We start from the raw sequence: 72,089 nt of genomic DNA, 5'->3' as shown, positions 1-72,089 counted from the left end.
AGAACGGCGCCGGCGCAGCCGTCAGCAGATGGCGATGGCTGAACCGGCAGTGTCCAATCCTTAACCTTGCTAAAACGACCTCCTCCCGCCGAGAAGGGCGTGAGGAGGACGTCCAAGCCACGGGAAGAGGTTTTAAGGCCCGAAGCTTGTTGTCGGTAAGTGCAGCCCAATCGGCATGCCACAGCGACACAACGCGCCGACAAATGACCCTGCTAAGATCGGACGAAGGGACACAACAAGAAGCTGTCCGAGGCTGGAGGACCGCAGCCTTGGCCGCGGCATCTGCAGCTTCGTTCCCAGGGATACCGACATGGCCGGGAACCCACATAAAGCTAACCGGCGGACCGACGTCCGCCAGCCGCTGAAGAGAGCGTTGGATCCGGTGTACGAAAGGGTGAACCGGGTACGGATCACTGAGGCTCTGGATGGCGCTCAGGGAATCTGAGCAGATGACATAAGCAGAATGTCGGTGGCGGCAGATGTAAAGAACAGCCTGGTAGAGGGCAAAGAGCTCAGCTGTGAAGACCGAACAATGGTCATGGAGCCGGTATTGGAAACTTTGTGCCCCGACTATAAAGGAACACCCAATCCCCTCATTGGTCTTAGAGCCATCTGTATAAATGAAAGTCATGGTGATGAACTTCGAACGAAGTTCCAAAAAACGGGAGTGGTAGACCGAACTGGGGGTGACCTCTTTTGGGAGCGAACTGAGGTCAAGGTGAACGCGGACCTGAGCCTGGAGCCAAGGTGGCGTGTGGCTCTCGCCCACTCGAAAGGTTGCAGGGAGTGAAAAATGAAGGTGGTGAAGGAGGCGACGAAAGCGAACTCCAGGGGGTAGCAGGGCAGAGACATACAACCCGTATTGACGGTCGAGAGAGTCGTCAAAAAAGGAACGATAAGACGGATGGTCGGGCATTGACAGTAGCCGACAGGCATACCGACAAAGCAGTATATCGCGCCGGTAAGTGAGCGGCAATTCGCCAGCGTCAGCATGAAGACTCTCTACGGGACTGGTATAAAATGCTCCGATCGCAAGTCGTAAACCCCGATGTTGTATGGAGTTGAGGCGGCGTAAGATGGATGGCCGTGCAGAGGAGTATACAAAGCTCCCATAATCCAGCTTGGAGCGGACGATCGACCGATATAGACGAAGTAGGACGGTTCGATCCGCTCCCCACGACATACCACTGAGAACACGGAGGACATTTAAAGAACGGGTACAACGGGCGGCCAAATATGACACATGTGGAGACCAGCTAAGTTTCCTGTCAAAGGTAAGGCCTAAAAATTTGGTTGTCTCCACGATTGGGAGAGCAACGGGACCAAGTCGTAAGGACGGTGGGAGAAACTCTTTGTAGCGCCAGAAGTTAATACAGACCGTCTTCTCGGCAGAAAAACGGAAGCCATTGGCGACACTCCAGGAGTAAAGACGGTCAAGAGAACGCTGAAGACAGCGCTCCAGGACACGTGTACGCTGCGCGCTGCAATAGATGGTAAAATCGTCCACAAAAAGGGAGCCTGATACATCAGCTGGGAGGCAATCCATTATTGGATTGATCGCGATGGCGAACAGAGCGACGCTCAAAACTGAGCCCTGTGGCACCCCATTCTCCTGGCGAAAGGTGTCGGACAGGACAGAACCCACACGTACCCTGAACTGTCGATCCATTAAAAAGGAACGAATAAAAAGAGGGAGGCGACCGCGAAGGCCCCATGTATGCATGGTGCGGAGAATGCCCGCCCTCCAACAGGTGTCGTAAGCCTTCTCCAAATCAAAGAACACAGCCGCGGTCGGGCGCTTCCGCAAGAAGTTATTCATAATGAAGGTCGACAAGGTAACCAGATGGTCAACAGCAGAGCGGCGCCTACGAAATCCACATTGTACATTTGTAAGTAGGCGTCGAGACTCAAGCAGCCAAACCAATCGAGAGTTAACCATTCGCTCCATCACTTTACAGACACAGCTGGTAAGTGAGATAGGTCGATAACTGGAAGGCAAGTGCTTGTCCTTCCCCGGCTTAGGAATCGGGACAACAATAGACTCGCGCCAGCATGCGGGAACATGTCCCTCAATCCAGATGCGATTGTATGTACGAAGAAGAAAACCTTTACCCGCAGGAGAAAGGTTCTTCAGCATCTGAATATGAATAGAATCAGGCCCTGGAGCGGAGGACCGTGATCGGCCAAGTGCGGTTTCGAGTTCCCGCATGGTGAATGGGGCATTATAACTTTCACAATTCGAGGAGCGGAAGTCAGGTGGCCTAGCCTCCTCTGCCTGTTTGCGGGGGAGGAAGGCAGGGTGGTAATGAGCGGAGCTCGAAACCTCGGCGAAAAAGCGGCCGAAGGCATTGGAGACAGCCTCAGGGGCCACAAGGACTTCATTCGCGACCTTCAAGCCAGAAACTGGGGAGTGGACCTTAGTGCCAGATAGCCGGCGCAGGCTACCCCAGACAACAGAAGAAGGAGTAAAACTGTTGAAGGTGCTTGTGAAAGCAGCCCAGCTGGCTTTCTTGCTTTCGTTAATAATACGACGACACTGAGCACGTAATCGTTTATAATTAATACAATTCGCCACTGTAGGGTGGCGTTTAAAGGTGCGTAAAGCACGTCGACGAGCACGTAAAGCGTCTCTACATGCTGCAGTCCACCAGGGGACCGGTACACGACGTGGAGAAGAAGTAGGGTGAGGGATGGAATATTCAGCAGCAGCGAGAATGACTTCCGTGAGGTGTGCGACCTGACGATCGCAGCTTGTGAAGGTTTGATCCTGAAAGGTCGCCCTGGAAGAGAAGAGCCCCCAGTCTGCCTTGGAGATGGTCCAACTAGAGGAGCACGGAGAGGGAGTATGCTGCAGGAGATGGATAACACACGGGAAGTGGTCGCTCGAATATGTATCAGCAAGTGCATACCACTCAAACCGGCGTGCAAGTTGGGGAGTACAGATAGAGAGGTCTAAATGGGAATAGGTATGAGATGTGTCCGAAAGAAAAGTAGGGGCGCCAGTATTAAGGCAGACAAGATTGAGCTGGTTGAAAAGGTCTGCTAACAAGGAGCCCCTCGGGCAGGAGGCTGGAGAACCCCAAAGGGGATGGTGGGCATTGAAGTCTCCAGTTAACAAAAACGGTGCAGGTAACTGAGCAATAAGTTGCATCATGTCTGCCCTGGTAACGGCAGATGACGATGGAGTGTAAACGGTACAAAAGGAAAACGTAAAAGTGGGGAGAGTAATGCGGATGGCAACTGCCTGCAGGCCGGTGTGCAACGTGATGGGATCGTAGTAAATATCATCCCGGACCAGCAACATAACCCCTCCATGAGCTGGGATACCTACCATAGGGGGTAGGTCAAAACGCACAGAGGTGTAGTGTGCCAAGGCAATGTGATCGCATGGGCGTAGCTTCGTTTCCTGGAGGGCTACGACGAGCGGACGATGCAAGCGGAGCAGCAACTTCAAGTCCTCTCGGTTGGAGCGAATGCTGCGAATATTCCAGTGAATAAGTGCCATCGTAAGAAAAGGAAGATGAGAGAAGGGGTCACCTCGAAGGCCGCTTAGGGCCTGGCTTCGAGCGAGCACTGCCGCCGCTATCAGTAGGCGGACAGTCATCGTCCATGGGGTCTATAGGGTCATCGGCCATCTCGGGAGGATGGCCGGGAGGGGGAGCTTCCTCCGCCAGTGAACGGCCAGATGTACGGCTACCGGCGGTGCGGCCAGGCGAAACGGATGACGGCCTGGGGCGGCAACCGCTGGGTGGCGCAGGAGAAGAGATGCGCCGTGGCGGGGAAGGAGAACTGTGCTTCCTATGCGCCTTTTTGGAAGGACGTTTGGTGGAAGTATCGGTCGAGGGCTGGGAGGTCGAGGGACGGAGGAAGTCTGCACGGGATGGTTCCTTCTTGAAGGACCGTGCATCTGACTTCGGTGTCTTCGACTTAGCAGAAGCTGAGGAAGTGGCTGGTGTCTGTGGTGTGATGGGAGGAAGAGGAGACGTCGACCGCGCGATCTTAGCACTGGCCGAACGGACGACCGTGGTGCTGAAGGTCAGATCGCATGTCTGGGTTGCGACCTCCCGGGTAGTCCGAGGAGAGGCGAGGACAGTACTATATTTCCCCGCTGGGAGCAGCGTAGGCTTCCTACTAGCCAATAGCTTGCGAGCAGCCGAGGTTGACACTTTCTCTTTGACACGAATTTCTTGGATGCAACGTTCGTCCTTATAGACAGGACAGTCGCGGGAGGATGCGGCATGGTCACCCTGACAGTTCACACAATGAGGAGACGGAGGTGGACAGTCACCCTCATGGGCATCCCTGCCACAAGTGACACATTTAGCCGCATTGGAACAAGACTGTCGAGTGTGATTGAAACGCTGACACTGGTAGCAGCGCGTAGGTGTCGGGACATAGGGGCGAACAGAAATAACCTCGTAGCCCGCCTTGATGCGCGATGGCAGCTTAACACTATCGAAGGTCAAGAAGAGTGTCCGGGTCGGTACAAGGTCGTTGTTGACCTTTTTCATGACCCGATGGACAGCCGTCACGCCCTGCTCAGCGAGGAAAGATTGAAGCTCCTCGTCAGTCAATCCGTCGAGGGAGCTAGTATACACTACACCACGAGACGAATTCAAAGTTCGGTGGGCCTCCACCCGGACAGGGAACGTGTACAGGAGGGTGGCCCGAAGCAGTTTTTGTGCCTGAAAGGCATTCTCAGTTTCTAGTAATAAGGTGCCGTTACGCAACCTGGTACAAGATTTGACAGATCCGGCTATGGCATCAACGCCCTTCTGAATAACAAAAGGGTTGACAGAGGAAAAATCCTTTCCGTCCTCAGTGCGAGAAACTACGAGGAACTGTGGGGCAGGCGGTAGTACTTTTGTCACTGTTGGCTGGTCACGTTTCCGTTTTTGGGTCGAAGTCGAAAGCGATGGAGTAGAATCCATTGCGGAGGAATCCCCCATGATTGCCAGCGTCTCCGATGGCGCGCTCCTTCCTTGTGGGGACCCTCTCAGAGGGCACTCCCGCCTTAGGTGAATGTTTACACCTCAGGTCACACCTCCCGAGAAACAGACGGAGGGACCAATCGGCATGGTCAGAAGGTATCAGCTCAGGCAATCACCCCTCCCCGGGCCTGGCCTTTACCAGGGGGTACGCGCGTGCCTTACATGTCTACCCAGGGCGGGGACTTACGCGTTACCCCGTCACCGGCTACGCGTGCGAACGCGTGGGTCGGCCTTCAGACACGCACAGGGAGGAAGGAAGAAGAGGAAAAAGAAGAGAGAGAGGGAGAAAGAGGACAGACTGTCTCAAACGCCGAGGCGGAGACCAGAGAAGGCAAGGAGAAGAAGGCAATGAGAAGGCAAGGAGAAAAAGGCAATGAGAAGGCAAGGAGAAAAAGGCAATGAGAAGGCAAGGAGAAAAGGCAATGAGAAGGCAAGGAGAAAAAGGCAATGAGAAGGCAAGGAGAAAAAGGCAATGAGAAGGCAAGGAGAAGTCAAGGGAAAGAGTAAGGAAGACAGTGAGGTGGAGAAGAGCAAAGAAAGGGACCAACAAAAGGAAGGAAGAAACGAGAAGTTTAAAACCAAAAGGACCACGATTATAGGTCGTGAAGATCGTCCGTCTCCGGACGCAGGCGCTAACTACCCCCGTGAGGGGGATGGACTCCTTTTAGTCGCCTCTTACGACAGGCAGGAATACCTCGGGCCTATTCTAATCCCCGGACCCGCAGGGGGGATTTTCATATCTGTCAGCACTTGCTTTAATTGGGATTGGAGTTATTATATTCTTCTTGAAGTCTGAGGGTATTTCGCCTGTCTTGATCACCAGATGGTAGAGTATTGTCAGGACTGGCTCTCCAAAGGCCGTCAGTAGTTCAAATGGAATGTTATCTACTCCGGGGGCCTTGTTTCGACTCAGGTCTTTCAGTGTTCTGTCAAACTCTTCACGCAGTATCATATCTACCATTTCATCTTCATGTACATTCTCTTCCATATCCATAATATTGTCCTCGGGTTCATCGCCCTTGTATAGACCCTCTATATACTCCTTCCACCTTTCTGCTTTCCCTTCTTTGCTTAGAACTGGGTTTCCATCAAAGCTCTTGATATTCATGCAAATGGTTCTCCTTTCTCCAAAGGTCTCTTTAATTTTCCTGTAGGCAGTATCTATCTTACACCTAATGAAATAAGCCTCTACATCCTTACGTTTGTCCTCTAGCCATCCCTGCCGCCTTAACATACATAGGATGAAAGTGAATTTCCTGTAATGTCAGAACAGAAACAGGCTGATCTAAACATTTGCCAGAACTAGGAGGGTGTACAGGCAATGGGAAGTAATATCTTTAGCGACTTATAGTGCCATTACACTAACAAAGTATGTGTAAAATAAATTAACATTTTAAATATTAAGAAAGCAGAAATGAAGAATGACATAATTCTTAACAGACCTCACAAAAAAGCGGTTACTCCAGAATAAACATATGAAGCTTACTTATTTACAAAAGCTGTGGAAACAACCACAAAGTTTGACTGGGCCGGCAGATACATATAATACTTGAGTAGTAATCCAAGGAGCTAAAGGCACAAGGAATGAGTAATTATTTGTAAAAAAACATTATTTCAAATATTTGGGCGAAGATAAAAACGAAACTGGGCTTCCACCTGATTGAATTTATCTTTCCACCGAGTTGGCTAAATGGAGTCTCTCAAGACTTGTCATTATATCAATAACCTGATGCTTCGTGCCTGCTGGTACCCAGATAATCCACTATGTTTATTACAGTGTATAATGTTGTGCTGTGTATTTCTTGATTGCGCTGACGACAGTGTACAGGATAGCCGCAACTGAACGATAGTGTCAGTAGCTTTAACAGTAGCTCTGGTACTCAGACCCAATCTAGCTATCACACTAAACGAAGAGAAATAAGCACAGTTATTGATTGTAAGATGGCAATAAACCTTTTATATTGTTGGTGGTACGCTTGTAGAAAATTATGCTAACAAGTTTTGACCCCTTCTTCAAAACATTTATATCAAGAAAATTTAAGCACCCATTTTCCTTCACTTTCACAGAAAAATTATCTTTTTCATCTATTTTTGACGGCATACAAAATCCCTTCGATGTCTACATTACTGCCGCAATATATGACGAAAATAATCATATATCTACGATATATAATTAGGTTTTTGTTTTTCTACGTATGAGAATATAAACATTTAGTCATGAGGTCATTTATAAAGACATACTTTTTAACGCCTGTACGTAAACCACGTTTCTGATAAATCTTTCCACGAAAATTATGAAAACAATATCTGACAGCGTCGATATATCTTAAGGTTTTGACCACACAGTTTTTTTTTATTAAGCGTTACGCGGTTCAAAGTTTCACCATCAGACTGCAGCTTTGGAATAAAGTGTACAAAGGAATCAACGATGGCAAATATGTACATGCTAACGTGAATACGCATATTAGTGATCCACCTGATTTGGAAACTTAAGAAATGTCTCAGCAGGGCTATTTTTTCTTTAATTTCAATAGATGGTTCCATTTAATTAAGAGTTTTTCCAATAGAAACGTTAATGTACAAACTTCCTGGCAGATTAAAACTGTGTGCTGGACCGAGACTCGAACTCGGGACCTTTGCCTTTCGCGGGCAAGTGCTCCCGAGTTCGAGTCTCAGTCCGGCACACAGTTTTAATCTGCCAGGAAGTTTCATATCAGAGCACACTCCGCTGCAGAATGAAAATTCATTCTGTTAGAGTACAAGTTTGTGATATCAGCTGGTGACAATGTTGCTCCTTCAGGTATAGTTACATTCTTTAGAACATCAACTCCTTCCGATTTTCTTTTTTTCTTTTTTTTATACCCTGACAGACTGAGAAAGTGAAAGCCTCTTCCTGTCCAGTATTACAAAGGCTACTGCTATGAACTTTAAGATTCATACGACCACTATCATTTGTCTAATTGGCATGCCAACTTTCTGTATTTCAATTTAGTACTGAAATATAGGCATCTTTCAAGTCATCTGACTAAGCCTTTTCCTGTTGAATTCTTACTCTAACAATAAATTAGATATGTTTATTCACTTCTTAGTATCATCACTAAACTTATGCAAACTGATTTCTTTCACCTTCATAAATATGATTGCTTTCGGATAAATGCATAGTTGTACTAACGTGGTCATCAGGTACGATTGAAACTTGAAACTGACTGGCAGATTACAACTGTGTGCCGGACCGAGACACGAACTCGGGACCTTTGCCTTTCGCGAGCAAGTGCTCTACCATCTGAGCTACCCAAGCACGACTCATGCCCCGTCCTCACAACTTTACTTCTGCCAGTACCGCATCTCCTACCTTCCAAACTTTACAGAAGCTCTCCTGCGAACCTAGGAATCAGGTTTGATTGCTTGGGAATATTTATACCACACGATGGTGATGTAACCAAGGACAGAAAAAAGGTTAGCATCGATCGTAATATGATCCGTATACTATGTTAGATCTGTATTTAAGCTAACAGCGTAGCTATCTTCAGTCTTTTATAAGTTATAGTCATGCTGACACAGCACGATTATAACTACGCATATTAAGATATAACTTTGGCATTCTTAAGCATCAAACAGTTTTCTCGATGCCTGTACACATCGCAGTTATAATGTAATCCGTGTCGTAACTATGCCGAGTCTACAGGAATACGACATATAACACACTGGAGATAGCTACGCTGTTAGCTGAAATCTAAATCAGCAATAAAATACAGTTATTAAGACTGATGCAGTCCTCCTTCCTGTCCTGTAATTTAGTCATGTCTTGATACAACAGAGACGTTTGTATCGGCTGTAGTAAAAACTATTTTATTCTAGCTGACTTAAAATCGTTGAAGGTTATACGAGTAATTTAAATAGCTATTCTACACCTGTGTTTTGGTAGATCCTATAAATTTTCACTGCAATTTCTGCTTGTAAATTACTTCAGATTTTGCTTTTACAAGTAGTCTTACCTGCGACTATTCTTTTTGTAAGTATGAAGCCTAGGCCTTTACCCAGAAATATTCACACCCAGAAATATTCACACCCAGAAATATTCACACCCAGAAATATGCAAAGCAGTCTGATTTACCATTATCAGCAAATTCATATTTGTAGGCAGTGTAGCCAGTCTTCTCCCCGTCTCCATGATCAGCTTTACTATGCAACATAAAGTTGGCATCTACGATGCGTAAGATCTGTTTAATCAGCCACAACCAAGCAACTGAAACGATCACTTAGATACTTGCAAAGGAAATAAACTTTCGGTCAGGTGGGAATAAAATTCAGTGAGTTTAGTTCTGGTTAGCTATTAGCACCCTAATTTCACTTCTCGCCCACTAACATTCGAATTTGTTGTTAAAGCATTGTCCACTATATGACCTAATATGAGGTTTACACTTAGCATATCTAGATATCACTTCATAGATAACAGACAAGATTTATTTATCTCATACACTACCAACCTTCTCACAATTGGAGTGAGTTATGGTAAAGTCGCCGGAAGCCTGCAACGTACTTAAATATTGAAAGTTTTTTTTTCACTTTTTGGCTGCTAATAACAGTCCTGTACAATAAATTAATATATAGGGCCTGTACATGTAAGATGAACTTAAAGGCGATATTATAGTAGGGCAAGAGGACTAAGATCAACATGAGATGGGACATATATTTCTAGAACAATTTGGCAGATCACTGAGACTTCTAAGTCGAAGCAAGGCCCCTGGGTTAGACTACATTCCGTCAGAACTACTGATAAACGTGAGAGATCCAGCCATGACAAAACTCTTCAAAGTGGTGTGGAAGATGTGTGATACAAACGAAATACCCTCACAATTCAAGAGAAATGTAATAACTCCAATGTCATAGAAAGCAAATGCTTACAGCTGTGAATATTACCGAGCTTTCGGTTTAACAAGATGAGGTCGCAAAATACTAACACGAATTCTCTACAGAAGAATGGAAAAAGTGGCAGAAGCGGGATTTGGAGATCAGTTTGGACTTCATAGTAATTTAGGAAGACGCGAGGCAGTACTGACCCTACAACTAATATTAGAACTACGTTTTTAGATTTGAAGAAAGCTTTCGACAGCGTCGACTGGAATACACTATCAGAAATTCTGAAAGTAGCAGGGGGTTAAATACTGGGAGCGGAAGACTACTTAAAACTGGTACAGAAACGAGACGGCAGTATAAGAAATGATGGGCGTGAAAGCGAAGCAGTAGTTGAGAAGGGACTGGCTGTCGTAGCTTATCGCGACTGAGGCAGCAATAACGGAAATCGAAAAAAAAAAGCAATATGAGTTAAAGGTTAGGCAAAAGAAATAAAATCTTAGAGTTCTGCCAGTGACATTGTAATTCTGTCGGAGACAGCAAATATCCTGAAAGAGCAGTTGCACGGAATGGATTGTGTCTTTAAAGGAAGATGTGAGAGGAACATCAACTTAAGCAGAACAAGTATAATGGAATGTTGTCGAATTATATCAGGCGATACTGAGGGAATTAAATTAGGAAGCGAGATACTGAAAGTAGTAGGTGACCTCTGCTATTTGGGAAGCAAAGTAACTAATGATGGCCGAGGTAGAGAGAGTATAAAACGTAGACTGCTAATAGCAAGAACAGCGTTTATGAAGTTGAGAAGTTTGTTAATATCTAATATAGGTTTAAGTGTTCTGAAGTTTTTCAGGAGGTGCTTGTCTTGAATGAATCCAAATATAAAACAGACTTGGATGACAAGTACTTTAGAGAAAAGGATATTATAAGCTTTTAAAAACGTGGTGCCATAGATGAAGACTGGTTGGGTAGATGGCGTTACTAAAGAGGAGTTTCTGGACAGAATTAGAAATACAAATTTTGTGGTACGACTTCATTAAAAGGAAAGATCAGTTGATATGAACCATTCTGAGACATCCAGAGTTTACCAATTAAGTACCAGAGGGAAGATAGTGTGTGTATGTGAGTGTGATAGTGTGTGTATGTGAGTGTGATAGTGTGTGTGTTGTGAGTGTGTGTGTGTGTGTTGTGAGTGTGTCTGTGAGAGTGTGTGTGAGAGTGTGTGTGAGTGTGTGTGTGTATGTGTGTGTGTGTGTGTGTGTGTGTGTGTGTGTGTGTGTGTGTGTGTGTGTGTGTGTGTGTGTGTGTGTGGGGTGGGGGGGCATTATAGAGGGGGAGCAAGAGATGAATATACACTCGTGGAAATGGAAAAAATAACACATTGACACCGGTGTGTCAGACCCACCATACTTGCTCCGAACACTGCGAGAGGGCTGCACAAGCAATGATCACACGCACGGCACAGCGGACACACCAGGAACCGCGGTGTTGGCCGTCGAATGGCGCTAGCTGCGCAGCATTTGTGCACCGCCGCCGTCAGTGTCAGCCAGTTTGCCGTGGCATACGGAGCTCCATCGCAGTCTTTAACACTGGTAGCATGCCGCGACAGCGTGGACGTGAACCGTATGTGCAGTTGACGGACTTTGAGCGAGGGCGTATAGTGGGCATGCGGGAGGCTGGGTGGACGTACCGCCGAATTGCTCAACACGTGGGGCGTGAGGTCTCCACAGTACATCGATGTTGTCGCCAGTGGTCGGCGGAAGGTGCACGTGCCCGTCGACCTGGGACCGGACCGCAGCGACGCACGGATGCACGCCAAGACCGTAGGATCCTACGCAGTGCCGTAGGGGACCGCACCGCCACTTCCCAGCAAATTAGGGACACTGTTGCTCCTGGGGTATCGGCGAGGACCATTCGCAACCGTCTCCATGAAGCTGGGCTACGGTCCCGCACACCGTCTTCCGCTCACGCCCCAACATCGTGCAGCCCGCCTCCAGTGGTGTCGCGACAGGCGTGAATGGAGGGACGAATGGAGACGTGTCGTCTTCAGCGATGAGAGTCGCTTCTGCCTTGGTGCCAATGATGGTCGTATGCGTGTTTGGCGCCGTACAGGTGAGCGCCACAATCAGGACTGCATACGACCGAGGCACACAGGGCCAACACCCGGCATCATGGTGTGGGGAGCGATCGCCTACACTGGCCGTACACCACTGGTGATCGTCGAGGGGACACTGAATAGTGCACGGTACATCCAAACCGTCATCGAACCCATCGTTCTACCATTCCTAGACCGGCTAGGGAACTTGCTGTTCCAACAGGACAATGCACGTCCGCATGTATCCCGTGCCACCCAACGTGCTCTAGAAGGTGTAAGTCAACTACCCTGGCCAGCAAGATCTCCGGATCTGTCCCCCATTGAGCATGTTTGGGACTGGATGAAGCGTCGTCTCACGCGGTCTGCACGTCCAGCACGAACGCTGGTCCAACTGAAGCGCCAGGTGGAAATGGCATGGCAAGCCGTTCCACAGGACTACATCCAGCATCTCTACGATCGTCTCCATGGGAGAATAGCAGCCTGCATTGCTGCGAAAGGTGGATATACACTGTACTAGTGCCGACATTGTACTAGTGCCGACATTGTGCATGCTCTGTTGCCTGTGTCTATGTGCCTGTGGTTCTGTCAGTGTGACCATGTGATGTATCTGACCCCAGGAATGTGTCAATACAGTTTCCCTTTCCTGGGACAATGAATTCACTGTGTTCTTATTTCAATCTCCAGGAGTGTAGACAAACACAAAACACACTCGATTGGTTATCAAGAAACAATTTTCTTAACAGAGTCAGCTTTCACAACAATGATGTAGGACATAACTTGTGCCACAATAGGAATCATGGTAATGAAAATCATTTGGATCAAAACAACCAAGATGGAGAGAGATGAGGTTGGCTTTATACTGGTAGAGTGCCGAAAGATGGAAAGAGACAAGTTGAAGTGACTGAAGTTCAGTCGCTTAGCCCATGCGACAATGTATGTCACGAACGTCCAACGGAACAATGACTTGCTGTACCCACATATAACAATGTACTCTATCAGACAGAAAATACCGCTGCCAGAGCACCGATTTCACGAAGATTACATCACAAGGAAGAAGTTGACCTAGTATTGAGTAATACAAGGAAAGATGCTGCAAGACAAAAGAAATTAAAAACCACAAGTTTTAATTTAAGCAATTTATACGTTAGATATGTTACTGAAATCTCATTGCTTGTCACATAAATGTAAAAAGCTGGGTGATAACTTTTTTCTTGTTTATAACAGACCTTACCACACAGACATACAATGGTCCACGACATTGCTGTGGAGGATGAAACTTTGTGCATGCACAAGTCATGTGAAGCCATTTATTGAGTACAACTTAACTAAGTTTGCTGTGAGTAGTTATAAATTTTTCATATTTTGTGTTTGCACTTCGCCACATTCATGCATCCATCCTATTGTCTGGTTTTTTTTTATTGTGGAAGGTGAATTACTGTATGTAATTTTGCTGTTGTATCTCCAGTCACATGTATTGTAGTAAAGACATATGATATTCCATAGATAGTAATTGGCTCTGTGTTGTTTTTTCGTATGTTTATCGAATTTGAAAATGCAATGAAAGTTGAAGATATATTTTAAATTGGGTTTCAAAGAAGAAATTATTGTTGTTCGCCTAATGTAAACCGATTAAAATTTTTTAAACATGCATGAAGAGTAAATCGGAAAAGAAAAGTGTACACAAGTCCCTAACACATTTTTCTTGTAATATGAGCATTATATCAGATTTTTCACATTCACATTTGATTATTTCTGCTGTGATATAGTTTAACTTTTAATCTTATAGCGTGACCTAATGCAGATGAAATTGCTTGTAATAACATTCTTTTCAGGTTATGTGATTTTTCCTCTTAGCACCAACAATATTTAATGACGAAGTTTAGGGACATGATGGTTTTAGGTAAGTTATATCATATGGCGAGAGGGAGCTCTAATTCTGGAGAAAGGTCAAGTGTGGGTAAGTTTAACTTACATTATATTTTGTAAGCATGAGGAATTTAATATTTTATGTGATGGTATGTATTTGGGTTTTCTAATTGTTTGTGAAGTTGTTGACTTTGGAAGCAGCAAGACAAATAGCACAGAGGTTAATGAATAAAGTGTGGTACTGTGGAATATTAAGTCAATAAGTATGCTAATGAAGTAGAGGTATATTATTTTTAAACAGTGAGATGAAAAATACAGATAATTAATAATGTGTGATACCATGTAATGTTGACAGTTGAAACTTGGGAATAAAGTGCAGTTGTTCGTTTGTAGTGGTCAAATGTGTATGAAACCGAAGGTTTATGAAGCTATGGTAGTAACAGAAATTAGGAGAAAGGTGACAAAGATCGGAAAAAGAAGTCAGCGTAGATGAATTGTCAATGTGCTGAAGGGGGGTGTTGGTAACTTCACACGTCTTTATTACTGGTAACTTTATGTAAAGCCTCTCTCGTTTGTATTCTGATTTTATTTTAACAACAACGATGAAGGTGAGGCACAAATACAGGTCATTTGCAACGTTATTTGAATGTCAAGGTAAGTTTAGTTTGAAGAACCACGTTTGTTCTCGTATTTTTCTTTGTTACCGTAAGATAATATTTTTAGGCCTTTGCTTGTGACTGAATGGTGACTAATGAGAGCATTTATCTTTCAGAAAATTCTCTGAGAGCATTGAATAACCATTTCTTTAGTTACCCCAACCATGGTTGTTCCCTGTCTTCATATGTTTGTAGTGTAATTGTTTCTTGTCCTCACATATGTTTGTAATAACTTTCTTCCCTTTCCATTTATATGTTTGTAGTGGTGTAGTAATGGTCTGCGTTCCTTGTATAGTGAGGTAAAATGTGAAATGTCTTATAAATGTGCTCACAAATAAAACTACATTGTTTCTTGCCATTAACCATTAACACAGTTCACTGAAAATAAATCTGCTTGCTAATTGCCAACACGACACCTGACAAACCCGACTACACACTATTTGCACAAGGATGCAAGTTGACATCTGCCTTGATATAAAAGTGTTTTGCCTCTTCCTCAGCTTGCTACTTTTGTGTCTGGACCACTGACGTTCTCTAAACCAGATGCAAATCAGCAGAGGCAACAGCTAAAGGAAAATAAACCACTCACTACTAATTTATTTCATTTTGCTTGTCAGAAACAATCTGTAACTTCGTGTGGCGTAAGATGCAATGTGCACACCATAAAGTATTCAAAACTTTACAGTAAATTATGAAGGTGGAGGGTACCTTAAAGAAAATGATTCTTCTCAAACTGATTATTCGCAAAAACACTGCCCGACATAAGAAGGCGAACACCTACAAAACTCTCCCATTTTAAAAGAAACTACGAACATTTCAATCGATTGAGTTATTTGTGACATAATGAAAAACAAAGGTCAAATTAACACTAGCCATGAAAGTGATTGGTTACCTGAGGGACAAAGATTTCCTTCAGTTAATACTTGTTACAAACAAAAATTAGTTCTTGCTCAAGCCTTCGTTATCTTTAAAATTCTTTCAAAATCATTTCCATCATTACAAAGAATGAAAAATTATTATGAGTTTTCATCTCCATAGTAAAGTATTCCAGATAGCCTCTCCCAGAGTGCCAAGGAAACAACCTCTGAAAAACTCAAATGCTCATAACAATGACTCAAATGTTCCCACACTGCACAACAGACTGACTAGCAACTCAACCACAGATAAAACTAAGCACAAAGTCAAGGACGTTATTACCACTCATGCAGTGACCTGAATTGTATTGGTCCCAGTAGTGTAAGGTGAATAATTTACAGTAGCGGAAAACATACGGGAACCCTGAAACATTACACAGTCAACACTAGCCCTCGATTACTAAACCCTCGTACAATTTGCGATTTAAGATGGTAACTAATCGTGGTTCCTGCGGTCTAGTACCGCCATTACGCGATTTAAAACACGGCAGTTTGTACATTATATTTGACGTACAACTGGACACCTTATAGACTTAATTAACTTGTGCATAAACAATTTATTTCGAATTCCTTTGAATGTGATATGAAGTTATAAAATGTTCGATTGTTCAATAATAAGTAACATTTTCTTCCCTTTATTGTTCTATGGTTAAGGATAATTAAAAGTATAGTTAAAAGTGCACAAACCAAAGTTTCGGTATATTATTGAAGCTATGTGAGCTAATGATGTGGGAAGAAGAGAAAGGGAGGACAGAGGGTACAAGTCTTCATAAGAACGAGACCCAGTAATGAACAGTACTGACAAATCTGAAGTATGTAGACAAGACCCTCTGTACATCTATTACATATTATTGAAAATATACCAAAGAGGGGATAGGGAACGATGCTTAGGCTTTGGGGAGAAATATCTTCATTCACCACTTTTTTAAATTTTCCTGCCGAATCGGTGTCAGACTTCCGTATCCAGGTTTGGCGATGTTTACCTCTATCCTAGCCCCCCACTGATAATGCGTAGAGATTCTTGTCAGTTGAATGGACTGTGTAAATGAAATGTCGGAACAGTTCTTCGCGAATTATTTGTCGTTGTAATTCATTGGAATAAAAGGACAAATCTCTCTTCAGAACAGTCTGTCAGTCCATTCAAAATTTCAGAGCAAATACTCGTTCCCCTTGTGCAGTGCGAAGACCATGGTTATCTTATCTCCATTCGCGCGGAGGATACAAAGGATTTATTTGAAGTGCGGCAGACTCTTGAAACCTAACAATAGTTACTAATTCCGCCAGATTGTTTTTAACATTATAGTTAAAGAATGGGAGCGTGTAACTTCTAATTTTGTTGATGAAGTAATGAAAAACTTTGAAGGAACCATATTCCTTGAACAACGGACATTCCTCGCTGTGCTAAACTGCTGTGGGAAAATGTATTCAAGACAGAGGCCACTAGAATAGTTCTGTGTAACTGGCATTCAACAGCAGCTTAGATCCTTTGGCGCGAATCAATGTACTACTTAAACATGATATGAAAGTCTATAGACACACAGGACGTAGAAAATAGTGATTAGTAGACGTATCTCGGGGACTGTCTTCAGTTGAAGCTGAAATAAAATTTCCTGTTTTACTCTACATGCTACCACAAGGAGTTTAAGAAGAGCCGAGTATCTGTAATTTCACCTTTCAGTTCACAGAGACGCCGCAAAAGAAATTTTCTGAAATTTCTTCGTAGCAGTTACATTTCGAGAAGTTCATGGCAGATTGTAATTCCAGCAGTTTCCTCATTCATTTCACGTTAGTTGGTTTTAGCACTAGCATTTCCGCAAGCTAATAAAACTTTCCTCATACCGAACGTTGGTTTGAACCAAATGGTGTTTTACCAAACTGAGCGTGATCAATTTGGAGGTAGGTCGTCATTGTGTACTCCACCAGTTACACAAAGATTTACGCTTTAACGAGGACTACAAACCACAGTGCATATCTGAAGTTTTCACAGCAAATGTTTATAGCAGTGAAAGTGATAAGTGACACACAAAAGTACTAGGACTGACCGGTAATCAATCCTGGGACATTTTGATCGGTAGCCTGACTGTTCACAACTGAGCCATCAAGGTGTGAGAAGTCCGTAAGCAGACTAATTCTTCAACACGCGCAGAGTCGCAGTAAGGGAGGCGTTAGTTCACTTGCTCAGTGGCAGTTTTACAGCATGCATTCTTTGAGGTATGTGATTTAGAGTACTTTGTAGTTAACGATGTTTGCACACTACTGAACATTCAGTGACCCAAAATTAAAAGGAAATCGAAGGAAATTGTTTCGAAACAACGTAACTGAGTGGTTGTAGATAATCACTGTTTTAGGATACGAGTTTGAAATGAGTCTTATTACATTGATTAATAACTGAATATAGTTAATATTAATATAAAATGTTTTTATTAATACAGAATGTGTAACATGCGGCTTTCTTTTGTACTATACAATGACAGTGCTGATAAGGTCTAAAAGAAAATAGCGTAACAGTCAGACTCAGAGGATGCTGCAGATCTATTTATGCCTCCTCGTAGGCGGTTCAACCATTCTACTACAACGTCGCTCCGCTCTACTGCTTCATTCACTGGTGTTTCCCACGGCAACATATTGAACGACAGAGTCGCCGCTGCCACAAGGGCAGCAGTAGAAGAAGCGACCCCATTCACGGCAGTCAGGTCTAGAGGGGTGAGGCCCCCGCCGTCAGCCACGTCCACGTCAGACCGCCGCAGAGAGAGAATATAGTCCGCCACTTCGTCGTGCCGCTCTGCAATGGCCACGTGTAGAGGGGTGGACCCTTCCGCGTTGCTAGCGTTCACATCCGCGCCAGCACCGATCAGAATCTCTACAGTTTTTCTGTCGCCAGCTAGAGCTGCCATGTGGAGGGCTGTGTCCAAATCTACACTGGCGCTATCAACGTCTGCTCCCCGCTGCAACAGAAGTACTACCGCCTCCACGTGTCGGTAGCTGACTGCTAGGTGCAAAGGAGTGCGGCCGAGGTCATCGCGGCATTCAGTGTGTATTCCGGCGTCCAGTAGTAGTTCCGCACACCTCACGTGACCGCCGGACGCCGCTTCGTGCAGGGCCGTTCGATGCATGGCGTTGCGAGCGTCCACTCCTACGCCCGCTTGCAACAGCGCGCGAACTGCGCTCGTGTTACCCTTCCCTGCTGCAGTGTGCAGGAGAGACACACCGTCTGGCGTGGAAACGAAGGGGTTCGCCCCGAGGTCCATAAGCGCGTCAAATCCTTCGTGGAATCCGGAGGCCAGCGCCGTGTGTAGTGGTGTGTGGCCCTTCCAATCAGCGGAATTCATGTCCGCTCCCAGGTCTTTCAGCAGTGACAGGGCGGCGGTATTCCGGCTGCGAACTGCCCAGTGGAACACGGAATGCCCCTTGCTGTTTTGGGCCGTCAGTGACGCTCCTGCTTCAACGAGTTTCTTGATTGACTCCACACAACCGGCGAAAGCAGCGATGTGGAGGGCTGTGTTTCCATTGTCGTCAACTGCGTTTACGTCAACGTCAAATTGCAAGAGCAATGAGACTGCCTCCAAGATGTCTGCTGCTGCTGCGAGGCGAAGAGCTTGGTAATCACAATTAGGCAGACGACTGATTTCCGACAAATACGGCAAAACCGCGGTCTTGGGCATTAGATGTCCATCGAGAATGTCGCTGGAGAAGGTTTCCTCGATTTTACCACCAGTAGCTACAAATTTTACTCTGCACGTTGAATCCTCATCCGTTCCACGCTGCTCGTATTCACCAGGAATCATTAGTGTCTCAGGAGCTGAGAGAGTATCCGAATCAGTGTCATCCCATTCTCCAAACCTGAAATAAAAAACTTATGTTATTCTGAACGTGCAATAACCACTTTCAGACTGCCGGTGGCAGCACTAACAGTGGACGTTAGACGCGAAAAAGAACAGGCGTCGTATAATGGGGAAACATATTTATCTGACGTCCAAGAAAGCATAATCTTTGGCCTCCGATTCAAGCGCGGGAACATTTCCAAAACGCTTAAGTTCTTTAACAGTTCACCGGCTGCCGTGGTTGAAGTATACCGTGACTAGCAAATTTGATTATCCAAAACTTGCGCCTAGGCAACGGCGGCGTACCATGGACCATAAACGACAGGTATGAATGACGGCAGCGGTGGTGTGTGCGGACAAAGTAACGTGCAACAGTTGAAAAACTTTCTACCTAGATGAAACAAATGTCCACGAATAACCTTTCAATGAACGTTGCTGTGTATGGGTCACAGTATTAGGCGCCTGGCTCATGCACCCATAGTGACTGCTGATCATTGGCGACGAAGGCTTGTAATTGCATTTCAGTAGCGTAACTGCGTGTCCACTGAGTGGCGACAGGTGGTCTTTTCACGTGAATCACGTATTATGCTCCACCAGACAGATGGCCGTAGGCGTGTACACCCAGCAACAATAATCTCAAGGGTCCCGGCCGGAGGAGGGAGCATAGTAGTCTGGGGAATGTTGTCATAGCATTTCTGGATGATCTCGTCATTATGGAAGTCACAATGGATCAACATCTATGCAGCTGTCATTTGGGACCACGTCCACGCCCACATGCAGTTCGATTTTCGTCGGCAAGAAGGCGTCTACCAGCAGAACAATGCAACCAAAATACACAGCTTGCGGGCGTGGTTCTAAGAATACCAGAATAAATTTACCGTACTCTCCTGATTACCAGACTCATAGGATTAAGGCCCAGTAGTGATTCGGTAGGACCATGTCCAAAGTGCTCATCGCGCGATTTATCTAACCGATATTACATTCCTGGCGTCGCCAGTCGGGGGCTATCTGCTGTGCATGGTAACGGGAGAAAACTCCCGAAGCCAAGATCGCTAAAAAACCATTTTAGCGTATGACCGGTTTCGACAGACCTATACTGTAATCATCGGATTTTTTTTGTTATGTTACGGTTTTAGGTAGAAATGTGGTGCTACAGAAGAAAGGAGGTTTTTTTTTTTTTGTTGTGGTTTTAGGGCGCAAAACTTCTATGGTCATTAGCGCCCAGCCCGTGACTTAAGACAGTAAAAAACCGAAATTTAAAACCAGCAGCAATGGGAACAAAGTCAGAAAATTGGAGAAACTAAAAATAGAAGACTGCTTAAAAATCCACTACAGAAAGGGGGTGATTGCCCCCAAAAAAGGCTTCAAATGACTGACGTCATTTCACTGTCACTAATAAACTGTAGAACGCGGTCGGCGGAGCGCGTGTCATCTGCTAAAATCGACGATAGATCAGGCGATAGTTGTAGACGGGAGCGTAACGGATTAAAATAGGGGCATTCAATTAAAAGGTGTCTTACCGTCCACAGCTGAGAGCAGTGGGGACAGAGTGGGGGAGGATCGCCGCTTAAAAGATGTCGATGGCTAAAACGACAATGCCCTATCCGGAGTCTAGCTAAAATTACCTCCTCCCGACGACGCGTTCGGGAGGAAGAGGTCCAAGCGCAAGGAAGGGCTTTCACTTCCCGCAATTTATTACAGGGAAGTGCCGACCAATGGGCATGCCATAATTGAGCAACATGGCGACATAAATCGTTCCGAAGATCGGTGAAGGGAAGCGACTGAATAGCTGGCCGAGGAAGAGAGACTGCGGCCTTGGCCGCTATATCGGCCGCCTCATTCCCACAGATACCAGCGTGTCCCGGGAGCCAGAGGAACGCCACCGAGACGCCCCTCAGGTGAAGCAAGCGCAGACAGTCCTGAATCCGGTGGACCAGAGGGTGCACAGGGTAAAGAGCTTGGAGACTGAGGAGAGAGCTGAGAGAATCTGAGCAGATAACGTACTGTATCCGCTGATGGCGGCGGATGTAGTGGACAGCCTGGAGAACAGCGTAAAGCTCCGCAGTATAAACCGAACACTGGTCGGGAAGCCGAAAGCGATTTGGGGTGTCGCCAACAATATAGGCACTCCCTACACCTAACGATGTTTTCGAGCCGTCGGTGTAAATAAATGTGGCGTCCGTCATTTCTGCACAGAGAGCAGCAAATGCCCGACGATAAACAAGTGTAGGGGTACCATCTTTGGGAAATTGACAAAGGTCACGGAGCAGGCAGATCCGGGGACGGAGCCAAGGCGGTGCTGTACCCCAAGTTGTCAGGAAGGTTTTAGGAAAGCGGAAGGAAAGAGAATGGAGCAGTTGACGGAAGCGGACTCCCGGGGGTAGTAGGGAGGAGGGGCGGCCTGCATACCCTACATCAAAGGAGGCGTCGAAAAAAAGGTCGTGGGCTGGATTAGCAGGCATGGAAGACAGACGGCTAGCATAACGACTCAGGAGGACTGCTCGCCGATTGGACAGCGGAGGTTCAGCAGTCTCAGCATAAAGGCTTTCCACAGGGCTAGTGTAAAAAGCTCCAGACACTAAACGTAATCCACGGTGGTGGATAGAGTCGAGACGCCGAAGAATAGACGGCCGAGCAGAGGAGTAGACTATGCTTCCATAATCCAATTTCGAGCGCACTAAGGCGCGATAGAGGCGGAGAAGGACCACTCGGTCCGCTCCCCAGGAGGTACCATTCAGGACACGGAGGGTGTTAAGTGATCGCAGACAGCGAGCCGAAAGATAGGAAACGTGGGAGGACCAGCATAGTTTTCTGTCAAACATAAGACCCAAGAATTTAGCGACGTCTGAAAACGGAAGGTTGACAGGACCTAGATGTAAGGAGGGCGGAAGAAACTCCGTACGTCGCCAAAAATTGACACAAACGGTCTTACTGGGTGAAAAACGGAAGCCAGTTTCGATGCTCCACGAGTGGAGGCGATCGAGACATCCTTGAAGACGTCGTTCAAGAAGGCTGGTCCGTTGAGAGCTGTAGTAGATCGCAAAATCGTCCACAAAGAGGGAGCCCGAGACATCAGGAAGGAGACAATCCATAATTGGATTTATGGCGATGGCAAACAGTACAACACTCAGCACGGATCCCTGGGGTACCCCGTTTTCTTGGGAGAAAGTACGGGAGAGAGTAGTGTTCACCCGCACCCGAAAAGTGCGCTCTGCCATAAATTCGCGAAGAAAAAGGGGCAGCCGGCCTCGAAAGCCCCAAGAGAACAGTGTGCGGAGGATGCCTGTCCTCCAACAGGTATCGTATGCTCTCTCCAGATCAAAAAATATTGCTACCGTTTGGCGTTGCCGGAGAAAATTGTTCATGATATAAGTGGAGAGAGCGACAAGATGGTCAACTGCAGAACGATGCTTCCGAAATCCGCATTGGGCTGGTGTTAAAAGGCTGCGGGATTCCAGCCACCAAGCTAAACGGTAATTCACCATACGCTCCAAAACCTTACAGACACTACTCGTGAGAGAAATGGGGCGATAGCTAGAGGGGAGATGTTTGTCCTTTCCAGGTTTCGGAACGGGAACGACAATAGCTTCCCGCCACCGTCTGGGAAAGGTGCTGCCGGTCCAAATTCGATTATAAAGGCGAAGGAGGTAACGCAGACTATGGGTGGATAAATGCAGCAACATTTGGACATGGATACCATCCGGTCCTGGGGCGGAGGAGCGAGAAGATGAGAGGGCATGTTGGAGTTCCCGCATGGAGAAAACAGTATTGTAGCTTTCGTGATTTTGGGAGGAGAAAGCAAGAGGTCGCACTTCCGCTGCACGTTTCTTCGGGAGAAACGCTGGCGGGTAATTTGTAGAGCTCGAAATCGCAGCAAAGTGCTGACCCAACGAGTTAGAAATTGCGACGGGGTCCACTAAGGTATCATGCGCGACAGTGAGCCCAGAAACCGGGGAGAAACTAGGCGCGCCTGAGAACCGTCGAAGCCGACTCCAAACTTCCGAGGAGGGAGTGAAGGTGTTAAATGAGCTAATAAAGAATTTCCAGCTTGCCTTCTTGCTATCGCGGATGACGCGACGGCATCGCGCACGGAGCTGCTTATAGCGGAAACAGTTGGCCAAAGTAGGATGGTGACGGAAAATGCGAAGAGCACGTCGCCGCTCACGTATTGCGTCACGGCATGCCTCGTTCCACCAAGGAACTGGGGGGCGCCGGGGCAATTCGGAGGTGCGTGGTATTGAACGTTCCGCAGCTGTAAGGATAACGTCGGTAATGTGTGTGACCTCATCGTCGACGCTGGGAAAGCGACGGTCATCGAATGTCGCGAGAGACGAAAAAAGTGTCCAATCGGCTTGGGCAAACTTCCAGCGTCGCGGGCGCATATATGGCAGTTGAGGCTGCAGTCTGAGGACACATGGAAAGTGGTCACTCGAGTGTGTATCATCAAGGGCGAACCATTCGAAGCGCCGAGCTAGCGGAACAGTACCGACCGCAAGGTCCAAATGAGATAAGGTTGTCGTGGAGGCAGACAAAAATGTGGGGACCCCAGTGTTGAGGCAAACTAGATCCGCTTGGTGGAAGACGTCTAGCAATACGGAGCCACGTGGACAAGGGTGTGGAGATCCCCAAAGCGGGTGGTGGGCATTGAAGTCCCCAACCAGCAAATAGGGGGGTGGAAGCTGACCAAGAAGATGAAGGAGATCAGCTCGTGCCATTGGTGTGGACGATGGAATGTATACAGTACAAAGAGAGAACGTGTATCCGGAAAGTGAAAGACGGACGGCGACAGCTTGGAAGGAAGTGTTTAAGGGGATTAGGTGATAATGGAGAGTATCACGGAGAAGAATAATGAGTCCTCCATGGGCTGGAGAGCCTTCAACAGAGGGGAGATCATATCGGACAGACTGAAAATGAGGGAGAACAAAGCGGTCATGGGGACGCAGCTTTGTTTCCTGAAGACAGAAGATGACCGGCGAGTAGGAGCGTAAGAGGACCGACAATTCATCCCGATTGGCTCGAATGCCGCGGATATTCCAGTGGATAATGGACATGGGGTGAAAAGAGAATGGAGGAATGGGACCAAAGTTGCTGTCAACTCAAAGACTGCTCGGAGCTAGCAACCGACAGCATGGAATGGCATTCAGCCGAAGGCAGAAGATCCTGATCCATAAGTTGGTCAGGAGCAGTCCCTGCCACCAGCGATCGGCCGGTTGACCGGCCACCAGCAGTGCGCCTCGGCGACACAGAAGATGGCCGAGGGCGATTTCCGCCAGGTGGTGCTGTAGAGGGGGCACGCCTTGGCGGAGGAGGAGAGGAACTGGGTTTCTTTGTAGCCTTCTTGGAAGAATGTTGTTTAGAGGAAGGAGGAACCGATGGTTGTGAAGCTGCGGTCCGTAAAAACTCTTCACGAGTATGCTCTTTTTTCGAAGACTTGGCGTCCGACTTTTGGGCTCGAGATGTAGCAGAACCCGACGAAGGGTGAGCCATAGAGTGGGCAGGCGAAAGTGGTGAGGTTGAACGAGCGATCTTTGCGCTGGCCGATCTGACGACCGTGGTACTAAAGGTGAGGTCGCAAGTCTGCGTGGCCGCCTCCTTTGTTGGCCGAGGAGAATCAAGGACAGTGCTGTATTTTCCTGTCTGAGGCACGGTGGGCTTGCGACTGGCGAATAATTTTCGAGCAGCAAAGGTCGACACCTTTTCCTTCACCCTTATTTCCTGGATGAGCTTCTCATCCTTAAAAACGGGGCAATCTCGAGAGGAAGCAGCGTGGTCACCCATACAGTTGATGCAGCGAGGGGATGGAGGTGGACAAGCACCCTCATGGGCATCCGTGCCACACGTAACACATTTGGCTGGATTGGAACAGGACTGGCTGGTGTGATTGAACCGCTGACATCGATAGCAACGCGTAGGGTTTGGGACGTAAGGGCGAACGGAAATTATCTCATAGCCTGCTTTGATTTTCGATGGGAGTTGAACTGTGTCAAATGTCAAGAAGACAGTGCGGGTTGGAATGATGTTCGTGTCAACCCGTTTCATTACTCTATGAACTGCCGTTACGCCCTGGTCAGACAGATAGTGCTGAATTTCTTCGTCAGACAATCCATCGAGGGAGCGTGTATAAACGACTCCACGCGAGGAATTCAAGGTACGGTGCAGTTCCACCCGGACAGGGAAGGTGTGGAGCAGAGAAGTACGCAGCAATTTTTGTGACTGGAGGGCACTGTGTGTTTCTAACAACAGGGTGCCATTCCGTAATCTGGAACAAGACTTTACAGGACCTGCTATTGCGTCGACTCCTTTCTGAATAATGAAAGGGTTGACCGTGGAGAAGTCGTGACCTTCATCAGACCGAGAAACAACAAGGAACTGTGGCAACGATGGAAGAATCGTCTGTGGCTGAGACTCAGTATGCTTACGTTTGTGACTAGACTTAGTGGAAGGTGAGGAAACCATTGCGGAAGAATCCCCCATGATTACCGGCGTCTCCGATGGCGCGCTCCTCCCTTGTGGGGGCCCTCTCTGAGGGCACTCCCGCCTTAGGTGATTGTTCACACCTCAGGTCACACCTCCCGACAAACGGACGGAGGGACCAATCGGCATTTTCGGAAGGTATCAGCTCGGGTAATCACCCCTCCCTGGGCCTGGCCGTTACCAGGGGGTACGTACGTGTCCTACCTGTCTACCCGGGGCGGGGAATTACGCGTTACCCCGTCACCGGCTACGCACGAAGGGCGTGGGTCGGCCTTCAGACACGCACAGGGAGGAAGAAAGAGAAAGGGAAGGGAAGGAAGAGAGGTCTCAAACGCCGCAGCGGAGAAAAGAGAAAGAGAAGAGGTAAGGAAAAGAGAAGGACAAAGGAAGGAAAAAGACAGAGAAGGACAAAGGAAGGAAGAAGACATAAAAGCAAGGAAGGCAAGAAATGCAGTACATTTACGAGCGTCCGTCTCCGGACGTAGGCACAAACCATACTCCCAGATGGGGAGAAAGAGAAGGAAAGAGCCAGAGGTGAGGGGAGGAGGGGCGAAGATAGGGATGGGGAAGGATGCGGAATGGGAAGGTATGCAGCCCGGAAAGGAAGGAAGGCCACATTAGCTCGGGGTCCCGTGCTCGCTACGCACGTATCCACAAAAGAGTTGTGGACCCCCTGGGGGGAAGAAAGGAGGTGTTGAATACAATTGGGGAGAAGAGTTTGTGGCACAACATGACAAGAATAAGACCGGTTCGTAGGACATGTTCTGAGGCATCAAGGGATCACAAATTTAGCATTGCAGGGCAGCGCGGAGGGTAAAAATTGTAGAGGGAGACCAAAATTTGAATATACTAAGCACATTCAAAAGGATGTAGGTTGCAGTAAGTACTGGGAGATGATGAATCTTGCACAGGATAGGGTAGCATGGACAGCTGCATCAAACCACTCGCAGGACTGAAGAACACAACAGCAACAACATGGTTTTAGGGCGCAAAACTGCTACGGTCATTAGCACCGATCTGTGACTTAGGAAAAGGTAAAAAAGCCAAACTGGAAACCAGCAACAATGGGAGCGAAACTCAAAAAAGTGGGGAAACCAAAAAACAGAAGGAAAGCTGAAAAAACCGCTATGGAAGGGGGACTGTTTGTCCCCAAAAAGAGCTTCAAATGACTGACGTCATCTCACTGACAAACTCGAGAAACAGTCACCAAAGGCTGGAAAATATTTGTTAAGTCAGCTATCTTCCAAACATTGCTTGTGTCGAAATGGGAGACCTGATATTGAGAACTAAGACAAAGGAGACCTGATAGTGAGAACAAGGACATAGATATTATGAGAGAAAATGTTTCGAATGTAAGGAAAGGTTTGTTAAGTGCCTTGCTGTAAACGTATCTGCCAGTACTTACCAACAGTTTGCACTCTAGCAAACTATGATTCGGTAATTTGGTACACTACATAAATGAGGAAGTAAATAGTAACCTTACCCGTGGTGTAGCTAGCATTGGTAGGGAAGAAACATCAATGAGTATGTGAGAGGATCAGTGAGCTCACTACTTCCCTTTATCTTGTTTCTTAGTTCGTTATTTTCGCACATAACTAGAACCACACACCCTTCAGTGTTACTCCATTGTGTAATTTATATGTTTACAAAAAATTAACTGTATTCTTAAGTATCTGCGCTTTTATACAACCACAGGAATTACTTTTCATGCAAGTACAGTTTAGATGCACAGACACAAAATATTTGTATAATTACTGTTGTTACTTTCTACTCAATAGAATCATGATCAAACGCATGAGTTTCCTGTTATTATTAAGTGCAAAAGCTGTTTAAGGATAATAGAAATATGTTTTGTATAAGCTCGACGAAATGTTGAGGCTCTGTTTGGTATGTGTAAGTCCTTAGTTCCTTTCATTTTTTTATGGTTGTGAGGAAATTGCGTATATTTTTACTGCTATATTACTATTTGACGCTAAAAAAATTAGCATTTTTCGAATAAAACCTGAATTAAAAAACGACCATTTTAATTTTGCTACGAACCTTTTAGTTATAAGTGACAGATAGGAAGAGACTTATGTAAAACAAAAATTTTGCACGAGTTACGCGCGTGGCCCTTTGTACATTGTTACTGTTTCCAGGAGGTTCACCGCTTCCTATTCGAAGGGATTTGTGTTAAGACACTAACCATATAATCAGGCAAAGCGATCGAAATGAGGTAACGCCTGTTAGACATGCAACACGTCTAATGTATATGTAACATGTTAACGAACTTGAGTGAACAAAGCTACTAGGATAACTACTGTAGCCTAAGCTTACTTAGGGCCGTCTACAGTAGCCTACGGTAGTTTTACAGCTGTACTTACCAATTAAGGATTCTTTTGGAATTTAATAGTAAACATGTTATACACAAGAAATCCCTGCTTTTATATTTTAAACGTTTTAAGTATCTTTCACTTTCGTTTCAGGAGGGAGGGAGGGAGGGAGGGAGGGAGCTATATGGTTAGCCTGCTTTCAGACCTACAATGCCGATGTTCAAACGCTTTGCTCTTGGCACATGGTGCTTTGCAACGACTCTCAGTTGGCCTGTTAACTGATTTGAGGAGAACGTTGTAACGTCACTTACATAAGGACGTCACTGGCCCTGTTCGGCTTGCACGGCTACGTTGGGCCTCACCCGATCAGCGGTTGCACCAGCCACGTGGTAATAAATTACCTCAGCTGCGATCTTGGTACTATCTCACTGTCTCTCTACCTCTGACGAAAAGATTCATTGATGCATCTCTCCCAAGCAGAGTACCAGTGTTGGACTGGTTAAAGAACGGAATGTTTTGTAGCTTATATTAATCTCTGTTAAGCTCTCTATCAGTGAATCCTTTATCTCTATTGCTGAAAACAACATTGATGTTCGCCGCTCAAGTCAGTGACTTTACACTGTTGTAATATACAGTGTGTCCATAATTAAAGTTTTAATTTCAGAAGGCTGTACGAAGAGCAGCACTGTGAAGCCACTCTTTCGTTTTATAGTAACTGTAATATTTATTTTTATTTCTGTTATTTAGATGAGTAATGTCAATTTTTGTTTGAAATTGATAAGTTTAGTAGTATAATAAAACAATTTGGATTTTTCACGGAAGCTAAAGGCTTCAGAGTAACAGGTAGTTGTTACATAATCAAAGTTTTGTTTTCAGCAGTATGAGTACATGTAGACCGTAGCGACGGCTACAGTTATGTTTCTTGTTGAAAAGTGTTATTCGTGACAGTTTCGTTTTGTACGATATACGAATAAAACAGAATCAAAAGTAATCTCTGGTTCAGCTTCGTTATTAATGGATTTTAATGTGTGCAATTATTGAAGTGTTGCGATTTTACAACTGAGGCTGACTGGTTTAAAAATACTGACATGCACTTACTATAATTTTGAGAAGTCAGTCTCAATTCCACAATAGTTAAACAATTTTCATGAAAAGGTTAACTTCCGATCGCAGCACACACAGACCGATCGGCTGACTCATTTATTTGAAGAATTTCACCGACTAAATTACAGCAACCTCTGACATTCAGCGTGTAATCTGACGTGAAAACTTAACTACGACGAATATAAGGTGTCGAAAAATTTGTTTTCAATTCTGAGTGCTTGAAGCTAATTCTAATTAAAAACAAATAGTGTTTGTTCACGGAATTAGACTGAGCTTTCTGAATAACAGGGCTTATGAATAAACAATTCACGACGATGTCAAGTTATGTTACGTCCGCTATTACTGTTTCAAGAGATTCAGATGAAGTTTGTGATTCGTCCTCCTGGCTTTAAATAGAAGTAAACTGAACACGACCCTGGAGATAGAGGTCATCGTCACTCGCCAAATTAATGAACTAAACTTTGCACCCATGAAACACTACTAAAAGGAGGTGGAGCCACAACTGGTCAAAATGACGTCAAATTTGAGCAGTATATTATTGGGGAAACATGAGAGAAAAAAATTACGGTAAGTTTACCAACGGACGGCGCTTTAAGCATCAGAATATGCACACCAACAGACGCGTGCCACACGGCTGACCCCCAGACTGCATCCCAGACGCCCAACACGACTGTCTCCAGGAAAGATCGCTCGCTGCTGTTTAAGCTCTTTAGCGACAACGGGGATTGTGCGCCATTTGCTCTGCAGAAGTGCGAACAGTCAGGGGTATAAAAAAACACTGGCCCGATGTCCGCTAAGCGTCTACAGGAAGTGACTGCAAATTCGACGAGAGAGGTTCTTTTGAAGTACAATATGGCAGAGGGAAGAAAGCAGTTCATCTGTCACTGGTGAACGCAATAAGTCTTTTACGAACCAATGTTATTCCTACCCTTCAAGAGCGCGAATGTTAGGGTAGGATCATTTATATGAAAGATGGTACTGCTCCGCACATTACATAGCCAGTGAAGCGGCTACTGCAGAGATATTTGGGAAACTTACCAAATACGCAGCAACCAGTCGCAAAATCATGTTTTCTTTATTTACTTTTGCAAATCGATTTCAACTGATTGACAGCCATTGTGGGTGCTACAAATACAATAATAAAAATAAAAATAATTAATAACAGTGACCAAATGAATAAACGTACATGAAGCAACGCAAAACCAATTAAATGTATATAGACGCATTAAACCATTTAAAATGCAAATACAAATACAAATTTACCTTTCAACGTATATGTTCCCTGAGTAGTAACACTGTCTTAAGCATAAGTCAAACAAAGTGATACATAGAGAATGAACTATGACAACGAGAAACCATAAGGGGGCGCTGCAAAGCATACCCGCCCTCTATGTAAAAAAATATAGGTAAAACAAAAATGAGAAGAAGAAATGACATACAAAGTGCGGAAAAATATAATGATAAGATACTGAAAAATTTACAAAAATGGATACATTCACAAAGATTTAGTCAACCACATAGTACAGTTATACACGGCAAAACGCGCTTGTACAAGTAAAAAAGGAAAAATTTTAAAAACCTTTTAAAAAATTTTAAATAGTTTATATTATGGAACAGCAAAAGTTAATCATAATGCCAAAGCGTAAAAACGGTGGTGGCATCCATCTAGCGCACAGTTAATGATATTCAGGAATATCGGATTTTTTTCCGACAGATGGCGCCACACTGCTGAATGCATGTGTAAAGTAAACTAAGTTGAGATAAGGAAATTACGGACACGAACGATCGAACGTATTACATGAACAAGACCAAATGCAGAAATAAGGTGCTAGCACACTTCATACATGGGAAAATTAACACAGGCTGGATAGGATGAATTAAGAACTCTTAGGGGCTCGTACGATGTGCTCATATATCATGAGACGTGAATCCACACCGTATGTCTGTTGGTGTAGCCGACAAAGATGGCAAAAGCCCAACTAAACGGCACCAACGCCAACTTAGTCACAATAACATAATTCATATCACCGATCCATTTATCTCCCCCCCCCTCTCTTCCACTCTTCTCTCCTCCACCCCATCGCTACCCTTTGTTCAAAAAATTTATGAAAAATTTGCCAACAAATATAAAGACATGGGAATGAAGTATTTGTAGGGAAAAATGAAGCAATGAAAAATATTTCTTTACCATAGTGTGCCCCCCCCCCCCCCCATGAACCATGGACCCTGCCGTTGGTGGGGAGGCTTGCGTGCCTCAGCGATACAGATGGCCGTACCGTAGGTGCAACTACAACGGAGGGGTATCTGTTGAGAGGCCAGACAAACGTGTGCTTCCTGAAGAGGGGCAGCAGCCTTTTCAGTAGTTCCAAGGGCAACAGTCTGGATGATTGATCTGGCCTTGTAACAATAACCAAAACGGCCTTGCTGTGCTGGTACTGCGAACGGCTGAAAGTAAGGGGAAACTACGGCCGTAATTTTTCCCGAGGGCATGCATCTTTACTGTATGATTAAATGACGATGGCGTCCTCTTGGGTAAAATATTCCGGAGGTAAAATAGTCCCCCATTCGGATCTCCGGGCGGGGACTACTCAAAAGGATGTCGTTATCAGGAGAAAGAAAACTGGCGTTCTACGGATCGGAACGTGGAATGTCACATCCCTGAATCGGGCAGGTAGGTTAGAAAATTTAAAAAGGGAAATGGATAGGTTAAAGTTAGATATAGTGGGAATTAGTGAAGTTCGGTGGCAGGAGGAACAAGACTTCTGGTCAGGTGACTACAGCGTTATAAACACAAATTCAAATAGGGGTAATGCAGGAGTAGGTTCAATAATGAATAGGAAAATAGGAATGCGGGTAAGCTACTACGAACAGCATAGTGAACGCATTATTGTGGCCAAGATAGATACGAAGCCCACACCTGCTACAGTACTACAAGTTTATATGCCAACTAGCTCTGCAGATGACGAAGAAATTGAAGAAATGTTTGATGAAATAAAAGAAATTATTTAGATAGTGAAGGGTGACAAAAAATTTAATAGTCTTGGGTGACTGGAATCCGGTAGTAGGAACAAAGGAGAGAAGGAAACGTAGTAGGTGAATATGGATTGGGTCTAAGAAATGAAAGAGGAAGCCGCCTGGTAGAATTTTGCACAGAACATAACTTAATCATAACTAACACATGGTTCAAGAATCATAAACGAAGGCTGTATACATGGAAGAAGCCTGGAGATACTGACAGGTTTCAAATAGATTATATAATGGTAACACAAAGATTTAGGAACTGGGTGTTAAATTGTAAGACATTTCCAGGGGCAGATGTGGACTCTGACCACAATCTATTGGTTATGACCTGTAGATTAGAACTGAAGAAACTGCAAAAAGTGGGAATTTAAGGAGATGGGACCTGGATAAGCTGAAAGAACCAGAGGTTGTACAGAGTTTCAGGGAGAGCATAAGGGAACAATTGACAGGAATGGGGGAAAGAAATACAGTAGAAGAAGAATGGGTAGCTTTGAGGGATGAACTAGTGAAGGCAGCAGAGGATCAAGTAGGTAAAAAGACGAGGGCTAGTAGAAATCCTTGGGGAACAGAAGAAATACTAATTGATGAAAGGAGAAAATATAAAAATGCAGTAAATGAAGCAGGCAAAAAGGAGTAGAAACGTCTCAAAAATGAGGTCGACAGGAAGTGCAAAATGGCTAAGCAGGGATGGATAGAGGACAAATGTAAGGATGTAGAGGCCTACCTCACTAGGGGTAAGATAGATACTGCCTACAGGAAAATTAAAGACCTGTGGAGATAAGAGAAACACTTGTATGAACATCAAGAGCTCAGATGGAAACCCATTTCTAAGCAAAGAAGGGAAAGCAGAAAGGTGGAAGGAGTATGTAGAGGGTCTATACAAGCGCAATGTACTTGAGGACAATATTATGGAAATGGAAGAGGATGTAGATGAAGATGAAATGGCAGATACGATACTGCGTGAAGAGTTTGACAGAGCACTGAAAGACCTGAGTCGAAACAAGGCCCCCAGAGTAGACAACATTCCATTGGAACTACTGACGGCCTTGGGAGAGCCAGTCCTGACAAAACTCTACCATCTGGTGAACAAGATGTATGAAACAGGCGAAATACCCTCAGACTTAAAAAAGAATATAATAATTCCAATCCCAAAGAAGGCAGGTGTTGACAGATGTGAAAATTACCGAACTGTTAGTTTAATAAGTCAAAGCTGCAAAATACTAACGCGAAATCTTTACAGACGAATGGAAAATCTAGTAGAAGCCGACCTCGGAGAAGATCTGTTTTGATTCCGTGGAAATATTGAACACGTGAGGCAATACTGACCCTACGACTTATCTTAGAAACCAGATTAAGGAATAGCAAACCTACGTTTCTAGCATTTGTAGATTTAGAGAAAGCTTTTGACAATGTTGACTGGAATACTCTCAGGCAGGGATAAAATACAGGGAGAGAAAGGCTATTTACAATTTGTTCAGAAACCAGATGGCAGTTGTAAGAGTCGAGGGACATGAAAGGGAAGCAGTGGTTGGGAAGGGAGTGAGACAGGGTTGGTCTCTCCCCGATGTTATTCAATCTGTATATTGAGCAAGCAGTCAAGGAAACAAAATAATTCGGAGTAGGTATTAAAATCCATGGAGAAGAAATAAAAACTTTGACGTTCGCCGATGACATCGTAATTCTGTCAGAGACATTAAAGGACTTGGAAGAGCTGATGAACGTAATGGATAGTGTCTTGAAAGGAGTATACAACATGAACATCAGCAAAAGCAAAACGAGGATAATGGAATGTAGTCGAATTAAGTCAGGTGATGCTGAGGGAATTAGATTAGGAAATGAGACACTTACAATAGTAAAGGAGTTTTGATATTTGGGGAGCAAAATAACTGATGATGGTCGAAGTAGAGAGGATATAAAATGTAGACTAGCAATGGCAAGGAAAGCGTTTATGAAGAAGAGGAATTTGTTAACATCGAGTATAGATTTAAGGGTCAGGAAATCGTTTCTGAAAGTATTTGTATGGAGTGTAGCCGTGTATGGAAGTGAAACATGGACGATAAATTGTTTGGACAAGAAGTGAATAGAAGCTTTCGAAATGTGGTGCTACAGAAGAATGCTGACGATTAGATGGGTAGATCACAGAACTAATGAGGTATTGAATAGGATTGGGGAGAAGAGAAGTTTGTGGCACAACTTGACCAGAAGAAGGGATCGGTTGGTAGGACATGTTCTGAGGAATCAAGGGATGACCAATGTAGTATTGGAGGGCACGGTGGAAGGTAAAAATCGTAGAGGGAGACCAAGAGATGAATACAATAAGCAGATTCAGAAGGATGTAGGTTGCAGTTGGTACTGGGAGGTGAAGAAGCTTGCACAGGATAGAGTAGCATGGAGAGCTGCATCAAACCAGTCTCAGGACTGAAGACCACGACAACAACAACAGTATGGGGGCAGTTAGACTTAAAGTTGCAGCTCAGCTATTTTTGTAGATTTTTCAGTATCTTATTATATTTCACCGCACTTTGTATGTCATTTCTTGTTCTCATTTTTATTTTAGCTATAATTTTTTTGCATAGAGGGCGGGTTTGCTTTGCAGTGCCCGCTTATGGATTCTCGTTGTCAATCAATTCTCTATGTATCACTTTGTTTGACTTCTGCTTAAGACAGTGTTACTACTCAGGGAACATATATGTTGAAAGGTAAATTTGTATGTGCATTTTAAATGGTTTAATGTGTCTATATATATTTAATTGGTTTTACGTTGCTTCATGTACATTTATTCATTTAGTCACGGTTATTAATTATTTTTCTTTTTATTATTGTATTTTTAGCACCGATGATGGCTGTTAATCAGTTGAAATCTATTTGCAAAAGTAAATAAAGACAACATGATTTTGCCGCTGGTTGCTGCTTATTTGATAATTTTATGTTTTACGGTCGCAGCTCAACTTGGGAACCATATGGAGCCCACCATTCAGATTTGGGAAAATGCTAGAATTATTAACCGTCATTCCCCTAGAGCCTGGCCACCCAGACCACATCTTAATCTCTGTGTCGGTGGGGGTTGTCTGAAAGATATGTACAATGCTCTAATTGTGAACGTAGTTGAATACAAAGCACAAATTGGGTAACATATTCTGACTCCGGAGACTCTCGGGTCTGCTGTGGAAGGTACTGTTTCTCATTTCCAACTCGTGGCGAAAAACGGTGGACAGCATACTGAACACGTCTCGCGCCAGTCTCGTTGCCATTAGAAACAGGTGTTGATTTGCTTTTTATGCAGTTTTCTTCCATACAATGTGGTAGGACCTTGCCGTGATGGCCAGACTAACCTAACTAACAGTACCACAAGACTTTACTGCCGAGCTTGTGCAGTCATGCATATTGAACAGTACGGATTGTGCAACATGCAACTCAAACCATAGCCGTCGTATTGCGATTCAGCTGTCATTTGTAGCCGACCCTGTTCACGCCAAGACGCCTACAGCACCACCTGTTAAGATTTTCGTTAATTTTTTTTTGCTATTTGGTGAGTTTCCTCTGGGCCGATAATAGGCTGTTCAAATGTGGCGTTATTCTGAGCAGCACTTCTCTTTATAGAAAGTGCCGAAACTGGAATTTCAATTATGACCACGTCGTATGCCACTGTTCACCTTCAGTTTCTTAAATTTTACTTATATCCGTTGTTCACTTGCCTCGGTTTCCTAATTAATCAAGGTCATCCTGCAAATAAGTACGACTCGATAATTTTCACGGTTGAGAGTGAGCAAGTTGTTAATTTAAATCCCAGTTGCGTTTTATATTGGCCTCGCGTGTAGAACGGGATAAGCTCTATATCAAACTTCGGTCTGTGGTCGTCACCAGCAGCGGGAGGGTGACCGTCTTTACTTTTTTTTTTTTTACATGTGTGGTCAGCTTTCCTACTTCATTACTCTGATCAGAGCTGAGTCACTGCTGATATTCTAACAAAAATCAATTACATTGACATCGAGTGACTTGCGTGCAATCACTTTCAATCTGCAAGGGAGTTTCAAAACGGGCAGAAAGTAACAGCTGTTCAACATGTTCATGTTTTCATTGTTGGGAAAACTTCTTATGTCTTAAGAAGAAGCAAAGGCCTGTGACATGAAACAGAAGGCACTGTAATATCTGAATTCGAAACAAAGAGTCTATCTATAAACATATCTTTAAAATGTATAGGCATGATCTCTTCCTTGGAAAAAAAGTGCGCTATGTGTAATATTCCCTGTCCCCCTATACCTACCACGTATCTGCACTTAGAGTGGTTACGTGTGACGGTTCAGGGATTTAACAGATACGCCGAAAATGTGGCTAATTTGAGCATGGACTACTGTCAATCTTAATAGGACGGAGAAGCTGCGATTCCGTAGCAGAGTTAGTTATTTAAATAGTAAATAAAGCAACTTTGTTTGACAACAAAAATGCAGAGTACTTAAAGCTTTAGTGAAAGATATACCAAATGTGACTTTTATAACTGAAAAACTGAGGTTGCTACCTGCCAGTCAAGAACCATTTCTTGTTTGGGATACAGGCAGTTCGAAGGAAAACATTTTGAAACGATCTCAAATGTGGAACAGATCCATAAAAAAATATTCTGCAAAATTTTCATTACAATACGGTTAGGTCCAGGATAAACTGCAGCTGACGGTAAGTAACAGCTGATTTCAAAATCTAAATAAAATAATTGGAGTACGTTGGACTGTAAAAATACATCGTTGTGACTCCAACCTTTAGAAAGAAGGTGCAGGAGTGTAATACCTACTCTAGAGAGAATACACATTCTGATCATAATGTAATAGTAAACCCAAGGAATGAAGAAAGTTATTTATGACATCAGAAAACGAAGTTTTCGCAATTTTCATATTAATAGCGCTTAAGTTATTTTTTTCGGCTTGTGGGGAGAGATGCGAGTGTTAATTTCGTATAAGATGTAAAGGTTAGTGTCACAGTACCCACAACACAGCAAATTTAGGCAGTGGTTTGGTGCAGCGGACGGGCGGTGGAAAAACCCGTAGAGAACCTAGTATACTTTGTTAAAATTTCAGGTTGGAATAAATGGCTGTGTAAAATACTGCAATGAGGAGCCATGAATATGAGTCGCATAGAAAATAATTCTCTCTATTATCGGAAACGCTTACCTAGTTCTACATTCTGGCGCTTCGTTTACCCTTCCCAGATGTCTGCTGCATTTCGTTCGATATTCCATAATTTACATTTGTGAAAACTCATCGGTTTTTCTAATTCGATAAAATTCAGTTTGCCTTTACCATCTGGAGCGGTAGTTACTGTGAGAAGCTCCGCGGCTCTACCGTTTTATCATTACAGATTAAATGCTCGATACTTGTCTCAAAATCTTTCAGCTCGTGTTTGAAATAGTTTTACTATGTCACGAAGCGCACAAACTACCAGCTTATTGGATATAATCATACAATTAGCTTTCCGTTGGACTAAAAATTTAGCAGCTGAGGAAAATCTGCATGATGTTTTTGACTGAGGGAAATGTATGTGAAAACCTATGGGTTTCGCACGAGAGCGAGCTGCTGGAAAACCACTAAGCTAGAAAACTGCGGGTTGAGCGGATTGCGCAGGAAGTGATACTTGTTTCAACACTTAAAAAAATCATGTTTTGCACACAAAAATGCAGAAGTTATCTACCGTTAAATTACACGATTGTCCAACAGGGATTAGCTCACCGTCCGATTCTACCCGTCTGCAATGATCCACGACGTCGTATTTCGAGTGAACTGCATAGTTTATACTAATTTCGAAGCATAATTTATAATCATCATAGATCGCACTAGTTACTAGGACAATCACGTAACATTTAATAACATTACACTTACATCCTTCGCAATGTAAACGCATGACGTCACACATGACATGATGCTTCAAAGCAGAGGGGTAGAAAGAGACCGTGCGCTTGACCCGTGCATGTTCACAATCGAGAAATGGAGTTGGCCTTCGCCTAATTCGAAACTGATCGATCAGGAACACATGCGGTGAAAACGACACAGCCAGTCGGATTCATCGCAAGACGTTCAAGAAATACTAACCCATCCTCAAAAATTTTAAAAATGTATTAATTTAGTTTACTTGTTACCGGTTACTACTCGTCAATGGTACAGTGACAGGGAGACTACGTGCAGCAGCAGCAGATCGCTAGGTTAGTGGTAACGGATAACGTTATTTCTTGCAGATGCGAAGCGTGCCTTAGCTGTCAGATCTCATCTCACTGCATATGTAGCATATTTTATTAGGTTCTTATCTCTCTCCTGACAGAGCAACAACCAGCCCATGTAAGACGATTCACAAATACTCCGTTTAGTACCCTATACTCAACGATGTAAAACTAATTCAATGAACGTTACTCAAAACGTGGAAGACTTTCTCAAATGGAAAATCAGTCATGGCAAAATAATCCTCCCAGAAACTACAAAATCATTAACCGACGTTGTTCCTCTCGGGGAATTTACCCCATCGAAGACACTTTATACGAGTTGCCTCCGTTGCCCACACTGTCATAGCCAAAGTAAACTTAAGTTGCAAATTTTAACCTTTGCCAGGACGCTCCATTCTCTAACACTTTGGGAACACACATGACCTTTAAATACGTTAAATCCGGTAGGAACAATACGAGAGCTTAAAATCTAAACAACTGATAAATATTCACCTAGCGGCTGCCATGCGACAAGCCGCAAAATTCTATGCACTGACGCACCAACCTATTGTTTCAAGGAATTTAACCACACTGGTAGATTACATCCATACACACTTACAGAAATGAGCATGTGCGCGCGTTCGTGTGCTGGGAAGTGTGGGGGCGGTGGCACCCCACGTTTCCTAGTAAAACCACTGGACCGATTTCTATCGAACTTGGTGCATACATACCTAACTGTGAGGTACCAGCTTCTGCGGAGTTAGGAACCACCCAACTATCAAAGCGATTGGCGATGGGGCTGAGAAAGTTGCCTAACACGTGACTTGTGAATTCCCAGACATTACCCACCCACTATTTGACAATGATAGCACTTATCGACTTGCCACGTACTTCACGCATAAATCAAACCCATACGAATTTTTTTCTCACCGACAATCCGTACGATGAAAGGGAGAGAGAATATCGGATACTACTTTCCCGCTATTCATGCCGTTAAAGTACCGCATGGGGCATGACGTTTTAATTTAATAATTCTTTACTACTGACAATACTCTCAAGACATTTTGTAGACGCTATGTCCATACACCACTGAACGTAACCCTAAAATTTTGTTATTGTATGACATCTGAGGATATCACTTCAAATATAATGAGATCAGTGGAAAACTGCCATATCATACACGTTTTAAATATATTATTTCTGTGGTACTACTCGCAGTAAATTTCGCAGACTGTACCCACATACGCCGCTGAATGTACCTGCAAAAGAATATCATTCCACTACGTATAGTTCAGGAGATATTAAGTCATCAGCATTAAACACAAGATCAGACGCTGTATGGACGTACAGTTCTAAATAAATACTTAGCAACGCGGGGTTTACATGATAGTACTACAACATTCCTCAAATCATATGCTGCATGATCAATGGCGACATCACTCTTTCTGCATGGTGATCGCTCGGGTTATGCAACATATTTCACGATGAATCTCCTATTACAATCAAATAATTTCATGCTTACTAAAGCGCTTGCAGCACCACACGCTGCAGGTAGTAGGAGCAAGGTGTGATACGCCGCGATTAGTGCGACGGCGCCGACTAATGTGACGCTGCATTAGGTAGACTGCGTGCGCTGTACAGGGGGCACGCACTCGCACAGAAAGTGTGCCGAGCTGGACTAACAACTACAAGTTGTTACACCACTTTTTTTATGCTTTACTGCTCTGGCGACGTACAGAGGTATATAATTTGATATTACATCAGAAATATTTGTAGCTCTGAGACGTAATGAGGTTTAAAAACGTAAGTGTGTATTGGAACGGGAGACAGTTTCCACTGTGCAAGGTTTACCTCTTGTCCGCGAGCAGATACAGCCCCAGAACAGCCAGAGCGGAAGACAGCACTTCCTCCAGACGCTTCTGCGTTCTATAGTGTTCGCAGTTGATACAGAAGGCCAGACCGTGCATTCTGAGAGGCAACCAGTATTCCAACCGTAAGTGAACGACAGACAGTTTCTGCAGCAGTTGGAAGGCGGCCAAGTTCAATGGTTGTTTGATTGGTTGCTTGATCGGTAAATTTATTTGGATGAAGGGGTCCAAACAGCGAGGTCATCGGTCCCATCGGATTAGGGAAGGATGGAGAAAAGTCGGCCCTGCTTTTTCAAAGGAACCATCTCGGAATTTGCCTGAAGCGATTTAGGGAAACCACGGAAAAGCTAAATCACGACTGCTGGGCGCGGGATTGAACCGCCGTCCTCCCAAATACGAGTCCAGTGTGCTGACCACTGCGCCACCTCGCTTGCTAAGTTAAGGGTTAAACACACTACATAACAGACGATAGTGGCCTAAAATGTTTCAGTTAATGTTTCAAACATACTGAAAGTGCAAGGTTTTGACCTCTAGTGACGGTTATAAAATATTTTGTGATTAATCTGCGGACCATATTCCGGAAGAATACGCGCATCGTATGGCGGGAAAAGAAATTTCCCAAACAGTTGCATTACAAGATATAATTCCGAGAAACCATTTTCAATGAGGGACGAGGTACATTACTACAATACCGGCAACTTAACGTATTTCACAAACAAACCATTGACAAGGCGTTATAGAATTCATCAAATTGGATGGGAATCCATTTGTGTAGATTGTGATTAATAAAAACTGTGATACAAGAAGTTGGAACAAAATTTCCTATGGCTGGGAACTTATTAACCTAACTTACACCCTCCCTCGATCCAGGAAATATCTGTACTCCACAGCTGCTAGCAAAAAGAAACATCGACGTCGAGGGGGCCTCGGATTGCAGTTCATGTAATAGGTACGCGAAAAACTGACTTGAGACACTGTGACTCAACTAAAGTTATATTTCATCAGAAAACTTACTAGAACTTATCGATTAAATATTACTGAATAGTTTATTATATTTTTATTTATCTTTGGGTAACATGTAATACAAAATTTTTGTAAGGTGCACATTATAAAGACATCAGAATTTTTACTGTGGTAGTAAAATTTGTTCTACTGATAATGAATTAATTTTGCACTGAGACAATGACACAGAAAGGAGTCATTTATGAATCCTTAGTGTTTCAAACTCTGGAGGAAGGAGGGTATAAATTACAGTATCTGTGTGATGTTACCTCTAACTTGCCTGCCTTTTTCTTCTGTCACTTCGTTCGTTACCTTTCCTTCTCCTGGCCTTGTACTATTAACACGAAATTACTGATTTAAGTTTCTCTAAGCGAAAGTAATCTTTTTTGGCCAAACATTGTTATGGTCGTTCATTTGTATTATTTTCACCAATGTGCATGGGTCTTGCTGTATGAACGGTAAAAACCGGTTTGGGTTAAGTTTATGCAGTCACTATTAGGGCCATCATCACCGAAATAGCTACGTTACATATAGTAAGTGCTTACATCCTGCGTATCATTTAATTTTAAAAAAGTCCGGATGCCCGGAGCGAAGGAAATAAACATACTTGAGATATTCCAAACCTTAACGGTCACGAAAATACGAAGCCAAACCAGTTACTCCGGAACAATTATGGTCTTGCTAATTGTAAAACCGTAGACTTTTCGTCGGTTTAACTCGCTTGGTTCTAATTAAGGTGAGTTAAAATGTCGTTAATGGAACCGGTGAAAGAAATACTCGGGTTTATGGTATGTATCTATAAAACAGATTAATGGGGTGTAGGGAAGTTCGTGATACAGCTCTTCTCTTTTGTTATTGGCACCTTTTTTTAATGAAGCTACTAGTGACAAGACATATCTGCAGTGTATCCCGCACTACTTTAGGTTGGAAGGTGCTGATCTGGTGAATTTGTAAACCCAACGAGTATACCGTGATAATTTTCACTCGCTCTAAATAGCACATTTACACTTACGTTCCGCGGGAAGTATTTTCTCACTATATTTGAGCATTTTGGAGATTTTCATACTTTTGGAAACGTTTGTAAGAGCGTCCCACCTGAACGGCTTATGAATTCTAGTGATAGTTCGAAAGTTAAAATTCGCTTACTTTTATATCATAATCGTCAATGTGGTTATGAGTGCTGGTGGCCAGTTGCCTTGTTGATTACGTGTTTTACGGTATCTGTCACCAAAGTTAATAATAAAAATTTAATAAGGAGGGTGGTGACGTAAAGTTTCTAATCGCTAGTCGTTTCGCCAATGTCCTGGATTAAATGCCTAACCTCTCCGTAGGGTCTGACGAAGCAAGGCATTATGACAGTGATAGTGATCCGTCTATCGGACGGGAATGTTTAAGCTCGACAGCCCCCTTGGCTATGTGCCGGCAGGGGTTTTTACACTGACTTTCCGTCATCCATAGAAACGCAAACTCAACATTACAGCGGATAAACAACCATCAGTCATCCACGCGCCACAGACACTTGACGCCTTACAACAGGCCATAGGAACGTAACAGCAAATCACCTCCACTAGAACGTTGCAGTGAGCGGCTGTGCAACACTCATGCGCTTCTCCCTACTCTCATCCCTGAGTATGAGTATTACTATTATTGTTTTACGTGAAGATAGAATAAACGGAATTCTTCAAACGTAAGCGTTCTAGAGTGTTAATAGTTAACCGCACCATCACAATACATTGCAGCGCCTAACACTGGAATCATAACTATCTAGATAAACCTTCAGCGTTTGTGAAGTATCTCGTGGCGCACTATTCTCCTTGTCCTTCAGATGTTCACCGGTAACTACTTCTACCCGGTCAGGTTCCTAGACCACCTGGCAGAGGAAGTCTAATAACGCAGTTTTTAATCAAAATTGCAAAGAAAGACGTTTAAATAAGAAAAATGACAACTTGAAAAAGCAAACACGAAAGATCTAAATTTAAGTGAAACTTTGAACTTGCCTCACTTGCACGGAAAATACGAAAGTTACGAGTACATGTAAATATGTCTGTCGATATTCTGTCAATATGAAAAGTTGCCCGGGGTAGTAAGTATTGGACAGACAAAAGGATTTTGGTTTATAAATTAGTATTTAGCTCGCTACCACCAAGAAAAGATTAGAATCTGCCAAAATCTGTCGTTGCAAAAAGTACTTGGTAGACTCTAAAAACTTTCGATGGACAAGTATACGCCACGGTTTAACATAAAAATGCAAACCACCATGAGAGAGAACCCGTTAAATGATTTCTTTTGGGTTCATTTATTCTGTTCTGCACGTTATTTCCTCGTATTGAAACCTTCGTAATAACGGTCATAGGTTTTCGCCGTTTAATCAGTCGTCCTGGTCCATGTAGTACAATCGTGGAAGAAAATTATTTTATTTCGGCAGACAGTTACGGATGCTAATGATTACGGCTGTTACGCACCGAACTGGTCGTTACGGTACAATGTGTTGCATTACTTGCTTTGTTCGCGTGACAGACAAATTTCACTACCTTCAGTCCATCCAACTACAAGTTGCCCTGCAGAAAATAATTGCTATTTCAGATTTAACCCTTCAGTCTTGTTTAAATCATTCTAATATTTTACACCATCTTCCCGATTATTAATTCTAATTTTTGCAGATATTTTCATCTCCTTATTTTCGGCTGCGTAATTATATTGCAAAGACACATTATTGAAACTGAAATGACAGTCAAATATGAAAAAAGCTAAAGTGAAGCAGTCAGCAATTAACAATTAGTCTACGAAAAACATACTGAATGGATGACATCGCAAAAGGCAGCCGGCTCTCTTATTCTGCAGTTTCTCACCTGGTGGCTGCCATTATGCAAGGCTCTTCATCCTCCTCTGATAGCCGGTCACAGTTCATGGCCACTTGTTTACAACGAACCGCAGCCTCGAAGTGGAGGCGCCGCTTGGCGGAAGTGGCAAGAATTACAGCATCGTAGGAAACACAGTAGAGTCGGTAAAAGTGGAACGGATGGTTCCATGTACGCGGTTATCAAACTGGACTTGCCAAATAGGAAATAATCTGTTATGAAATTATAAGTGTAACTTTTGTTAAGAGAAGAAAACTGTCTTGGTTGCGATGTTGAAATTACTGTGTATTTATTCATCGATGACGCGCGTTTCGCCTCATTCAAGGTAATGGGGCTACATTAAAATATAGTCGAATTAGAAAGACTTGACCCTACTTTGGGATTTGACGAAATAGGTAAATTAAAATTAGACATACTGATAAATGCTGATATGCAAGATTTTGATGTTGATAATAAAACAACTACAAAGATAAATTACCCTCGTCGTGTGCAAGAAAAATAGTCGACGCAAGTATGTGCTCTGGTAATGTATTAGAAGCAGAGCATCCAACAACCCTGGCGGGTCGTTTAATGTGGTCCATTGAATAGAAAGCCGGATGACGCCTGTATAATCTGTCAAATGGTAGACATGCTACTGGCGTCGTTCTGCATCCTGCGACCACACTTCCAGTAGTTCCCTAATTTTCTCCAATCCTAAGGTAGAGTCATACCTTTCTAATTAGATTGTATTTCAGTGCAGATCAATCTCAGTATGCCTTGAATTAGGAGAAATCTGCAACATTGATGAATAAATAAACAGTAATTCCAACACGTAACCAAGACTGTTTTGTTCCCACTCGCTATACTGGTTAATGTGTAACCACGCCGTGGAACAGCAAACTTTTCTGAACCTTTCGTATGCAGTAGTAGCTTGACTGTAACTCCTGGATTAGGGTACTTAACACGCGCTGAATTAAATTCTGTTGTAATATACGTACTTGACGGAGTGCTTGGCAGACGTAACTTTAATGACAAAGTTTCCGGCGGTGACATTTAAACACTACGGATCTTTGTGGGACACACTGCGCTAGGAGTATGGCAATAGTTGTGCAGCCGGCCGGAGTGGCCGTGCGGTTCTAGACGCTGCAGTCTGGAGCCGAGCGACCGCTACGGTCGCAGGTTCGAATCCTGCCTCGGGCTTGGATGTGTGTGTTGTCCTTAGGTTCATCATCATCATTTAAGACTGATTATGCCTTTCAGCGTTCAGTCTGGAGCATAGCCCCCTTATAAAATTCCTCCACGATCACCTATTCAGTGCTAACATTGGTGCCTCTTCTGATGTTAAACCTATTACTTCAAAATCATTCTTAAACGAATCCAGGTACCTTCTCCTTGGTCTGCCCCGACTCCTCCTACCCTCTACTGCTCAACCCAAGAGTCTCTTGGGTAACCTTGCTTCTCCCATGCGTGTAACATGACCCCACCATCTAAGCCTGTTCACCCTGACTGCTACATCTATAGAGTTCATTCCCAGTTTTTCTTTGATTTCCTCATTGTGGACACCCTCCTGCCATTGATCCCATCTACTAGTACCTGCAATCATCCTAGCTACTTTCATATCCGTAACCTCAACCTTGTTGATAAGGTAACCTGAATGCACCCAGCTTTCGCTCCCATACAAGAAAGTTTGTCGAAAGATTGAACGGTGCACAGATAACTTAGTCTTGGTACTGACATCCTTCTTGCAGAAGAGAGTAGATCGTAGCTGAGCGCTCACTGCATTAGCTTTGCTACACCTCGCTTCCAGTTCTTTCACTATGTTGCCATCCTGTGAGAATATGCATCCTAAGTACTTGAAACCGTCCACCTGTTCTAACTTTGTTCCTCCTATTTGGCACTCAATTCGTTTACATTTCTTTCCCACTGACAATACTTTCGTTTTGGAGATGCTAATCTTCATACCATAGTCCTTACATTTCTGATTTAGCTCTGAAATATTACTTTGCAAACTTTCAATCGAATCTGCCATCACAACTAAGTCATCCGCATATGCAAGACTGCTAATTTTGTGTTCACATATCTTAATCTCACCCAGCCAGTCTATTGTTTTCAACATATGATCCATAAATAATATGAACAACAGTGGAGACAGGTTGCAACCTTGTCTTACCCCTAAAACTACCCTGAACCATGAACTCAATTTACCGTCAACTCTAACTGCTGCCTGACTATCCATGTAAAGACCTTTAATTGCTTGCAAAAGTTTGCCTCCTATTCCATAATCTCGTAGAACAGAAAATAACTTCCTCCTAGGAACCCGGTCATATGCCTTTTCTAGATCTATAAAGCACAGATACAATTCCCTGTTCCACTCATAACATTTCTCCATTATTTGCCGTAAGCTAAAGATCTGGTCCTGACAACCTCTAAGAGGCCTAAACCCACACTGATTTTCATCCAGTTGGTCCTCAACTAATACTCGCACTTTCCTTTCATCAATACCTGAGAAGATTTTACCCACAACGCTGATTAAAGAGATACCTCTGTAACTGTTACAATCTTTTCCGTTTCCATGTTTAAAGATTGGTGTGATTACGGCTTTTGTCCAGTCTGATGGAACCTGTCCCGACTCCCAGGCCATTTCAATTCTCCTGTGTAGCCATTTAAGACCTGACATTCCACTGTATTTGATGAGTTACGACTTAATTTCATCCACCCCAGCTGCTTTATTGCACTGCAATCTATTGACCATTTTCTCCATTTCCTCAAATGTGATCCTATTTCCATCATCATTCCTATCCCATTCTACCGCGAAATCTGAAACATTACTGATCGTATTTTTACCTACATTGAGCAACTCTTCAAAATATTCCCTCCATCTGCCCAAGGCATCCACAGGATTCACCAGCAGTTTTCCTGACCTGTCCAAAATACTTGTCATTTCCTTCTTACCTCCCTTTCGAAGACTGCTAATGACACTCCAGAATGGTTTTCCAGCAGCTTGACCCATAGTCTCCAACCTGTTTCCAACGTCTTCCCAAGATTTCTTCTTGGATGCTGCAATTATCTGTTTGGCTGTGTTTCATTCTTCAACATAACTTTCTCTGTCTACCTGAGTTCTAGTATGTAGCCATTTTTGATACGCCTTCTTTTTCATTTTGCAGGCTGCCTTGACTGTGTCATTCCACCAAGCTGTTTGCTTCATCCTACCTTTACACACTGCTGTTCCAAGACATTCTTTAGCCACTTCTAGTACTGTGTCCCTGTACCTTGTCCATTCCTGTTCCAATGACTATTTGACTACATTCAACTAACTGGTAAATTTCTGAGATTGCTGTTATGTACTTGTGCCTGATTTCCTTATCCTGAAGTTTCTCCACTCTTATCCTCCTACATATGGAGCTGACCTCCTGCACTTTCGGCCTCACAATCCAAATTTCACTGCAGATTGAATAATGATCAGTGTCATCAAAGAATCCCCTTAATACACGTGTGTCCCTCACAGCCTTCCTGAATTATTGATCTGTTATTATATAGTCAATGACAGATCTGGTTTCCCTGCCTTCCCAAGTATACCAGTGAATGTTCTTATGTTTAAAAAAGGAGTTTGTGATTACTAAGCCCATACTGGCACAGAAATCCAAGAGTTGTTTCCAGTTCCTGTTGGCCTCCATATCCTCTCCAAATTTACCCATATCCTTTTCATACCCTTCTGTTCGATTTCCAATCCTGGCGTTAAAATCACCCATGAGCAGAACACTGTTCTTGTCCTTTACTCCAACAACTACATCACTGCGTGCCTCATAAAATCTATCCATCTTATCTTGATTTGTCCCTTCACAATGCGAGTATACTGACACAATCCTAATTTTCTTGCTAGACACTGTCAAATCTATCCACATCAGTCGTTCGTTTACATACCTTATTGCAACTAGGCTGAGTTCCATTTCTTTCCTGATGTAAAGCCCTACACCCTATTGTGCTATTCCTGCTTTGACTCCTGACAGGTAGACCTTGTATTCCCCCACTTCCTCTTCTTTCTCACCCCTTACCCGAATGTCACTAACCGCTAAAACGTCCAGCCCCATCTTACTTGCAGCCTATGCCAGCTCTACCTTCTTCCCAGAGTAGCCCCCATTGATATTAATAGCTCCCCATCTCATTACCATTTGTTTGCCAAGTCGTATCTTAGGAGTCGCTGGTTTTTCAGTTAGAGGTGGGACTCTGTCACCTCCAAGGGTCCGAGACATTTTGCTCTGATTGTTGCCAGCATAATATTTAAAGTACCAGGGAAGCAGGTTGCTAGCCTTACTTGCCCCGAGACCCATTGGGTTTTACCCCTGACGGTTGAGGGACTAACCAGTGGATTTGGTAGTCTTTGCCGTATGAGCACAAAGGTGACCACGACTCAGAATATGTCCGAGATGCTCAGCCTTATTCCAAAGCAACTGGTATCCCGACTGTCGGGACCACTTACTTGGCCACTCATACATTGCCCGTGGTTCATGAACTAGGACATGACTACAGGAACCCACACCATCAAGGTTAGTTAGTTAGGTTTAATTAGTTCTAAGTTCTAAGCGACTGATGACCTCAGAAGTTAAGTCGCATAGTGCTCAGAGCAATTTGAACCAATAGTTGTGCAAGAAATGAACCAGTTGCTTTCCTTTCTAACGAATCCTTAAGTCTAAATCTTTTAAATCCATTGGCTAGCTGGTGCAGCTCCCGTTAAGAATAACTTCAAAAACAAAACAGTATTGGTTGCAAAATAATGATCATGTAATAACGAGTTTGTTTGGTCAAGTATCATCAGATTACCTAGAAAGAAAGAGGAAATGAAAATTTGTTCGAAAAGGAGCATGGGCCTGTCATGTGATATTACGATGAATAAATAATTTAAAATCGTCGTAAGGGAAAACTTGCGTAGTACGCTGCCTGCGAATTAGCATTCGTCAAAAAAAGTGCCCGGTAACGCGTGGACCTACAAGGCAAACAACAAGGTATAAAGCTTTGAAAGTAATTGACACAACGGACAGAAACCGCAAACTTTATGTTAAAGACACCGGCATCCACAGACGTAGGAGCACAGAGGTAGGACGACGTTTACCGATCTTCACAAATGTGGCATCATATTTTTACAGTGCTTTCCTCCAAACGTGTAAACATTCACGTCGAACCAGAGAAACACTGTACGCCGCGGTAAGCTTAGTAAGGGAAACTTCACCTAGGTGGCGCGGAAAGGTGTAACACAGAAATTACAGAACATCAATACGACAAGCACCTGTAACTGCAGTAAAAACTGCAAACCTTAAAAAAGAATCATAAATAAAGACGGAAATGATGAGTAATCGCACAACATACTAATTTGCTAGTTGAATATATGAAAAGAGTGCTGCCGCAGAATTAGCAGCGGAAAGCGTACGCAGTAACAGATAAGATATAATAATCTGGTCAGCAACTAGCTGCCGACTATGTGGCCGAGCGGTTCTAGGTGCTTCAGTCGGGAAACGTGCTGCTGCTACGGTCGCAGGTTCGAATCCTCCCTCGGGCATGGCTGTGTGTGATGTCCTTAGGTTACTTAGGTTTTAGTAGTTCAAAGTCTAGGGAACTGATGACCTCAGATGTTAAGTCCCATAATGCTTAGAGCCATTTGAAACATTTTTTTTTAGAAACTAGCTGTAACGAGAATTATAAGTAAATAAACAAATATGTAGAATTGTGAATTAATATACAAGGTCACACAATGGTGTCATATGGCAAGCACAGAGAGTGAAAGATATATATTTGATGAATAAAAGTTTTATTTCTGATACTTAACGCAAATTAAATCCAAGCACCAAGGCGCAGATAGATTAGATCGTAGATTTCGTTTCCGATAGGTATCGGAAGTAAAAACTGAAAAGAGAAATGTAGACAATCAATGGTCACTTATTCAAAAAAAATAATTTCTTATAATTATTGAAAAAGCCCCGCCGGTAGCCAGGCCTTCTTCTTTGTAGGGCAAAGGTGGGACTTTTTTTTACTTTTTTTACTGTTCAGTTGCTAAATTTTTCATTTCTTACGTATATTTGTTAGTTGATGTGCGCTGCTGTCATTTGTAGTCTTTCTTCTTATGATGTGAAGTGAGTTTCTTAAACTTATAGGGGCATTTTTTATGCTACACACATAGATAAATTAATAAAGTTTAATCAAATGAAACTATATGTTTCCAGAGACCTTTCCATAGCTCAGACGTCTATTATTTATAAATGCAGACTGAAGGGACGAATAAAAATTTGTAATTAATCCAAGGTTTGAACCCAGGTCACCTACTCGATAGGCAGCTGTGCTAACTACTATGCCACTCTGACACAGCGGTATAGCACAACTACATGGATTACCTTAGCAAGCCTCCCTTTTGAATCCATATTCAATTTGGTACAAATTTTCATTCGTCGCTTCATTCTGCATATATATACATCATAGATATTCGAGATTTGGAAAGGTCTCTGAAAGCATACAGCTTCGTATGATTATAGCATCTATGCCTGAGTTTCAGGCAGGATCCCCCGTTTCGTGAGGTGCTTTTCCAATACAGTAGGAGAGCCTCTGCAATACTGTTAGAGTTGGGGGTGAGGGGAGATATCAAGTGGGCTGAGGCTTGAATGGGAGTTTCGAATGAGGAACAATCTGTGTAAGTGCAGTCCTTGAGCAAAGCGGTGGGGGGGGGGGGGGGGGGGGGGGCGTAGTGGTTGTAAGCAGGAGACCCGGATTCGAAACGTAGCCTTGGTTAAAATTTTCATTCCTCGCTTCAGTCTGCATACACATCATAATAAAGTTTACATCAACATCTCTTGTTTTATTTATTTTCCTATACCTTGGTGTATTTCCTCAGGAAACTATAAATCAAGTTGCAAGGTATCGGGAGTCATTTAAGATAACAATTGTATGGACATAATTGCACTGAATTTGAAGTCTTCGTAGCTTCTACCAGCGGCTAGGGACCGTAATGCAGCTAGCAGCCTCTCCTTACAACTTAGAACATCTCTCATGATTATATTCGTTATCGTTAAGAATGGTTTGGTAATGTTCAGCAGCTCCGAAATACATGTTTCATTCATTCTCACACAATTACGAAAATCATTTGCATTAGCCACAACTTTGCCCACAGTTTTATTTTGGCCTCTTTGTTACCTCTAAACCAGTCAGGGCAGTACATGTTTCTGTGTAAGACCAAGCGGAATCTCATTGAATATAACCTCTGTTAACGTAAGATTAACAAACAACACAACAAAAGGCCGGCGCTGTAATCGCTGACAGCAGTCGGTCGGGACGTGTGTACGCTGCCAAGAAACTGATTTTTTTTTTTTCGGCCGGTCAGCGGGCCGTCCGACTAATTGGAACGCGTGTAGGGCCATCTTAACATCTCCAGTCACTGTAAACTATAGCGTGTCTTATTCCCGGTCTGATTCATGGCTAAGCTGAATATCTACAGGTTATTAGACTGTTGAGACATATTGAATAGGGAGATTCTGTGACCGCCATGTAAAAAAAAAATTCTGTTCGTGTAATTTCGCAGGTTCTGGTCACACGAACGGTATCATAAACGATTTTACTTTCTAGTCATCGTGAAATGACATACTCAATAAGAACAAAAACAAAATATCTGTGCGCTCCAATTGGTGAATCGGAGGCTGAAGGGAACAGCACTCTTCAGTTCCACCCATTGAGGCAGAGAGAAGTTTATATCGTGAGCTGTACTTTTTCAAATTACAAAGTAATCAATTCTGGTAGATGTTTGAGCATGAAAGTTTGTTTGCAAGCGATGAAGTAATCTCCTTTTCCTTTCTAAAGTATTCGTCTCATTTCTGACAGCAATTCTTTCACTGCAGTACAAGAATTCTTGCTGTAGGTCAGGCTTTCAATTGTAGCTTAGATTTGCTTTCGACCTCGCGTTAACCGGCGCAAAATAGTTGTCGATAGGCGCTAATAGTTTAAGAGATTAAACTCTACGTAAGTAATATTTATCTCTGTTTAGGCTTCGCATATTTCTCGCCTACTGCCGGCCTCTGTGGCCGAACCGTTCTACGCGCTTCAGTCTAGAACCGCGCTGCTGCTACGGTCGCTGGTTCGAATCATGCCTCGGGCATGGATGTGAGTGATGTCCTTAGAATAGTTAGGTTTAAGTAGTTCTAAGTCTAGGGGACTGATGACCTCCGATGTTAAGTTCAAAAATTCCTCTGAGCACTATGGGACTTAAGATCTATGGTCATCAGTCCCCTAGAACTTAGAACTACTTAAATCTAAATAACCTAAGGACATCACACAACACCCAGTCATCACGAGGCAGAGAAAATCATTAACCCCGCCGGCAATCGAACCCGGGAACCCGGGCGCGGGAAGCGAGAACGCTACCGCACGACCACGAGCTGCGGACCCGATGTTAAGTCCCATAGTGCTTAGAGCCATTTGAATTTTCTAGCCTACAGCAGATTTTTCGCATATATAATTATCTGACATATTCACAGAAATAAGCACAATACTTAGACTTTGATTTTATACATAAATGTTATGAGGTCGTGTTTATAAAAGTCAATATTAAAATGTCGGCTCAACCCTAAGTTTACCATAGAAAAAGCGCTATAATTTACGCTTTCCGAAGGTCAAATCTTGATCATCAGCATAATCGTTCAACAACCTCTGAAAGTAATCAGTAAAAAATTTAACAAGAACACCAACAGTAATGACTGAAACGACGGGACCACTTCCCTCGTAGCCTCTTCGTGGTTCGATGAATCCTCCGCCAGGCACTAAATGTGATTTGCAGAGTGTCCATGGAGATGTAGATGTAGATGCCTTCTTAAGATGTACGTTCATATTTTATCGGTTGAAGGTGATGTGGATTTTTATCTTATGACGAATTAACCAAGTTATTTTATTATTACTTTTATTCTTCTTGTTTATGTTCCATGTTGATAACTTTAAGAGAATCTTTTACGATTATACTGATGAATGTTTGACCTTCGAGACGAGTAAATTATAGTGTTTCTTACCTTGTAAGTAGGTGGTTGAGCAGAAATTTCAAAATTAATATTTATAAAATTTCACCATATGAATAATAACAGTATTCTGATGTCGTAGAACCCGAAGTATTTTCAGATTTTACACGGCTCTGAAAAAGTCAATGGAAATTAAGAGCGTATTAAGTGTGTGCGTGCGTGTGTGTGTGTGTGTGTGTGTGTGTGTGTGTGTGTGTGTGTGTGTGTGTGCGCGCGCGCGCGTGCGTGTGCGTGCCAGCTTTGGGACAGCGCGCATTCTTCCCCTTAAATAAACAAATCAGTCACTTCCGCCTAACTAATTTAGCGGTCTTTATGCCCGCAAACTGTTCACTTCGGTGCATATTTTGTTAATTTAGGTCATAATTACTGGTCTTTTTTTGTTTCCTTGTGTAAGCAACTGTTCAGTTTGGTGTATGTGTTGTTTATTTAGGTCATAATTACTGTTTCTTTCTGACTGGTTTGATGCGGAGCGGCACGATCCTCTTCATCTCAGATCAGCAGTTGCAACCTATGTCCTCAGTCATTTGCTGAATGTATGCCTATCTCTGTCTTCCTCTACAGTTTTTATCCGCTAGAGTTCCCTCTAGCATCAGGGTAAGTTATTCCTTGAAGACTTAACATTTCTCCTCTCATATTGTCATGATAATTACCTCAGTTTACGGGCAAGATGATGGGACAGTCACTTCATGTTTACCTAGGTGTTCAATCCTTTTAGCGTAAAGTGATAACTGTCATTTCTAATTATTGTGAAGTATTACCCAAATAAGTGATGCCGCCTCGAACACCACTATGCTGTTATTAGTCGTTGCCCCGCCAGTGCCCCGATTACTCCTTAGCGTCATCCCGAGACCTGACTCAGGCAGTAGTAGCAGCAACAGCAAAATCAAAAAATGTTGCAAATTTCCAGGATATCTTAACGACAGCCGTCTTGACCTAGTTTTGGTGAATGCTCTGCACCCATCACTGTTTTCTGCAAAAAACGATGCTGTTTAAGGTTTAGTGGCTGATTCTTAAGTAGACGAATATTTCATTGCTATTTTATTGATTTTCCCGAACTTTTAAGGAAATACACGTTAATATTGGTTTCACTGGTATTCCCTCAAACTATATAAGACGATATACGTAAATATTGGTTTCCTGACTTATTTCACTGATTTTGTAAGATAACACATATAAATATGGGTTTCGCTGCTACTTTACTGATATTCAGAAAATACATAAAAACACGTGCCTTTAAATGTTAAATAATTTTTGCCTAGAATGTCACTTCTCTCAGAAAGGCACACGTAAAAATATCGGTCATTCAATCGCAACTTCGCGATAATCTAACAGATTACACGTTTATTCACTGTTAAACGATTTTTTTAACAACAGCGGACAAGGCCTAAGCTTCGCTTAAAAATTCTCTTATCCACCGCAGTTTATTACGTATGGTGTAACTATCAGCCACCCTGACACTACGTGATTATAGAGGACATTGCAAAAAAATTGAGGCAGGAACATTTCTATAGATAAAGGACTATACTTCGCTAATATGCTCCACACTTGCGCCGCTACCACAAAGGTAAGAACCGGTGAGCTATACACTCTACTAAAAAACATTAAGTACTTCAATTCACCCAGTGTTTCTTATCGCACCACACCTCATGCTGCAGACTGTCTTGATATCACGGAGGCCGTGAAAAGATGGCTACCATTATTTATTTATTTCAGATAAGAGGAAACATGCGACAGAACTCCTAACGTTCCACTTTGTACTTATGCTGCCGTTAGCCGTCGACTGGAACACCGCCGCTGCAGCATGTGTCGTATGCTGCTTGCCCTTGCTCATGGGCAAACAAAACATTAGGCCTGCAGAACTCGAGTTGTCTTTGTCAGCAACTGTGCCTCCAACACCATCCCTCCCACGCCCAGCGCCCATAGGGAGATATGGGAAGAAAAGTGAATGCCACAGAGCGGCGCTGCAGCCAGCCACTACGAGCGACATCCGTCCATACATATCTCGATTAAGGGACAACTAGTAACTGTGGTAGCCCTATGTACTGGAGCATACCGCATACTCGAATTTTCATCCTTCCTAGTCGTTTGAAAAAATATCGGGACTTTCCCTGGTGCAGTTGCCAGTCCAGCCCATGTACATATGTACATGCCCTATGTCATCCCAAGCGACTTACACACCTCAGCACCCATAGCTCATTCCAGAAGGGCTCAGCTAATCAGCCACACACGGCCGCACAACTGAAATACGCGCACACTCTCTAAGACATTTTTTTAATGTAACGTGCTTCCTGTACCCAGTGAGTCTTTATGGCTGCCTCGACATGCCGACACTTATATTGTACGTGGCAAGACATCTACAGTAAATTTTCTTACGTTATCTGTACTGCCAATGGAAATGCGGTAGTGCACACTATGCACTTTAACAGTGCGTTGGTATACCATTTACGTCGAATACAACATCAAATCTATGTGACAAAATGCTTGTCTAAGTTTCCAGAAGTATATGGCTTCATTTTTTTATACGAAATTAACGGCCAATCGCAATTTGACAATCCCGGTATTTATTTCCCCTCATTGCAGCAGAGTGTGTTCCAATTGCAGGAGACAGCTCTCCCTTTGCTTCAGTTCCACTGTCGTAGCAATCATATATAGACCGTAAATTTCCTCTACTTTACGACTGTGATCACATTTTTTTTTCTGGCATCAAACGACCGATTTCGATCTATTAAGACCCTCTTCACATCTGCTGTATACCTCTTCACATCTGCTGTATAAAAACATTTCCTAATGTACTGCAGCCATGTGAGCACAAAATTGGCACCAGCATCATCATATTTAGTGTTTAACATTTGACGATGCCACTATGACTGCAGTACATTGGGACATGTTTTTACAGAACATATCTAAGGTGGTCATTATACTTGCAGACAGAAACCGGTAGTCTAATGACAAAAAAATTGTGACCACAGACGTAAAGTAAACGAAATTTATTCTATATTCCGATCACTGTTTTATTCGCGACCATGTAGCAGCTTGCGATATATAAACTGTGTCATTCCTAGGAGTCGTCAGATATGTTTGTTTTTCGTCTGCAGTTAGAAGCATTCGTGATTTGTGCACGGAGAGGATGTCTGTCTGTCTGTCGGAACTTTTGAGCTACGGAGCGATTCCACAACGTCATTCATTCTATTTGATTTACGAGTCAACATCGTCAATTAAGATGCCAGTCCATCTACAATCAAAAAAAGTTTTGCATCACCACAGTTCAGAGAACTCCTGAAAATAGACGTTGATTTTGGATACTGTATCACAGACACAGTCCCTATGACTGTTCAGAGATGTCGCTAAACTTGCCCAAGGATGTAAACAACCATGCTTGAGCAGCACTTCTTAGACGGAGAGGGTTCGACAGCCGATCAGTTCCAGTCATTCCACCAGGAAGCAGGTACACGGCTCGTGTTGTCTGTAGTTCAGCCAGGCCTAGACGGCCAATACCGCACTGTTACTTAGTACCAAGAAGGGCTCTCAACAAGGGAAGTGTCCAGGCGTCTCTGGGTGAACCAAAGCGATGTTGTTCGGACATGGAGGTGATACAGAGAGACAGGAACTGTCGACGACATGCCTCGCTCAGGTCGTCCAAGGACTACTACTGTAGTAGATGACATCTAACTACATATTATGGCTCGGAGGAACCCTGCCTGCAACGCCACCATGTTGAATAATGCTTTTCGTGCAGCCACAGGACGTCGTGTTTCGACTCAAACTCTGCACAATAGGCTGCATGATGTGCAACTTCCCTCCCGACGTCCATGGCGAGGTCCGCCTTTACAACCACCACACCGTGCAGCGCGGAACAGTTGAGCCCCACAAAATGTCGAATAGACCGCTCAGGATTGGCATCATGTTATCTTCATCGATGAATGTCTCTTACGCCTTCAACCAGAGCCGCACCGGATTAGCCGAGCGGTCTTAGGCGCTGCAGTCATGGACTGTGCGGCTGATCCCAGCGGAGGTTAGAGTCCTCCCTCGGGCATGGGTGTGTGTATTTGCCCTTAGGATAATTTAGGTTAAGTACTGTGTAAGTTTAGGGACTGATGACCTTAGCAGTTAAGTCCCATAAGATTTCATACACATTTGAACATTTGAACTTCAACCAGACAATCGTCGGAGACTTGTTTGGAAGCAACCGGCGAAGCTGAAAGCCTTATACACATTGAGCAGTGAGTGCAGCAAGGTGGAGGTTCCCTGCTGTTTTCGGGTGGCATTATGTGGGGCCGACGTATCCCGCTGGTGGTCATGGAACGCGCCGTAACCGCTGTACGATATGTGAATGCCATCCTCCAACTGATAGTGCAATCATATCAGCAGCATAATGGCGAGGCATTCGTCTTCATGGACGACACTTTGCGCCCCCATCGTGTACATCTTGTGAATGACTTCCTTCAGGGTAACGATATCACTCGACTAGAGTGGCCATTATGTTCTCCAGATATAAACGCTATCCAACGTGCCTGGGATAGATTAAAAAAGTCTGTTTAAGGACGACGTGACCCAATAACGACTCTGAAATATCTACGCCGAATCGCAGTTGAAGAGTGGGACAATCTGGACCAAAAGTGCCTTGATGAGCTTGTAGGCAGTATGCCACGACGAATACAGGCATGCATCAATGCAATAGGACGTACTACTGGATATTAGAGGTACCGGTGTGTACTCCAATCTGCACCACCACCTCTGAAGGTCTTGCGGTATGGTGGTACAACATGCAATGTGCGGTCTAAGGTGGTCTAAGGTGCCGGCACGGTAGCTCAGCGTGCTCGGTCAGAGAGCTGGCTGCTCTCTGTAATAAAAAAAACTGACTGAAGGGATATATACCGAACTTCTACGGCTGTCATGTGACGTCCGCTACGACCAAACACAACGAAAACAAAACGAAAGAAAGGAGGCGTAGCGTCTTTGATTCATAATCAAAATGCCTTTGGTCCCGATTTCGACTCCAGCCGGTGCTTAAATTTTGATTAATAACCAGCATTGGTGGCCGAAGACTTCCGGCATAGGAAGTCACCTTTCATTCTGCCAACGGCCTTGTCAAAGAGGGCGAAGGAGCGGAGTGAGGTTCAGGACACTCTCTTGTTCTTGGGGTCAGAAACTGCCCCTAAAGAGGGAAGAATCAGCAAAGATCAACGGTCTGAGGATGCAGAAGATAATGGAAACCACTGCATTAAAGACACATAACGTGTAACCACAGTGAGTGTCGCCTGTAACTGAAGAACTGTCAGGATGATCTCTCCATTGGCAAAAGATTCCGGAATAGCCCCCATTGGGATCTCCGCGACGGGACTGCCAAGGCGGAGGTTACCTTGAGAAAAAGATTGAATAATCAACGGAAGGATAACGTTTCACGAGCCAGGGTGTGGAATGTCTGAAGTTTGGTCGTGGTAGGGAAACTAGAATATCTTAAAAGGGAAATGCCAAGGCTCAATCTAGATATAGTAGGGGTCAGTGAAGTGAAGTTGAAAGAAGACAAGGATTTCTAGCCAGATGAGTATGGGGTAAAATCCACAGCAGCAAAAAATTGTATATCGATATTGGGATTCGTTATGAACAGGAAAGTAGGGCAGAGAGGGTGAAACTGTGAACAGTTCAGCGATAGGGTTGTTCTTGTCAGAATCGACAGCAAACTAACACCGACACGATAGTTCAGGTAAACAGCCGACGTCGCAAGCTGAAGAAGGAGATATAGAGAAAGTGTATAAGGATATTGAAAGGGTAATACAGTGTGTAAAGGGATACGAAAATCTAATAGTCAGAGACTGGAATGCAGTTGTAGGGGAAGGAATAGAAGAAAAAGTTACAAGAGAATATGGGATTGGGACAAGTAATGACAGGGGAGAAAGACTAATTCAATTCTGTAACAAGTTTCAGCAAGTAATAGAGGATTCTCTGTTCAAGAATCACAAGACGAGGAGGTATACTTTAAAAAGATCGGATGATACCGGAAGATTTCAGGTAGATTACATCATGGTCAGACAGAGGTACCGAAATCAGATACTGGATCGTAAGGCGTACCCAGGAGCAGACATAGACTCAGATCACAATATAGTAGTGATGAAGAGTAGGCAGAAGTTTAAGACATTAGTCAGAAAGAGTCAGTGGGCAAAGAAGTGGGATACGGGAGTACTAAGGAATGACGAGATACGCTTGAAGTTCTCTAAAGCTATAGATACAGCAACGAGGAACAGCTCAGTAGGTAGTACAGTTGAAGAGCAATCGACATCTCTAAAAAGGGCTATCAGAGAAGATCGGAAGGAAAACATAGGTACAAAGAAGGTAACTGGGAAGTAACCATGCATAACAGACGAAATACTTCAATAGATCGACCAAAGGAGGATATACAAAAATGTTCCGGGAAACTTAGGAACAGAGACATAAAAATATCTGAGGAATAAAATAACAAGGAAGTGTAGGGAAGAAGGACAGACTCGGCGTACAGGAAAGTCAAAACAACCTTCAGTGACATTAAGAGCGAGGGTAATAACATTAAGAGTGCGACGGGAATTCCACTGTTTAACGCAGAGGAGATAGCTGATAAGTGGAAAGAATACATTGAAAGCCGCTACGAGGGGATGATTTGTCTGATGTGATAGAAAAAGAAACAGGAGTCGATTTAGAAGAGATAGGGGATCTAGTACTAGAATCAGAATATCACAGAGACTTGGAGGTCTTAAAGATACAGGAAACTTATAAATGGTGGAAAACCGAATTTTTTTATGACTTTATTAAATTCTATAGTCTTTCCTGATTACATTGATATACACTACTGGCCATTAAAATTGCTACACAAAGAAGAAATGCAGATGATAATCGAGTATTTATGGGACAAATATATTTTACTAGAACTGACATGTGATAACATTTTCACGCAATTTGGGTGCATAGATCCTGAGAAATCAGTACCCAGAACAACCACCTCTGGCCGTAATAACGGCCTTGATACGCGTGGGCATTGAGTCAAACAGAGCTTGGATGGCGTGTACAGGTACAGCTGCACATGCACCTTCAACACGATACAACAGTTCATCAAGAGTAGTGACTGGCGTATTGTGACGAGCCAGTTGCTCACCCACCATTGACCAGACGTTTTCATTTGGGGAGAGATCTGGAGAATGTGCTGGCCACGGCAGCAGTCGAACATTTTCTGTATCCAGAAAGGCCCGTACAGGACGTGCAACATACGGTAGTGCATTATCCTCCTGAAATGTAGGGTTTCGCAGGCATCGAATGAGGGGTAGGTCCAAGGGTCGTATCACATCTGAAATGTAACGCCCACTGTTCAAAAAGCCGTCAATGCGAACAAGAGGGGACCGAGACGTGTAACCAATGGCACCCCATACCATCACTCAGAGTGATACGCCAGTATGGTGATGACGAATACACGCTTCCAATGTGCATTCATGCTATGTCGCCAAACACGGATGCGACCATCATGATGCTGTTGAAAGATCCTGGATTGATCCGAAAAAATGACGTTTTCCCACTCGTGCACCCAGGTTCGTCGTTGAGTACACCATCGCAGGCGCTCCTGTGTGTGATGCAGCGTCAAGTGTAACCGCAGCCATGGTCTCCGAGCTGATAGTCCACGCTGCTGCAAACATTGTCGAACTGTTCGTGCAGATGGTTGTTGTCTTGCAAACGTCCCCATCTGTTGACTCAGGGATCGAGACGTGGCTGCACGATCCGTTACAGCCATGCGGATAAGATGCCTGTCATCTCGACTGCTAGTGATACGAGGCCGATGGGATCCAGCACGGCGTTCCGTATTACCCTCCTGAACCCACCGATTCCATATTCTGCTAACAGTCATTGGATCTCGACCAAAGCGAGCTGCAGTGTCGCGATACGATAAACCGCAATCGCGATAGGCTACAAACCGACCTTTATCAAAGTCGGAAACGAGATGGTACACATTTCTCCTCCTCACACGACGCGTCACAACGTTTCACCAGGCGACGCCGGTCAACTGCTGTTTATGTATGAGAAATCAGTTGGAAACTTTCCTCATGTCAGCACGTTGTAGGTGTCGCCACCGGCACCAACCTAGCGTGAAAGCTCTGAAAAGCTAATCAATTGCATATCACAGCATCTTCTTCCTGTCGGTTAAATTTCGCGTCTGTAGCACGTCATCTTTGTGTGTAGCAATTTTAATGGCTTAGATTATAGGGTTTCAAATGAAAAATGACTTATATATACCAAACTTTAAAGTTACAGTCATGTATGCCGCAAAGCCCTTTTATTTCTGTTACAGAAACCAGTATTATTTCGAAAAAACTGTGAATTGTCGGTCTCCAGCGATTATACGTATGATACACTGTACATTTTGGTAACATTGCATGTTTCTAGTGTCTGTAAATTATTTTCTTTGCTAGTATTTGCTTTTGTTTCGCTGAAGCAGTTTATTCACGTGTTACCGAATATTTGTTGCTCAAGTGCTACTTATATTTGTGGAAGTACATATCCTCTAGTGTTCAATAAATACGAACTATGCTACGCATCAACAAATTCAATAAAAGGAAAATCCATGGTAACTAGTTCACAAACAAAGCAAGCCACACGATTGAAAGTAACCTATGTATCAGTTCTTCAGGGAAAAAGGTCCCATATGGTACGCCTCCTGGTGATTCAAATTCTTGTGTTAACAATGGCACTGTTTGTAGTAGATTTGGTGTTGTTGATGTAAGTATCTTATCTTCTTTGATAAAGGAAGTTGCGAAGTGTAAACAATGTGATGGTGTAGGCTGTCTGGAAATAACTGTACAACAAAATAGCAGGACGGGTTTAGCCTCAAAATTAGTTGTTCCACGTACATCCTGCAATAAAACTACCTTGAAAATGACTTCGAACATTGTGCATAATTCATATGATGTGAATTTGAAGTTAGCTTATGCAATTCGTCCAATAGGAAAAGGAAAAAAGGCTGCAATAAAATTATTGTGTTCAATGTTTATGGTGATACCATGGTAACAAAACTGGAGTGTTGTTGACATGTGAAAAAGAGGATGTGTGCTAGATTGAGGAAGCTACGAAGAGAAATGAAAGGAAAGTTGCTATCTGATGGAAAATCTCTGTCTGTCTGAGGCTGAGTGACATACTGAAGTAGATCTTCTTCAGAGTTATTATGGTCTGGGTATTAGACGAATTGTACCTCTGAATGATGTTACAGCAATGAGAAAAGCTGTGTGGGCCACCTGCTTTCATAAGTTGTCCACAGATGACCACCCTGTTCATGGACTTCTCCCTAAAGGAGCAGAGTCTTGGTGTCGTTACCAAAAAGCAAAATAAAATGGTCAAATATACCATCATAAGCATTCTGTTATTGAATCTGTTATGAATAAAATAAAAACATGTTTTAGAGACCGGAGTCACTCTGTTTTCCTTAATAAATGTCTTTATGGAAGCACTCAGAATACAAATGAAAGTTTCAACCACTACGTATGGCAAGGATTACCCAAAAATGTTTTTGTAGGGCTAAATAGAGTAAAACTTGGTGTACTAGATGCAGTGACATGTTTCAGTGATGGAGTGGTAGGAAGTTTGGAAGTCCTGAGAAATTAAGGCATAAAATGAGGCTCTAATATGGAAGATCAATTGCTTGCGTGTGACAGACAACGGGTGCATGAAGCTGAAAGACTCGCTATTCAATTTAAGAAAGAAGCAAGAAGTGCTAAAAGGAATGCTAAGAGGAAGCTTTAAGATGAATAAATGCTGAAGGATGAGGACTGTTCTTCAGGAATGTCCTGAGGCACAGTTTAATTGGACTCATATCTTCATTTGCAATTTCCTGCAGGCTGTATTTCTCGTAAGTCGGCTACAAATATTTCCAAAAGTTTATAAAGCATTGCTCTAATTCTTTTCTGTAACTTGCAATAGTCCCTACTTATGCACTAGATCTAAGCTTTATTGCAGAATCAATTAAATTATAGAAGAAATTACATTCTTATTAGGAAAAAAAATATAAAAATTAAGTGGTAAGATGTGATATTTTTGTCCTTGTAATACACATAAGAGCTGGAATTAAATGGGTCTAGTACGTCGGACATCATGTCATGTGTACCTGGTAAAAATTTTTTTCCTTCAAATGTATAACAATGGATTAAATGGTACCTCAATTTCAGGAAGCATTTCGGAAAACAAATTGCATCAACTTCTTTGTAATTTTTTAATAACCCTAAGCAGCTTCAAAAATGTTCAAAATACTTCTGATTTGTTTATAAAGTGTGCTGCATTATCTCATATAAAAAAAATCTGTAAAACGTATACATTATGAACAGGGCCTGAAAGAAATAGGTGTTGATTTTTGAATAATATTGAGCAGAAAAAGTACCCTGTATCCATAAGATCAAATAAAGCAGTCGTGTTAGATAACATTCCATCAGAATTTCCAAAATCATTGGGGCAAGTGGCAACAAGACGACCATTCACGTTGGTGCGTAGAATGTATCACTCTGACGACATACCATCTGACTTTCGGAAAAGCATCATCCACACAATTCCGAAGACGATAAGAGCTGACAAGTGCGAGAATTATAACACAATCAACTTAACAGCTCATGCACCCGGGGTTGTGACTAGATTAATATACCGAAGAATGGAAAAGAGAATTGAAGATGCGCTAGATGACGATCAGATTAGCTTTAGGAAAGGTAAAGGTGCGAGAGAGGCAATTCTGACGTTGCGGTTAATAATGGAAGCAAGACTAAAGAAAAATCAAGACACGTTCATAGGATTTGTTGACCTGGAAATATCATCCGATAATGTTCAAATGTGTGTGAAATCTTATGGGACTTAACTGCTAAGGTCTTCAGTCCCTAAGCCTACACACTACTTAACCTAAATTATCCTAAGGACTAACACACACACCCATGACTGAGGGAGGACTCGAACCTCCGCCGGGACCAGCCGCACAGACCATGACTGCAGCGCCAAGACCGCTCGGCTAATCCCGCGCGGCGTTCGATAATGTAAAATGCTGCAAGATACTCGAAATTCTGAGATAAGTAGGGGTAAGCTATGGAGTGACGGGTCATACACAATATGTACAACAGCCAAGAGGGAATAATAAGAGTGGACGACCAAGAACGAAGTGCTCGTATAAAAAGGGTGTTAGACAAGGATGTAGCTTTTCGCCCCTGCTGTTCAATCTGTACACCGAGGAAGCAATGATGGAAATAAAAGAAAGGTTCAGGAATGGAATTAAAATTGAAAGTGAAAGGATATCAATGATAGAACTCGCTGATGACTTTGCTATCCTGAGTGAAGGTGAAGAAGAATTACATGATCTGCTGAACGAAATGAACAGTGTAATGAGTACAGAGTATGGTTTGAGAGTAAATCGAAGAAAGACGAAAGTAATGAGAAGTAGTAGAAATGACAACAGCGAAAAACTTAACATCAGGATTGATGGTCACGAAGGACCTAGGCAGCAAAATAACCAACGACGGGCGGAGCAAAGAGGACATGATAAGCAGTCTAGCAATGGCAAAAAGGGCATTCGTGGGCAAGAAAATTCTACTAATATCAAATGGCCTCAATTTGTGGAAGAAATTTCTGAGAATGTACGTCTGGAGTACAGCATTGTATGACAGTGAAATATGGACAGTGGGAAAACCGGAACAGAAGATAATCGAAGCATTTTGAGATGTGGTGCTACAGACGAATGTTGAAAATTAGGTGGAGTGATAAGGTAAGGTTATCAGGAGGTTCTGCGCAGAATCGGAGAGGAAAGGAATATGTGGAACACTCATAAGGAGTAGGGACAGGATGATAGGACATCTGTTAAGAAATGAGGGAATGACTTCCATGATAATAGAGGAAGCTGTAGAGGGCAAAAACTGTAGAGGAAGACAGATATCCAACAAATAATTGAGGACGTAGATTGCGACTGCTACTCTGAGATGAAGAGGTTAGCACAGGAGAGGAATTGAGGGGTCGCATCAAACCAGTCAGGTGACTGATGAGAAAAAATGACTGAAACGATGTTTATGTTGATCTCTATTAAAATTTACTGTACACGTTCCGGAACTCTCGGAACTGAGGTGATGCTACTTTTTTTGATGTGTGTATTACTAGCAGCTAGCTGCGTTGTTCGGCTGTTGCCGCCAAAGATAATCATTAACAGTTACTAGGCGGGCGATTCGTGTTTCATAATGAATTGATAGTTTTGATTTTGCATAGGCACATGTACAACGAATTAATTCCTCCTGAAGTCACAGTGTTCATTTAACACAGTTTATTTGATATGATTCGCAAAGTTGGCTAGCCATACTTAAGCCCGAAACAGGGTCTATAATATTAATTCAGAGACATTTACTTTTAACCAGCACGGTCTCCAATGAGGTTAACTACAAGTACTTCACGCAGTGGCGCGTGAACTTAAGAGTCACTAATATTCAGAAATACAGCACTAAAGGTTCTGTCACTAAAATCTCGATGGCAAAGTCAACCAGACGCTCAAGACTCAAAGACGATAGAGAGTAACAGATGAGAAAGACGTTAACAATACATGCTCTGGGTTCATATAATAGCTATGACACAAAAGGGACGTTCGTTAGAAACTCTTTGAATAAAGACCTTGCTACTTTGCGTATAATACTAGATTCCATTTGCTCTTATTAATATTTTATTTTTTTATTTTATTTTTCTGTTTTGAAACGATAATACATGATTTATACGAAATACGGGAATTATTCATGGTTAGTTCGAATAAATTTTAGTTTTGAAAAGACCTGATATGTAACGAGGGGCTATAGTTGCCTAGTCCCCTATCCCTCACTCGCTATGTAGAGAGCTATCAAAACAAGATAAAATAGCATACTAACGTACAGGAAGAAATTCACAACCATGCGTATGCTTACATACAGACACTTTTTATGACTGGTATCGCTCCTAGTGATTTGTAGTCAATTGCGTGATAGAACATTAGCATATCTCCTTAGATATTTTAGAGTCAATAGGTACATTCATCTACATTCAGCTCCAACTCCCGCCAATACTCAAGCCTCTACAAATTGCTATAGAATATCGGTACTGTATCCCTGCTTATTATAGTCAGGAACCTACACCTAACAACATATTCCGCAAACCACTGCACGATAACAGTAGCATAGGTTTTTCAGTTCCTATTCTATTACGCACACTACGATAAAGTAAAACTGATTGTCTGTACGTTCCTTTACGTGTCCTAACTCCCCCCCCCCCCCCCCCCCGCTATAACGAAAGACAGCTGTAGATGTTTTAATTACCGAGGAACCTTACCGCTGCATCTTTAACATACGAGGACTGCACAAAGAAAATCTTTTTCATGAGACCTCTATTCCACCTCCATCGAATGACTGACTAAATATATCCTTGTACATGTCCTTAACATCTTTATCCTATTCTTACGATCACTAAACTAGAAATACTATAGCATAAAGGGGGCTGAGTTTACGTGGACAGCATATTTTTTCTTTCAGCTGGAATGTACCTCCGTAATACGAATGTAACAGTATCACAGAGCTTACAGTACTCTATCCGTTGAATCATTTGCGCTGGTGTAACAGCCACACACCAATCACAAACTTCCATGCACAATTTAGAGCTACTGAAACAGTAGGGCACGATTCGGGATTCCACTACAGCATTGTTCATTTTTTCACCACGCACCGTTGCATAGTAGACCGACCATGATACAATATTCCGTCTAGAGCAGAGTATATGCATATTGGAGGCACGCATATGCGTAGTGAGAAGCGAACCCAGTACTCACACGTTTATCCGACTATCGTACATAAAGACCCAAAACCACCAAGTACAAGCCAACCCAAATCAAAGTAAATGTTACCTGCATCAAAGCAGTCATCTTAGTACTTCTTACACCTCGATTAGATCTGTACTGCTACATTCTCTAAGTGACAAGCGAACGGGATTTGCGGCTGCTGACCTTCCGCACATAGCTCGACCTGTCAGTTCTTAGTGTTTGGCATACTTACCTTACGATTCCAGCAAATAAATCGGAGTCCGACATATGTATCCTTCTTCAGCTCGCTGCAGACGCTTAGTGCTAGGCATTTTACTGCAATTAACTCTTCCGGTAACAGTGTACGGGAATTCTAGTTCTACCAGTGACCAATACATTTAGTTACATTCGGTAATCTACCGTCCCCACTACAAGTCTTCCAACCTGCCTCTTGACGACCCCATCCTACATCAAAAACAAATACGCCACAATCCGCTGAACAGTGCATGGTGGAGGGTCAATCCTACCTGTGTAATTCCCCTTTCATCTCAATTTCACGTGCTGGTCGAGAAAAAATTACTGCCTATATACTTCCACACGTACCCCACTCCACCCTTATGTTTGCATGAGAAACATATCGTCTATTTTAAAGATTTTTTCGTTACGTATTCGAGTATCCAGCACGATCGTAGCGGCATCCACACGATGCCTTTGCTTCGTAGATTAGCCACCTAACACAAAAAGATGTGGTCTCTTGCGTAGTTTCCAAATGTCCGTCAGCCAAATATAATTACAGTGATGCTGTGTATGGTACTCCCCAACCCTCCCCACACCCCCTCCCCAGCCCCCACTGCCCAACACCACCCGCCCAGCCATTAACAAATGTTCCTGTAAAACTACAATCTTCCACGCCATGCCTGTGCATGTATATTGCCTCCTGACTTCTAAATAATATTTGCATACTAATAGAGTACCCTATCATCTAGCAGAGCAAAGGAATTAAATGTTTTTAAACATCGTCCTCCGGCTACTGTGAGGCTATTTAACTGCGGTGATGTGTGTGGTATTCCCTCCAAGATTAACAAATGTTCCAAAAAATCTTCCATGTCTTGTATGCGCATTTGACTCTCTCCTAATTTCGAAATGTAACTTGCTTTCCATTACAAAAAATTTACTAATCTAGCGGTGCAACAGAATTATATGCATGTAACATATGTTCAAAGCGTCTGTCAGGGCTAGTACAGTGATGCTGTGTAGGTGATTCCCTGTCCTAAATAACAAATCTACCATTAAAACTACAGTCCTCCACACTACATACATCACATACAGATTTTGGAGTATACTTCTGTACCGCTAGCATTTAGATAGGATCAGCGTCGAAAAGTCCACTTCAGTAGTTATAAATCAGGACCAAAAAGCAATGTTCCTCTCAGCAGAGGAAGACGTAAACGTTTATGCCACATGTTACGTAGTCACACCTATTCATTCTGTTAAGAAATCTAGCGTTTATCCGAATCCATCAGCCTGTAGACATCTGTAGAAGACCATTGCAATAGCACAGGCTGATCGTCCGTTTCAATGCGAACCAGTCATGCTTTATATGGATTTCTTGTAGTACCTCTGCATCCATACCAAGTTCTCCAAATGTGCCTCCTGCTACTGACAACGGTAAATGTACAGTGTCTCTAAGGTTCACAGAGTTACACTGATCTAAGACATCCTCCATCTAGGCAACATGTAGAGCGTACATTAAAAAACCAAGCACCTTCTACCACCAATATCGGTTACATCTGCTAGGTATTGCTTTTGTTAAAGTGATATAACACATGGCCACAGGCAACCTGAGATTCTTTTTCTCGCTGCAATACACTCGCGTACAGAATATACTCACTGCTAGCTGAGTAGGTGTACATTCGCAAATCAGTTGTTACCAGATCATTCGTTAGTGTGTGGCAGAGATCTTAACAACACTACTCTGCCGGGGGACGTAATGATGGTGTTTTTTTAGCCTCTTGGAAGAGTGCATACGTTGTCAGAGCGGTGATATTTTCTGTCAGTTCTATGTTTTGACTTAGGTCGCTCTATATCAGGTGTTAGGATCACAACGTGATCATAATTGTCATATTAAGATGAGAACTAAGTATGCTCCAGCTAGGAAATGACGAAAATGCTTTATTCTTCACAATGTGCTCAGCCGTGTGCGGCTCGGGTTCGTGACGTTTGTTCTTTAGAATTTTGTCGAATCGAGTGGCGTCTTGTTCCTTCCTTACTTACTGGTGTCAGGAAGTTGCTGATTTGCCTCCTTCAGACGCAGCAGCAGCAGCGCACCAGCGTGATGGTGGTGGTGTGTGTGGAGTCAGTCAGTTGGGACGGAGCAGCGAGGAAGTCTCCGTGGCGCGAAACGAGGCCGACCTCTGGCGCCGTGCACGCGCTGTCGGATCGCGAGGCGCTAGTTGCAAGAGCGACAAAGTTTGTTGCCCACCGGACCTGGACGCTGAAGTTGAGTGATCTGTTAACCTGTTAAGAAACCTCAACTATAGTGACATCTCTTCGTTCATTTACGGATTGTTGCTCCCGAAGCCGTTCAGGCTAGCAGCGACGTATGATGTGTTGGAGTCGGCGAAATCTTGCAGCCGTCTTCCTATATTGTGGCCAGCCGGAGTGGCCGAGCGGTTCTAGGCGCTACAGTCTGGAACCGCGCGACCGCTAAGGTCGCAGGTTCGCATCATGCCTCGGGCATGGATGTGTGTGACGTCCTTAGGTTAGTTAGGTTTAAGTAGTTCTAAGTTCTAGGGGACTGATTCCTCAGAAGTTAAGTCCCATACTGCTCAGAGCCATTTGAACCATTTGGATATACTGTGATTAATTATTAAATTGACTGTTACTTGCAGTTAAGTGCAGGGTCGGTATTTTCTGCCCTGTGGCCGTTAACGGCCCACTTACCTGCCCTGGTCGTTAGCATAGTTTTTTTAGCAGTGTTCCTTTCCTCGTCGTATTGATGCTGTCCGGCACAGTGTGTAGTTTGACAGCGTTCTAAGTTGTTTCGTTCATATTATGCTCAGAGTGGTTATTGTTCCCTTGTTGTTGAAGACTTAGTGCTGTTCGTATCCTCGTCCTCGGCCGATATTTTCCATCCTTGTGCCGTTCGTCGGACGGAAGGGAATTGGTTACATTGTTGGTCAGTCCTTCGGCCGTCCCTAATTTGGGTTGCCATCCGATTATTTAACTTCAACTCTTGGCTCCTTGTCTCACCTCAGCTTACGTTTGAGCTACCTTCTCAGGCCGATCCTTGGAACACTTCTGAGCACCACTTGTTCTGTTTGTTTTAGAGTGTGATTTTCATTTTAGTTCGTTCTGCGAGGCCTTCGGCCGTGCACTAATACAGTTCTTTTCAAATGTTACATAAAGGCCTTCAGCCGTGTTAAATTATAATTTTGAAGATTGATTTTATTTTAAAAAAATATTTTTTCCTTACAATTTTTTCTATCTGAAATTGTTTCTAATCCAGGCCCTAGGCCATTAGTTTTTCGATGTGTTGTGTTGCCTTCAGAATAGGATTTACGTGAAACCATTTTAATAAGGCCTTCAGCCATGTGTATTCTTTAAAGGAAAATTTTTATAAGAAGGAAGCGGTTTATTTTAAATTGTTCGTCTGACTTGGTATTCAGGCCTTCAGCGGCTGTTTCAAATTTGTTGGTGGCCTTCAGTCGTGCAATAAGTTAATATTTCTTTAATTAGGCTTTTGGCCACTCTGTTGTAACTTTAAAAGAAATTTCTTTATTAGAAAGAATTATTTATTAATGTGTTGTAATTAAAGTTGTACTTCAGACATGTAGTGTAGGCCTTCAGCTGCTAATTCTTTTCAACTGTATGCTTTTTAAAAAAATATTTTACCTTCTATTTTTAATTGGTTTTGATTTCTAAGTCATGCCTTCAGCCGTTCTTGTTTTTGGTGTTGTTTTGGGTCTTCAGCCCACAAAGCATCCCAAGTTTTCTTTAACTAGGCCTTCAGCCGTATTGTCTAGTTGTGATATCTTAAAGCAAAGTGTATGTAAGTGGTTCTTAGAAAAATAAATTTGTGTGTTTGATTGTGCAAACTCACAGTAACTGTTTAGGGCCCCATCCACAATCGTAACCTTATCCTGTGCACACTCTGAGTATCTACCAACCAGGTTCCATGTGCATTAACAAAAAGAGACGAAAATACATCACAAAATGTTGCTTGTGTCGAAAGTGCTCTTAGTGTAGCTAAAAGCGGTCTCTGACACACAGCACACTAGGGAACCATATGCCCACATTTAACATAAGCAACATTATACCTGAAGGGAAAGAATTTTATTCTATTTCTTTCTGAAAGCAGATTTTTACACAGGTGATCATTGTCAGAAGCTTTCACAGTCACATGACGTTCAGATGCTGCTTTCAGAAGATCTAATGGTGGTGTAATACTACCTGCATTCTTTGCAGTGTTTCTTACATCCGTATTCTAACAAATATTATCCTCAAAATCCTTATTCTTCGCTAGAAGCACAAACAAGCACTTGGAAAAGCACAGAACATGTTCAACCCATCTGTTTATTTCAGCCCAACATTTCAACCATCCATCACAATGGCAACACACCGTTTTACCGCTTTAAAAGAATCCAGCCTCACTTAGTCTGTCAGGACTTTGCTTAAAAACCAAAGTCTAAACGTTTAAAGATGACAGAATCGCATCGTATGTTATATATTTAGAATAAGCGAACATAATCTCCTAAACATCACACGTAGAACTCCATAGCGACGCTGATTCAGGAGATAAATGTAAGAGTACCACCATTACGCACAGGTTACGAGTACCATACAAAGAAAGAGTTCGACCTACCACAGAGACACTTTCACATATAAAATCTCCCACACCCTTTGCAGAGTGCAGAGTGGCTTTTATATACAGTCTACTCCAAGTAACCAAGATGCCGGCACTTCTGCCCACGTGATCACGATGTCTCTGCTACTGGCGTATTACAGATTTGGTTGCCAAATTGCAAATGTAGTGCAGTAAAAAAAAAGAAAAAAAAACTGCTGCACTGTTTATCTGTGTGCGCGTGCGCGCGTATTGGTTTGTGTCGGTTTCTTGCGCGGGAGGGTGTGAGGGGCATGTCCAGAATGGGATTCAAACTTGGATGCGCCACATGTTATGACATCCGGGATAGTTTTCAAAAGTGAATCCACCGGTGATGCGTCAGGGTTGGTGGCTGAAGGAGGATTCACCAGCTGATACACAGGCATACGGGTAAATGTCGCA

The 72,089-nt window shown here is 43.3% G+C and overlaps 1 protein-coding gene across 1 annotated transcript; it reads right to left on the bottom strand.

The window, feature by feature from the left end:
• Window positions 1-17,862: 17,862 nt before the first annotated feature.
• On the bottom strand, window positions 17,863-44,064 carry LOC126176201 (ankyrin-1-like). Its single transcript, XM_049923345.1, has 2 exons — window positions 44,006-44,064; window positions 17,863-19,216 (listed from the first exon to the last, which is right to left on the bottom strand). Exons 1-2 carry the CDS (start codon window positions 44,062-44,064, stop codon window positions 17,863-17,865), a joined length of 1,413 nt encoding a protein of 470 aa, XP_049779302.1.
• Between the last annotated feature and the right edge of the window lie 28,025 nt (window positions 44,065-72,089).

Source organism: Schistocerca cancellata, chromosome 3 (genome assembly GCF_023864275.1).
Source record: "Schistocerca cancellata isolate TAMUIC-IGC-003103 chromosome 3, iqSchCanc2.1, whole genome shotgun sequence".
Classification (NCBI taxonomy): domain Eukaryota; kingdom Metazoa; phylum Arthropoda; class Insecta; order Orthoptera; family Acrididae; genus Schistocerca; species Schistocerca cancellata.
Note: the sequence above shows the minus strand (reverse complement) of the source record. Positions and strands in the feature narration are given on the sequence as shown.

Excerpts from the sequence above, each read along its gene's own strand:
- LOC126176201 (XM_049923345.1), bottom strand. The coding sequence starts at position 44,064 with ATGAACTGTGACCGGCTATCAGAGGAGGATGAAGAGCCTTGCATAATG. Across the intron at positions 19,217-44,005 it reads TGCATAATGGCAGCCACCAG|GTTTGGAGAATGGGATGACA; the intron begins GTGAGAAACTGC and ends TTTTTATTTCAG.